This window comes from Triticum urartu, chromosome 6A (assembly GCF_056163025.1).
Source record: "Triticum urartu cultivar PI428250 chromosome 6A, HENAU_Tu73, whole genome shotgun sequence".
In the NCBI taxonomy this organism is placed as follows: Eukaryota; Viridiplantae; Streptophyta; class Magnoliopsida; order Poales; family Poaceae; genus Triticum; species Triticum urartu.
Window position 1 is genome coordinate 377,644,087 of NC_141878.1, and position 72,089 is coordinate 377,716,175.

General features: G+C 47.1%; 1 protein-coding gene and 1 long non-coding RNA gene across 2 annotated transcripts; one reads left to right on the plus strand and one right to left on the minus strand.

Moving 5' to 3' along the window:
• The first annotated feature begins 30,132 nt into the window (after positions 1-30,132).
• LOC125513482 (uncharacterized) lies at positions 30,133-32,418 on the plus strand. The gene is made up of 2 exons (XR_007285952.2): positions 30,133-32,068; positions 32,144-32,418. It is a non-coding gene; the product is annotated as an uncharacterized LOC125513482 (long non-coding RNA).
• Positions 32,419-43,216: 10,798 nt separating this feature from the next.
• Positions 43,217-43,696, minus strand: LOC147965317 (uncharacterized). The gene has a single exon (XM_087528190.1). The coding sequence runs from the start codon at positions 43,694-43,696 to the stop codon at positions 43,217-43,219; it is 480 nt and encodes a 159-aa protein (XP_087384316.1).
• Positions 43,697-72,089: the final 28,393 nt, after the last annotated feature.

A 72,089-nucleotide genomic window follows, 5' to 3' on the forward strand; every position in this document is an offset into this window, starting at 1 on the left:
TCCTTCCCTTCTCTTTATGTACTATTACTCCTTGTGAAGTCATTGTATGATTGCACTATCTTTTATCTTCACTGAGTGACTGCGTGTTCTGTTTGGCTTCATAATACCTTCCTACCTGATCCTTACTACATTGCTGCTATTAGTCACTGTGCTTTCACTCTATTGAATACTTGACTATGGCTTGCCTAGTGTAGTCTACCTTCTGCTGCAGGGTAATAGGATTATTTCTATCGTTTGTCTTCATAACTTCCACGTTTTGAAGACTTTCATAAAAATCGCCTATTCACCCCCCCTCTAGTCGATATAACGCACTTTCAAATTGACATGTGTAATGCCTTCTAGCCGGATTGTAGATCATTTGTCGTTGCCGACCTTTTTGCTTCAACCTCAGGACCTGACGGTCCGGAGTGTGTCCGAATACCCTGCCGGTTATGTAAGAACCGGGGTATGCATGGAGACCAGGCGTAGGGGTCATTAGTGCTTTATCAGACAAGTGCCCAACTAGTTATGTTATATTACATGGTTAGTAAGAAACATCTCCAGAGAGAATAGTTCCGTTAGGGGTTCCTTTCTCTGGGAGGCATGCCCTAAAGTGCATGTCCGGACTGCAAACGCAGGAAAATCATCTGGGGGCATATATATAAATAAGTAAAAAAGGTCATCTTTTAGTTCACCGACCGAATATTCCCTTAAGAACGCTAGCTTTCGGCTTCACCCAGTCTGAGGTACACATCCGGCTAATCCGGCAGTAACAATCGCAGAGGTGCTCCCTTTACCACCTAGCCGAACAATCGGGAACGTAGGGGTAAGCACAGGAGCCAGGAAACCCAGCTTGGCCAAAACTTAAGTCATATCGATGCATATAATGGTGAAGAAAAGGTACATGCGGAAGTTTACACATGTGGTGGGCGTGAAGCCAGTATAAATAAGCTTCTGTTAAAGAAGCCCCCAGGTTTAATGAGCGCGAGTAGCACGTCACTTGAGGAGCCTTTAAGGGCTATAAAAGAAAAGAGGGGAAGGAGAGAAATGTAAGACAAAAAATGTAAAAAATGGACAGAGGAAGGAGACAAACACAGAGTCCGACTCTAGGCGTAGAATCTTCGGAGACGGGCTGCGTTCCATGGGTTCGGCTCGAGTCGGTTATCCGACGCATCTCACAAGCGGTATGCTCCACCAGTCAGGACATGGTCGATTATGAAGGGACCTTCCCACTTGGGCTTCAGCTTGTCCTTTTTCTTGTCCGGCAGGCATAGAACTAATTCGCCAATGTTGTAGTTTTTGGCCCGCACTTCTCTGCTTTGATATCTTCGAGCCTGCTATTGATAGAATGCCGAACGGGCTTTTGCCATGTCGCGCTCCTCCTCTAAGGCGTCCAAACCGTCCTACTGATCGAGATCGGCTTCCCTTTCTTCGTACATGCGCACTCGAGCTGAGTCATGAATTATGTCGCAGGGCAAGACTGCCTCTGCGCCGTACACCATAAAAAATGGAGTGTATCCGGTGGTGCGATTCGGCATGGTCCGCAGCCTCCAGAGTACGGAGTCGAGCTCCTCTACCCAGTGCATGTTAGATTCCTTGAGGGACCGCACTAATCTGGGTTTGATGCCGCTCATGATGAGACCATTTGCACGTTCAACCTGACCGTTAGTTTGTGGGTGATAGACGGAAGCATAATCGAGCTTGATGCCCATGTTTTTGCACCAGAGTTTTACCTCATCGGCCGTAAAGTTCGTGCTGTTATCGGTGATGATGCTGTGGGGGACGCCATAACAGTGTACGACCCCGGATATAAAGTCTATCACAGGTCCGGATTCGGCCGTCTTAACAGGTTTGGCTTCTATCCATTTGGTGAACTTATCCACCATGACCAGTAAGTATTTTTTCTTGTGGGTTCCGCCTTTAAGGGGTCCCACCATGTCAAGCCCCCAGACTGCGAAAGGCCAAGTGATGGGGATAGTTTGGAGGGCGGTGGGTGGCATATGGCTGTTTGCAAAAAGCTGGCAACCGGCGCATCGTTGGACCAAGTCCTGAGCGTCCGCCCGGGCCGTCGGCCAATAAAAGCCTATACGAAAAGCCTTGCTTACAAGGGACCGAGCTGCGGCGTGATGGCCACTGAGTCCGGCATGAATTTCAGCCAGCAGGTTCTGCCCTTCCTCTTCGGAGATGCACCTTTGAAGGACTCCGGTAGTGCTTTTCTTATAAAGTTCTCCCTCATGGACTTTATAGGCTTTAGATCGCCGCACTATACAGCGTGCCTCATTTTGGTCCTCTGGGAGTTCCTGCCTAGTAAGGTAGGCTAGGAATGGTTCTGTCCATGAGGCGATAACGGCCATTAGTACGTGGGCTGAGGTTGTGATTTCATTGGCAGAGCCTCCGATTATGTCAGATTGTTCGGCGTCGGACAGTGCGGTTGGGTCCGAGCTAATATTGCCATGTTCCCCTTCCCATACTACGGATGGCTTGAACAGCCTTTCCAGGAAGATGTTGGGGGGACCGCATCGCGTTTTGTGCCGATGCGTGCCAGGACGTCTGCCGCCTGATTGTTTTCTCAGGCTATATGGTGAAATTCGAGCCCCTCAAACCGAGCTGACATTTTGAGGACGGCGTTGCGGTAAGCTGCCATTTTTGGATCCTTGGCATCGAAGTCTCCATTTATTTGGGATATCACGAGGTTTGAATCCCCACGCACCTCTAGGCGTTGAATGCCCATGGATACTGCCATCCGGAGACCATGTAAAAGGGCCTCATATTCGGCTACATTGTTGGAGTCCGTGAACATAATCTGGAGTACATATTGAACTGTGTCTCCTATGGGGGACGTCAAAACGACGCCGGCCTCTAGTCCGGCCAACATTTTGGAACCGTCAAAGTGCATGATCCAGTTTGAATATGTGTCGTACTCTTTAGGGAGTTCGGCCTCCGTCCATTCTGCGACAAAGTCGGCCAAAACTTGCGACTTGATAGCTCGCCGTGGCCTATAAGTTATGTCGAATGGGAGGAGCTCGATGGCCCATTTTGCAATCCGGCCCGTTGCGTCACGGTTGTTTATAATATCGTTGAGTGGTACTTCCGATGCTACTATGATTGAACACTCTTGAAAGTAGTGTCGTAGCTTCTGGGATGCCATGAATACCGCATATGAAATCTTTTGATAATATGGGTACCGTGATTTGCATGGGGTGAGGATAGTGGACACATAGTAAACCGGCTTTTGAAGGGGGAATTTGTGTCCGTCCGTTTCCCGCTCGACGACGAGTACTGCGCTGACAACTTGATGGGTTGCTGCAATGTACAATAGCATTGATTCGCCGATGTTTGGCGCGGCCAGGACGGGGTTTGTTGCCAATATGGCTTTTATTTCCTCGAGTCCAGCCGTGGAGGCATCCGTCCACTCGATGTGTTCGGTGTGCCGAAGGAGGCGATAGAGGGGTAGCGCCTTTTCTCCCAACCGGGAGATAAAGCGGCTTAGAGCCGCCACGCATCCAGTTAATTTTTGTATTTGTTTGAGGTCCTTTGGGATATCCAATTGTGACAAAGCTCGGATCTTGGCTGGATTTGCTTCGATTCCTCTACCGGATACAATGAAGCCCAAGAGCTTTCCGGCTGGAACACCGAAAACACATTTTTCCGGATTTAGCTTGATGTCATATGCTCGGAGGTTATCAAATGTAAGCCTCAAGTCGTCTACTAGAGATTTGACATGTCTTGTTTTTAGGACCACATCATCCACGTATGCCTCTACTGTTTTGCCGATCTGGTTTGCCAGACATGTCTGAATCATGCGCTGATATGTTGCACCGGCGTTTTTGAGCCCGAAAGGCATTGTGTTGAAGCAGAATGGGCCGTATGGGGTGATGAATGCCGTTGCGGCTTGGTCTAACTCGGCCATCTTGATTTGATGGTAACCGGAGTATGCGTCGAGGAAGCACAACGAATCGTGTCCTGCAGTGGCGTCGATAATTTGATCGATGCGGGGTAGGGGGAAGGGATCCTTTGGGCAAGCCTTGTTAAGGTCTTTGAAGTCAACGCACAGGTGCCAGGATTTGTCCTTCTTTGGTACCATCACCAAGTTTGCTAGCCAGTCCGGATGTTTTATATCTCTGATGAATCCGGCCTCCAATAGTTTGGCTAGCTCCTCTCCTATTGCCTTTCTCTTGGGCTCAGAGAAACGCCAAACGGCTTGTTTGACAGGTTTGAATCCTTTTAGGATATTTAAGCTGTGTTCGGCCAGCCTGCGTGGGATTCCTGGCATGTCTGAAGGGTGCCAGGCAAAAATGTCCCAGTTCTCCCGTAGGAATTCTCGCAGTGCGGCGTCTACATCGGGGTTTAATCGTGCCCCGATGGAAGCTGTTTTATTGGGGTCCATTGGATGGACCTGGAATTTGACTATTTCATCCGCTGGTTTAAAGGAGGTGGACTTGGATCTTTTACCGAGTATCACATCGTCCCTGTTTATCGTAGAGCGCAGCGTAGTCAGTTCCTCAGCCGCTAGGGCTTCGGACAGTGCCTCAAGGGCCAATGCAGTTGTCTTGTTTTTGACGCGGAGTGCTATGTCCGGATCACTAGCGAGAGTGATGATTCCGTTCGACCCGGGCATCTTGAGCTTCATGTACCCGTAATGGGGTATTGCTTGGAAGATTGTAAACGCTTCCCGCCCCAGCAGAGCATGGTATCCGCTACTGAATGGGGCCACTTGGAATGTGACCTCTTCGGACCAATAATTATCCGGCGTGCCGAACACCACATCTAGTGTGATTTTTCCTGCACAGCGCGCTTCCCGACTGGGGATTATTCCTCTAAAGGTTGTGCTGCTTCGCTCAATGTGGTTCCAGTCGATTTCCATTTTTTGAAGGGTTTCCTCATAAATGAGGTTCAATCCACTGCCTCCGTCCATGAGTACCTTGGTGAGGCGAAAGCCGCCCGCTATAGGACTGAGTACCAATGCGGCTGGTGCTCGAGCTGTTCGGATTTTAGGTTCATCACTGGCATTAAAACTAATAGCCGTGTCACTCCATGGGTTTATTGTTGCTACTTGATAGACTTCGGCGAGGCTGCAGAGTGTTCTTTTTCGCATATTATTTGATGCGAAAGTCTCGTAGACTGTTAAGACTGTACTAGAGTCCCTGAGGTGGTTTTATGCGGCCTCCGGAATTAGGAGATCTTCGCCCCTTTTGGCCACCTGCCAGAGTATCCAACATGCTCTAAGGCTATGAGTTGGTGTGGTGTCCTCTGTACTATGAATTTTACAGGGTCCATTAAGCCATCCCTCCAGTACGGTTCCATGCCCTGTAGAGGGTTTTGGTTTTTTGGTTTTTAACCTGGGTGTCTGATGATGATGCAGCCTTTTATTTCGGACGAGGTTTCTATTCAGGGCCGGATTGTCCCAAAATTTAGTTTTGGTTTTCCGGGCGCTTTCCATCGCACAGTACTTTTGTACTATGGACGCCAAGTCAGAGAAGCGTGTAATATCACGACGACCTGTGGCGTTGAGGATTCCCTTGTCCCTGCAATTATTGCAAAAGATTGAGATTGCGTCTTCCTCACGGCAGTCCTTTATCCTGTTCATAACGAGGAGGAACCTTGCCTAGTAATGATGTACTGTTTCTTCGGGCTTTTGCCTGATTTGGGATAGATCGCTTATCTTCGGGTGGGTGGGTGGAATTAAATCCGGAACTTCACCCAATCTAAGACTCAGAGGCCAAGGAGTTTCCGAACTCTGAAGTTTTGATTCTTGGATGTTGTCCAGTGAATCTAGCCCGTTGCCTGATTCTAAGTTCAGGTCTTGAGTTACATCCTCCCCTCCGCGGGTATCCGGCTTGGAGGGATCGGGAATCCGGACGTAGCTAGTCCTTAAGATAGATGAAGAGTCGCCGCACTGTGCCTCTACCACGGCAACATGATGGGTGACTTGGGGAGAATTAATTTCTCTTAGATTGGGTTTAAGCCCAACCTGGTCATAATCTATAGTGACCCCCAAGGCGGCGATGCGATCCAAGAGCTCATTTACGGAAGAGAGCTCCATTGGATCTAACTGCTCGACGAGTTTCGAGCTGACGTGAAGATTGCTTTTGATGACCCGACAGGTCACCGTCGGCGCAACGGCCGAACAGGCGGTCATGAGAAAACAGCCTAGCCGGAGAGTTTGGCCGACAGCCAAGGATCCCTTAGTAACGGCACCGTCTTTAAAGACGGGAAGAGGCATCCTTCCTGATTGTGATGGCACAGAGGAACTCTCAATGAAAGCACCAATGTCGGTGTCAAAACCGGCGGATCTCGGGTAGGGGGTCCCGAACTGTGCGTCAAGGCCGGATGGTAACAGGAGGCAAGGAACACGATGTTTTACCCAGGTTCGGGCCCTCTTGATGGAGGTAAAACCCTACGTCCTGCTTGATTAATATTGATGATATGGGTAGTACAAGAGTAGATCTACCACGAGATCAAGAAGGCTGAACCCTAAAAGCTAGCCTATGATGAAGTTGTCCTACGGACTAAAACCCTCCGGTTTATATAGACACCGGAGAGGGTTAGGGTTACACAAAGTCGGTTACAATGGTAGGAGATCTTGAATATCCGCATCGCCAAGCTTGCCTTCCACGCCAAGGAAAGTCCCATCCGGGCACGGGACGAAGTCTTCAATCTTGTATCTTCGTAGTCCTGGAGTCCGGCTGAAGGTATAGTCCGGCTACCCGGACACCCCCTAATCCAGGACTCCCTCAGCAGGCTTCACAAAGGACCAAGGCCACATGTCACATTGTCAAGTGTTCTAGAAGGAGAAGAGCGCCAATCTGTTTCACATGAAGTCTTTCCTGAAGCCTCTCCTACTGTGAACATCCCTGAATCTGAAGCCAAAGCGACTGAAGATATTCCGGCTGCACCAGCCGATGAAGAAGAAGAACCACGCAATGAAGAAAGAGTTGCTACACCCCCGTCCAACCATGAAGTTGTTCTCGAGGAGAACGTGTCCGACCCTCCAGCTCCTGACATGGAGGTTACCAATACTGAGGCGGCCACCAACATCAACACTGAAGCCAATGATGTTGTCATGGCTGAAGCTAATATGGCGCCTGAAGCTAATGTGGTGCCAGATGTCGCTACACTTGAAGCTTATGTTGCACCTGATGCAAATCTGCACCTTGAAGCCAATGCCTCTGCTCCTGTACCACCTCCCAAGCCACACACCATCGGGCAAGCATATGATCGTGGTCAGCTTGTTACAGTCCGCTGGCCAATTCTAGTTCCTCCGCCTGCTCCCGGCCCTCAATTTGCCTATCATGTGGAGCACAGGCCTCAGGTCCAGAAGCCAAAGCCAAGGCTACCACGGTTCCCAGGTACTGCAATGTCACCGAGATCGTTTAATCTGAATGGATTCAAGGCACACAACACATTTTTTGACAGTGACAAGAATCCCTACACAAGGCCAAGAATCTCCTCAGATCGATTCTGGAGTTATCAGCAGCGAAGCTATTAATCTTGCATCTTGTACAATCAGGGGCGCATCTTCCCACATATGCGTCTTGATTGTGAAGCCATTGCTAGACTAGCATGCCTTGAAGAAGCCCTTGACTGCTTTCGTGATGCGGGTCTGCTCAACTTTGTGACTGCCAAGGAACACTGGAATGAAGAACTTCTGCTTCAATTCTATGCTACCCTCCACATTCATGGGTACAACAGGGATCCGAAGACTTGGATCCTTGAGTGGATGACGGGCGATGTCCATCATGAAGCTAAAGCCCAAGACATCATTGAGCTTACAACCCTGCCCACTCCTGGCGAATATTATGAACCAGGTTGTCAACAACACCAGAATGCTTTGGAGAGCATTTTCCAGAAGCCTGAGCCTAACATGAGCCAAATGCTGAGCATGATGAAGCCTCTGCCACGCGACGCTGAATACCCAACGGAATTATTTGTCAAAGACCTATTGTATCTGCCCCGCACCATTTACCATATCATCATAAAAACTCTATGGCCTGTCAAAGGACATTCATGTGCAGCGAAGCTTGAAGGAGGAATGAAGACTTTGGTTTTCTATATCTTCAATGGAATCAGCTTCAATGCTCAAGACTTCTTCATCAGGCAGTTGGCTGCATCTGGCTTCGACATTTTTGGTCTGAAGTTCTATGCTCCATGGGTAATGCGTCTTATCAAGCTTCACTCGGCCTTCAACTATCAGCCATCTGCACGCAATCATCTAGTATTCTTGCCAGAGGTTGATCTGTCTGTTGAAGCTATTTACCCAGAGCCTGCAAAGGATCCAATTTATCTTCACAATATTGATCGTCAAAGCTTCACCCAGCCCATTGAAGGAGTTCAGGCAGTCTCTCGTGTTTATCCCTTGGCTGGCAACACACGTGCCCCTCGCACCCAAACTGAAGCCACTGGAAGCACCATTGCCCAAAAGCCTCGGAAGCGATCTCGTGTTCTCAACGACCGAGAGCTTCTTGTCGCTCTACATCAGAAACAGGATAAGCATCATGACTGGCTTAAGCGTCAGATGTAAAGCCTCTTGGTGGATGTCAATCGCATTCAAAATCTTGCCACCAAGAATGCCTTTGTTACACATGAAACCTGTCGGAGGTCCTGGAAGAGTTTGACATTGCTCAGTGCTGAAGCTGATCTCCAAGACGATGGCTTCACAGAAAGATTCAAGTTTGACTCAACTCCGCCAAGGAATGCTCACTTGCGTCAGACTCCCTCTCTTGAAGACTCTGACTATTCTTCCTCGGCTGCGATGGTGAATGCCAGAGTCATCGATGATCAAGATGATGCCACTTCACCACCTCCACCTTCAGCGTGTGCCGACACTGCACCAAGTTCTTCTGCACCACCGGACCTCAACGACGACCCTGCTGCTTCGCCTACTCCTCATGGGAACGAGTAGAAAGCTCTGTGTCTTCAAACCTTTTTGGTCATTACTGACAAAAGGGGGAGAAGCATATGAGTTGATAGTCTTCAAGCGGGTCCATATGGGTGGTTGCTTTACTTCTTCCTACATTTGCCAAGTGCTTACAACTCTCGCTTTTGAAACATTTGGTTCGTTTTTGAGTTGTAACACTTAAACTTGTTAGTCGTCTGCTACCTTTTCAACACTATGTGATGCGATGATAAATTCCGCATGTGCGACGATAAATTCCACACTAAGTCATCTTGCAGACGTCCATTTTTTTTCATTATGCATGTCGTTATCTTCGATATATCCTTTCATGCATGATGAATTGTCTTCATAAGTAGAAGAGGAGCTCCGCAAGTACAACCTGCCATGTGCATTTGCATTCAAAGGCAAAATACTTATATGCACATCTTCAGGGGGAGCCTTCCTGCTACTTACGAAGACAATACTTAAATCCTTTACAATTTCACATACTTTTATCCCCGTTGAAAACTTCAACCAGTTTTTCATCAATCACCAAAAAGGGTTGATTGTAAGTGCATCTAGTGCCACCCCTACACTACTAGGGAAAAGCCTACCAACAGCGAGGGTTTTGGGCCTCTCGGTAGCGCAGGCACCGGCGCTACTAATAAGGCGCTACAGCTAACGTATAGCAGTAGCGCCGGTTGTCCCACGCTACTGCTATACATGAATAGCTGTAGCGCTCTTTGGGAAAGGGCGCTACTGATATTATATGCAGCGCTGTTTGCTGGGACGCGCTACTGACAATGCGGCGCTACTGCTAAATTTCCCCCCTCGCTACTACTAGTTTATTTATTAGTTTTTTTCCTGCATATTTGTTTTGTATTTGTTTTGTATTTGAATAGGCTTTATACAATAATCTTTAGCATATCATACACATACAAATGTAATCATAGCATATACATACAATTAGTCTCATCAAATCATGTCATCATCATAATCATCATCCAACACAAAGTGGTCTCTCGTCATCATCTCGAAAATAGCGATACAAGTCTCAAATGATATGCAAATACATCGTCATCCATCTAAACAATGATATACGCGAGAAGAGCTATCACTTTGAGAACATGAGTTTGTATCCCTCTTTCACATTAGCGTGAACCTCTAAACTAACTACTTCCTGTCGCTCGGAAACCGGAAGGGCCTGACACTCCGGCCACTTGTCGTATATATACTCCTGGCATAGCACTTCTTCGCCATCTATGATCTATGCACCTGCATCATCACATGAGTCGATGATATGCAACATATATAGTTGAGCAACATAAAGAGACAGACTTGGCAAAAATAAAAACAACATATCATAAGCATAAATAACAAAGTTCATCGTACCCCAAAATGCCCTAACTAGAGTGATTTTCGCTAGTCGAGGAGGAGGACGGTTTAATTACATCACAAATAAAGTTTCACCGTGCATAACTCAAAGTTTTGTCATACAGAAAGTATGGACTAAACGGACACATTGTCATATATCGACAATCACTCCAACATGTCGTTCCATCCATCCAAGTCAGGGAGATAGTCCCCGAGCCTAGTGAAAGGCTTCAGGTCGAGACACTGAGAGGCTATCCATGTTCGGACGTCTTCCCGCGACATTTGTCCTTCTCCGTAGAACATCCCTGTTTTTCTAACGACCTCCTTCATGATGATTTGGGCAAGTTCGCGCTGGATGTTATAGAACTCATCTCAAAGTCGATGATCCTCGATATCTCCTATGTCATTTGCCCATTGCAGAATATGGGCATCGCCGGATCTAGGTGATATGCGAAGGTTCTGGTGATCCCGTCTGTACTCCAGCATGTGCTGTAGGACATAGAATCCATCATTAAGAGAATCGTTCGGTTGCTGGATGCAGCAGAAGTCGGTCTTATGGCCGAAGGCGACCCTGCCGCCCCTTCTCTTCTTGTCCCTGACCTCTCCACCCCTTGCTTTGTAGTAAAACATAGCACTGTCGAGAACATCCTTGATGTGAGTGTAATCCTTTTTGTGAATGTTCTTCGACGAGTCCAAGTAAAGAGCGTGGGAGAATCGGGGGTAGAGGATGATGAGGACGGCGCGCCCACTGCTGCGCAAAATAAGTCCTCAAATTAATTAGCCTCCACCATGCAAATGAATGATTGAAATCGAAGGAAGGATAGCAGCACGGATGACTTACACAGGATGATAAGGCACGAGAATCGCCTCCTTGTCCTTATTGGCGAGCATGAAATTGACGATGTAATCCCTCGCATATTCATGGTGATTTGCGTAGACTCCCAAGAAGCCCTCGTGCATGTAGTACGGGTCAGCGACACAGATATGAGATATCTGCTCAACCCCGGTGATGTAGTTCATGTGCAAGGCATAAAGGCAGACAAATGTAAAATCCAGCTTCTTCACGTGAAACATGTCGAATATGTAATCGAATCGAAGGAAGAACTTATCTACGGGGAAGCTGTCGACGTACGACATTTGCCGCGGAACGTTAACCACGTAGAGTGGGTATCCTGGATCTTTCGAGGCGATGAGGTCTTTCTCTACCCGCAACACATCGTCATGAAGTCTCTTTAGATCGCCGAATCTGGCCCGTAGCGCTGTTGCAGGTAGGATTGGTTGACCGGGGATATGCCATTTATCCGCACCGGGGATATCTATACGGTCCTGAAGCCGAGGCTGCTGAGGCGGCTGGATCATAGAAACAACTTTTTTTCCTTTCCTCGCTCTCTTCCTAAACTTCTTTACTATCGGAAGGTCGTCCATAATATGTTGAGACGGCAATTCAGGCACCGACTCATGACACTCAAACCCTGAGGAGGCGCCAGTATAGACATACTGTTCAGCAGCGCCATCGTCGTCCTCATCCTCATCCATGGCGACGTCATCAGCGACTAATGGAGCCTCCTCCTTACCCCGTCTGCTATCACCCAACCCGACACCCGATGATAATTGGGTAGGTGGGGTGTTGATGTTCATACCTTGCTGAGGCTGCGTGCTCGTGGGTGTGCTCCCGGCCGCCTCCAGACGAAGCAGACTCTTTGGCCACAACAAGACCCAACCAACATTGCAACAATCACCAAGCCGCCGCGGTGTCTCGTCGTCATCCCCCAGTAGTACTGGAGGAGGCAAATTCTCTGGCTCGGTTTGACACTGGCCACGGAAACCTTGAAGACGTTCGGGGGGATCGGCCGGCTGTGGAACAATGGTTCCTTCGGCTCCATTATCGTCGCCTTCCCCACGTCCACCTTCTGGTCGCCGATGGTGTACAATATGGTGCATGGGGTTTCGTCGGCCTGCAAAGAAAAGTCTGCGACGTGAGACATCCAAAAGGCAACGAAAACGGGAGATTATACATTTATATTGAAGGGGGCCAGTGTGACAGATACCGTGAGGGCGTCGAGCTCAGCCAAAGACGAAGCACCGCCTAGCACGTCCGGTGCGGGAGCCGGTGCGGTAGCTGGTGCGGGAGCCGGTGCAGGAGTAGGGTTCCTTCTTGTCGATGATCCTTGCTTTCACTCAATTTTTCCAGGCGGCCAACGCGTCGCTAAACTTGGTCATGGCGTGTTTGTTTATCTTCTTCATTGCCAGGTCCTCATCTGGATCTTTATAATCCTTCTCATTCCGACCCAGGAACAAGAATATCTAGTGAAACTTCTTTAAGAGGGAGCTCCTCATATTTTCTATCTTCTGTAGTTTCTCATCGTTGATGGTGGCGGTTGTCCATACGATGCAGCCTATTTGATTGTCGTAGCATCGACGCGCTTCCTCGGGCGCCGTTGGCTCAAAATTGCCGTCGTCCACCTCCGTGACCACCACTCTAGTAGTCCTGAGTTTGTTAGGAACCCGTTGCCTCTTTGCTTCCGGTTCTACACCGGCTCCGCTCCCCGAGGCAGCGCCGGTCTCAGTCTCAGCGGCGGTCTCGATGCCGGTCTGAGTCTGAGCGCCGGTCTCAGTCTCAGCACCGGTCTACGTGTTGGTCTCAGTCCCCGATGCCACTGGTGGGCCCAGCAATAACATCGGTTGATCATCGGTAAGGCTAAAAAATTCGTCTACCGCCCGGTAGGCGTCGTCGCAATCACCAGAACCCTGTCCTTCATCGTTGCTAGCCATGTTTCCTATGATTAAATCTAGTCAATTAATTCTAGACCTAATAAAATGAATAATGACATAAAAAAGGCCTATTGTTTTGCAGGAATGTTGACTCCTTCCTGGTGCGGCAAATCACGGGCACTCGATATGTCCTAGTTTGTAGCACAAGTCATGCCGAAATTCACGGAAAATTTCGGCATGAGCTTTGCTAAAAAGTGGACAAATCGAGAACCTGAAATTTTCTTGAAAAGAAATGAATCAACATTCCAGCAAAACATAGGCCACTAAGCATCATTCCCTGCAAACAGTGTCCAAATATACACGAGCAACCACATGTGCAAATAGTGTAGAAGAAAATTCATTTAACTACTAATAGAACAAAATTCAGTTAACTTTAGTGCTCTATAATGATGAAAGGAAAAAAATTCAGCTAACTACTAATTTCATTCATTTAGGTTATTCATTTAACATCACCTAATTAACCTACTGTACCAATACTACTAGCAGCACTACTAACCTAATTAACCTAGCAAAACTCTAGTGCCCTAACTGAAAAACATCTAATTAACATCTACTAGTACCACTATTGCCCTAACCTAATTAACATCTACTAGTATCACTATATACTATACAAGCAGCATCTACCCTAATTAAACCCTACTGCCCTAACTAACTTTTGTTGTAAACCAAATTTTTTGCTCTAAACTAATTTTTGCTCTAACATCTACTACTTAACATCCTTTTCTCTAAACTAAATTTTTTGCTATAAACAAACTTTTGCTCTACAAATTTTTTCTCTAGAATGCAGAGAGAGATGAGTGGGGGAGGGGTGGGGGACTTACAGAGAGGGGAGAGACGGTGGCGGGGAGGTGCCCGGTGATGGAGGCAGGGGCGGAGAGGGCGGGCTCGGGCACGGGCAACGGCGGTCCTGGGCGGGCTCGGGCGGCGATGAGGTGGAGGGCGCCGACGGTGACGTCGAGGGCGGTCTCGGGCGGCGGCGGTGAGGCTGAGGGCAGCATCGGGCGGCGGCGGTGAGGATGACGGCGGCCTCGGGGGGAGACGGTGAGGTTGCGGGCGTCCACGCCGGCAGGAGATGGCGGCGAAGTGGGGCGAGGGCGGCGAGGGCGAGGGATTTGGGGAAGAAGTGGTGGCCGGGGGGCCGGGGGGAAACCGCTGTTTAAGTGAAACGTAACGGTAGCGCGTTTCTGAACACGCGCTATATCTAAGTTAGCTATAGTGCGTTTCCTGAAACCCGCTACTGCTATTCCTTTCTCCTTTTTCCCTTTTTCTTTTATTTTTCTTTACATTTTATTTTTTTCCTTTCCCCTTTTTCTATTTCTTCCATTTTCATTTACTTTTCTACTTGTTTTTCACTTTATTTTATTTCCGGTAGTAGCAGCACCTTACACGTAAGCACGCTACAGCTAAGGAGAGTAGCAGTAGCGCTGGGCCAGTATACGCGCTACAGCTAGGTTGGGCTAGCCATGCGCGCCCAGTTCAAACATAGCAGCAGCGGTTTTCGCCAGTACGCGCTACTGCAAAAGTCATAGCAGTAGCGCGGTTTATTTACGCGCGCTGCTACTAAGTAGCAATAGCGTTTGATTTTGTACAGCGCTACTGGTAAGATTCTGTGTATAGGCTTTTCCCTAGTAGTGCTAGTTGGTTTTGGAGTATTGACGACAAACTTGGTTGAGGAACTAATGTGTTTGTGAGAATTGCAGGATAACACAAGTAGTAGTCCCTCATTGATTCGGTTTACCTACCGGAGATGACCCCTAAAAATGTATGAAGACAGTGAAGACAAAGGTGGTATGTGAAGGTATTCACATTGAAGACTATGACAAGAGAAGACATCGCGTGAAGACTATGGAGTGCGAAGACTTAGTTGTTTCGTTGTTTCCGTTTCTTCTTTGTTGAGTCATAGGAACCACCGTATATTAAGTGGGGTCCAAGTGAACCAGTCAGAATGACTGAAGTGATGCTTAACCAAAATCCTATGTCTTCGACCGAAGACAATGAGAGCAAATCTTATCCAGAGCTGGATAAGTCAGCTTTGCATGTAGCTCAAGTAAAGTTGTTGTGTGTGTTCGAAATCTGACCGTTGGAACACGTGTCAGTTCCTTAGTGACCCATGGTCATTTCGGACAAATCAGGTTGGGTTGCCTAGTGGCTATAAATATCCCACCCCCTACACCATAAATTGGTCGGCTGCTCAGAGTTAGTGCACGACTTTTGTCGTTTGAGAGCAACCCACCTCAAAGCCTTTGAGAGAAATCCTTGCGAGGACAAAGCCCTAAACACCCAGAGCCAAAGAGTGTTAGGCATCACTGAAGTCTTCCTGTCTGTGTGATCTGAAGACTTATTACACTTGAGGACTGTGAATCCTCCAGCCGGTTAGGCGTCGCGCTCTGAGCATCCAAGAGTCATTGTGGATCGCCGGTGAACGAAGTCTGTGAAGGTTTGGAAGTCTACCTTGAAGACTTACCAGAGTGATTGGGCGAGGACTGGGTGTCCTTAGCTCAAGGAGAATAAGGTGAAGATGCGGTCTTCTAAGTTGAACCTCAGCCTCCCTAACCAGATGTACAGTTGTCACAGCAACTGGAACTGGTCCAACAAATCATTGTCTTCAACGAGCCACTGGTTCTATCCTTCCCATCTCTTTATTTGCAGTTGGTCCTTGTAAAGTCATTGCCTGTTTGCATTATCTTTTTGTCTTCACTGTGTAACTGCCCGTTTTGATTGGCTTCATACTATCTTCCGCCCTGATCTATACTGCCTAGCTGCTATTAGTCGTTGTGCTTTCACTTCTTTGAATACTTGACTATGGCGTGCCTAGTGTAGTCTACCTTCCGCTGCATGGTAATAGGTTTGTTTCTATCGTTTGTCTTCGAAACTTCCATGTTTTGAAGACTTTCATAGAAATCACCTATTCACCCCCCTCTAGTCGATCACTAGCACTTTCACTTTTTACATAGTTTGTTGCTCCTGCATGGGCCGGCCCAGCGGAGACTAACCTATGAGCTCTGTCTGTCTAGCGCAGAATGTGTCAGTTAGGAGGTCCCCCATTTGAGGGCTCATTTGGTAACCATAGTTCCTCCCATGATCCCCCTCCTTTCTCATGGTGGGATAACCCCGAGTCAATTTGAGCCACGAGAGCCTACCGCTGCATTTGGTTTCCAACGAAGGGGAGGGATCCCGACCCTTTCGCGGCCTTTTCCCGACTGAGATTTCCACGCCTCCACTGGTCGGGGAAGGAGCCTTGTCTGTCTCGCTCTCGCAACTATGAGACGATTGTCTGTCCCCTCCCCTTATGTGACGGCGACTGTAATGGCCTAGTGGACTTCCTCCTCCTTCTCTCGAGCTCCCCTTCGCCTAGAAGCACTACTCCCACCACATCAACCATGAATCTAAAAGATGGCAGCCACCAAAGGATCTGTGCCTAGCAAAGCTTGGAATCTGTCTACCCCCGGCTGTCGGCATGGTCTCGCGGATCTCGTCATGTTCGGCGACGATGCTTCCCATCCCAGATGCATGTGCTATTGTTGCCTTGGTGCTCAACATATTTTCAGATTCTCCACAAACAATGGCTGAGCGGCGGTGACAATACAATGACGATTGATGCAGCGACCGTCCTGAAGATGCTCACCTAAAGCAGTTGCGCCATGGCCTGTGGAACTGAGTGCCTTTCTATTGGGGTTTTTTTGTTTCCTGGTTTGTCTTTTCCCTGTTATCCCCGTCAGCCAAAGGGTGATGTAGATTTTCCACGGGATTTAAGTTTGCACAAGAAAATTTCACCCAACACTACTGCAGGATGCTGCTAACGTGACACTACAATCAGAGACCCTTCAACGAAACTGTGTGTGATGCATGAATTGCAAACGATGATGTAATAAAACCGTCAAAAATGATACGAAATGTTTGTGATGTCGGAGACATCAAACACGATTCAGATTATAGTTGTGTGTGCTATGTGTGGCATACATTTCACTCCAATGAACTGTTTACGGTGAGCATAACAACAGAAACGGTTAGCCAGATGAAGGTGTGTGCGATATACAGCATACAATTCACTCGGATGAACTATTTGTGATTAGGCAACACAACTGAAACGGTCAGCCAGATCAAGGTGTGTGCAATAGAGGGCATACAGTTCACTCCGATGAACTGTTTGTGTTGAGCCAAGAGAAGATAAATGGTTCGACTTAACAAGATATGTGTGATACATGACAAATAGGTCCGTAATCAGAAATGTGTGCGAAGACCGATAATAACACAGATGGTTGCTGCTAATAAGTTTTGTGTGTTGTGGGCAAACGCTTGCTGGTATACAATTGTCAACGATTAATGAATTCATCATCGACAGTTTTCCTAGTATGGTCTGTGTGCGATGTGATGGCATACAGAACAACAACATATGTACTTATAAGGATATGATTGCACAACCAAATTAAACACCCAATTACATAGGTGGCTAGTACACACATGACATTTGCACACACCAAAGTAAACTAGTACATACATAATTAACTATGATAAACGATCATCTGATCATCATCTACTTCTTCTTGTGACGCTTGTCACCACCGCTCCGCTGGTGGCTTGACCCCTCATCGGTTAAGGGAAGGAGGCACTCCCTCATGTCAATGATCCGCATGTGCATCTCGTAGCATGCGTACACGTTCTTGGCAGCAAACTTGAGGTGATCTTCATCCAGTTTCGGCGTCCAGGCCCTGTGCCAGGATACGGGATTTTTTCCCTTGGCATCCTCCTTCATATTTTCGTAGTAGGGGTCGATGATGGCCGAGGCGAGTTCAACCAGGGTGTCCTTCTTTGTGCTGCCCTAGCACATGTAGTGGCCACGGATTTCGACAAGGTTCTTGCAGGCCAAGCCCGTAACCTTGAGCGCTTTTACATTGTTGGTGGTTTCCATCGTAGCGAACTTGTAGTTGGTGCTGTTGGCAAACCTGGCAAAACGGTCACAAGGCTTTGTGGACATGCAATATTGGTAGATGAGGACATGATGGAGCACGCACAATTGGGCGATGACAACCTTCTGATCTATCCCGGGATGACCGTTGGTGTATTGGAGGTCGATGCCGACCACTTTGTACTTGTCCCAAGCAAGCAAGTGCTCCACGGTGTTGATGTAGCCCTCCACTAATACATCTCCAAGTATCTATAATTTTTGATTGCTCCATGCTATATTATCTACTGTTTTAGACATTATTGGGCTTTATTATCCGCTTTTATATTATTTTTGGGACTAACCTATTAACCGGAGGCCCAGCCCAGAATTGTTGTTTTTTTCCTGTTTTAGGGTTTCGAAGAACAGGAATATCAAACAGAGTCCAAACGGAATGAAACCTTCGGAAACGTGATTTTCTCATTAGATAAGATCCAGGAGACTTGGACCCTCCGTCAAGAAAGCCACGAGGTGGTCACGAGGGTAGGGGGCGCCCCCCCCCCCCAGGGCGCACCCCCTGCCTCATGGGCCCCTCGAAGCTCCACCGACGTACTTCTTCCTCCTATATATATCCACGTACCCCCAAATGATCGGGGACGGAGCCAAAAACCTAATTCCACCGCCACAACTTTCTGTATCCACGAGATCCCATCTTGGGGCCTGTTCCAGAGCTCCGCCGGAGGAGGCATCGATCACGGAGGGCTTCTACATCATCATCCAAGCCCCTCCGATGAAGTGTGAGTAGTTTACTTCAGACCTACGGGTCCATAGCTAGTAGCTAGATGGCTTCTTCTCTCTTTTTGTATCTCAATACAATGTTCTCCCCCTCTCTCGTGGAGATCTAATTGATGTAATCTTCTTTTTGCGGTGTGTTTGTTGAGACCGATGAATTGTGGGTTTATGATCAAGTCTATCTATGAATAATATTTGAATCTTCTCTGAATTCTTTTATGTACGATTGGTTATCTTTGCAAGTCTCTTCGAATTATCCTTTTGGTTTGGCCTACTAGATTGGTTGTTCTTGCCATGGGAGAAGTGCTTAGCTTTGGGTTCGATCTTGCGGTGTCCTTTCCCAGTGACAGAAGGGGCAGCAAGGCACGTATTGTATCGTTTCCATCGAGGATAACAAGATGGGTTTTTTATCATATTGCATGAAACTATCCCTCTACATCATGTCATCTTGCTTAAGGCATTACTCTGTTTTTAACTTAATACTCTAGATGCATGCTGGATAGCGGTCGATGAGTGGAGTAATAGTAGTAGATGCAGAATCGTTTCGGTCTACTTGTCTCGGACATGATGCCTATATACATGATCATACCTAGATATTCTCATAACTATGCTCAATTCTGTCAATTGCTCAACAGTAATTTGTTCACCCACCGTAGAATAATTATGCTCTTGAGAGAAGCCACTAGTGAAACCTATGCCCCCCCGGGTCTCTTTCTCATCATATCAATCTCCATCACTTTATTATTGCTTTGCTTTTACTTTGCTTTTACTTTATTTACTTTGCATCTCCATACCAAAAATACCAAAAAATATTATTTATCATCTCTATCAGATCTCACTTTCGTAAATGACCGTGAAGGGATTGACAACCCCTAAGAGCGTTGGTTGCATTGAGCTATTGTTTTTGTGTAGGTACGAGGGACTCGAGCGTAGCCTCCTACTGGATTGATACCTTGGTTCTCAAAAACTGAGGGAAATACTTACGCTACTTTGCTGCATCATCCCTTCCTCTTTGGGGAAATCCAACGCAGTGCTCAAGAGGTAGCAAGAAGAATTTCTGGCGCCGTTGCCGGGGAGTCTGCGCAAAAGTCAACATACCAAGTACCCATCACAATCCCTATCTCCCGCATTACATTATTTGACATTTGCCTCTCGCTTGCCTCTCCCCCACTTCACCCTTGCCGTTTTATTCGCCCTCTCTCTCTCTATCCTCCCTCTCTATTTGCCTCTTTTGCCCGTTTACTCTTTATTTGCTCGTGTGTTGGATTGCTTGTTTGTCGCGATGGATCTACCTAGATTTGGTGATCTTCACCTAAAAAGGTTAGAGGAGATCGAAAACAACATCAGGAAGTTTATGGTTTTGCAATTTGAGCATAATAAATTCTTTAGAAATGAGCTTAAGGAACAAAAAAGTTTCATGAATTATATGAATAAAGAGCTCGATGATATGTCTAAAGAATTTGATGGTATAAGATCCCAAATTGCCCATCTTGAAAAATTAACTGCTGAAATTTCGGATATGCAAGCTACCTTAGTCAATAAGATGGCCGCTAAACCGGATTCCTATGAAAATAATGATGAAGATCTAAAAGTTATTGATGTGTCCCCTATTAAATCTTTGTTTTGCAATATGAATCTTGATAATGATGGGACTGAATATGATCCACCTTTACCTAGAAGGCGTTCTAAGAATTCGGAATTTGTTGATCTTGATGCTAAATTTGATAAAAGTGGGATTGAAGAAATTAAAACCCTAGATGTTGCTAAACCCACTATTATGGATTTCAAGGAATTTAACTATGAAAATTGCTCTTTGATTGATTGTATTTCCTTGTTGCAATCCGTGCTAAAATCTCCTCGCGCTTATAGTCAAAATAAAGCGTTTACTAAACATATCGTTCATGCCTTGATGCAATCTTATGAATAAAAACATGAATTGGAAGTTTCTATCCCTAGAAAACTTTATGATGAGTAGGAACCAACTATTAAAATTAAAATTAAAAATTATGAGTTTTATGCTTTGTGTGATTTGGGTGCTAGTGTCTCTACTATTCCCAAAACTTTGTGTGATTTACTAGATTTCCGTGATTTTGATGATTGCTCTCTAAACTTGCATCTTGCGGATTCCACTATTAAGAAACCTATGGGAAGAATTAATGATGTTCTTATTGTTGCTAATAGGAATTATGTGCCCGTAGATATTATCGTTCTTGATATAGATTGCAATCCTTCTTGCCCTATTATTCTCGGTAGACCTTTCCTTAGAACAGTTGGTGCAATTATTGATATGAAGGAAGGGAATATTAGATTTCAATTTACATTAAAGAAGGGCATGAAACACTTCCCTAGAAAGAAAATAAAATTACCATATGAATCTATCATGAGAGCCACTTATGGATTGCCTACCAAAGATGGCAATACCTAGATCTATTCTTGCTTGTTATGCCTAGCTAGGGGCGTTAAAGGATAGCGCTTGTTGGGAGGCAACGCAATTTTATTTTTATTCCTTGTTTTTGCTCCTGTTTAGTAATAAATAAATTATCTAGCCTCTGTTTTTGTTGTGTTTTTTGTGTTTAATTAGTGTTTGTGCCAAGTAGAACCGTTCGGAAGACTTGGGGAAAGTCTTGTTGAACTTGCTGTAAAAAATAGAAACTTTAGCGCTCACGAGAACTGCTGTCATTTTTATTTGGAAAGTGCTATTTAGTTAATTCGTTTTGCGGATTATTAATAGATAAATTACTCATGTCCAGCAATTTATTTTAGAATTTTTGGGGTTCCATATCTTGCGCTAGCTACAGATTACTACAGACTGTTCTGTTTTTGACAAATTCTGTTTTTCGTGTGTTGTTTGCTTATTTTGATGAATCTATGGCTAGTAAAATAGTTTATAATCCATAGAGAAGTTGGAATACAGTAGGTTTAACACCCATATAAATAAATAATGATTTCATTACAGTAACTTGAAGTGGTCTTTTGTTTCCTTTCGCTAACGGAGCTCACGAGTTTTCTACTTTAAGTTTTGTGTTGTGAAGTTTTCAAGTTTTGGGTAAAGATTTGATGGATTATGGAACAAGGAGTGGCAAGAGCCTAAGCTGGGATGCCCATGGCACCCCCAAGATAATCTAAGGACACCTAAAAGCCAAAGCTTGGGGCTGCCCCGGAAGGCATCCCCTCTTTCGTCTACTTCTATCGGTAACTTTACTTGGAGCTATATTTTTATTCACCACATGATATGTGTTTTGCTTGGAGCGTCTTTTATGATTTGAGTATTTGCTTATTATTTTACCACAATCATCCTTGCTGTACACACCTTTTGAGAGAGCCATACATGATTTAGAATTTGATAGAATACTCTATGTACTTCACTTATATCTTTTGAGTTATATAATATTGCTCTAGTGCTTCACCTATATCTTTTAGAGCACGGTGGTGGATTTGTTTTATAGAAACTATTGATCTCTCATGCTTCACTTAGATTATTTTGAGAGTCTTAATAGCATGGTAATTTGCTTAAAATCCTAATATGCTTGGTATGCAAGATTAATGATAAAACTTTCGTATGAGTGTGTTGAATACTAAGAAGAAATTGATGCTTGATAATTGTTTTGAGATATGAGGATGGTGATATTAGAGTCATGCTAGTTGAGTAGTTGTGAATTTGAGAAATGCTTGTGTTAAAGTTTGTGATTCCTGTAGCATGTACGTATGGTGAACCGTTATGTGATGAACTCGGAGCATGATTTATTTATTGATTGTCATCCTTATGAGTGGCGGTCGGGGACGAGCGATGGTCTTTTCCTACCAATCTATCCCCCTAGGAGCATGCGCGTAATACTTTGCTTTGATAACTTCTAGATTTTTGCAATAAGTATATGAGTTCTTTATGACTAATGTTGAGTCCATGGATTATACGCACTTTCCTTCCTTCCGCCATTGCTAGCCTCTCTAATACCGCACACTTTTCGCCGGTATCATAGACCCACCAAATACCTTCCTCAAAACAGCCACCATACCTACCTATCATGGTATTTCCATAGCCATTCCGAGATATATTGCCATGCAACTTTCCACCATTCCTTTCATTATGACACGCTCCATCATTGTCATATTACTAGCATGATCATGTAGTTGACATCATATTTGTGGCAAAGCCACCGTTCATAATTCTTTCATACATGTCACTCTTGATTCATTGCATATCCTGGTACACCACCGGAGGCATTCATATAGACTCATATTTTGTTCTAAGAATCGAGTTGTAATTCATGAGTTGTAGGTAAATAAAAGTGTAATGATCATCATTATTAGAGCATTGTCCCAGTGAGGAAAGGATGATGGAGACTATGCTTCCCCCACAAGTCGGGATGAGACTCTGGACGAAAATAAAATAAAAAAAGAGTCCATAAAAAAGAGAAAGTTCCAAATAAAAAAATATGAGAGAAAAAGAGAGAAGGGACAATGTTACTATCCTTTTACCACACTTGTGCTTCAAAGTAGCACCATGATCTTCATGATAGAGAGTCTCTCATTATGTCACTTTCATATACTAGTGGGAATTTTTCATTATAGAACTTGGCTTGTATATTCCAATGATGGGCTTCCTCAAAATGCCCTAGGTCTTCGTGAGCAAGCGAGTTGGGTGCACACCCACTTAGTTTCTTTTGAGCTTTCATATATACTTATAGCTCTAGTGCATCCGTTGCATGGCAATCCCTACTCACTCACATTGATATCTATTGATGGGCATCTCCATAGCCCATTGATATGCCTAGTTGATGTGATATTATCTTCTCCCTTTTTGTCTTCTCCACAACCATCATTCTATTCCACCTATAGTGCTATATCCATGGCTCACGCTCATGTATTGCGTGAAGATCGAAAAAGTTTTGAAAATGTCAAAAGTATGAAACAATTGCTTGGCTTGTCATCGGGGTTGTGCATGATTTAAATACTTTGTGTGGTGAAGATAGAGCATTGCCAGACTATATGATTTTGTAGGGATAACTTTCTTTGGCCATGATATTTTGAGAAGACATAATTGCTTTGTTAGTATGCTTGAAGTATTATTATTTTTATATCAATATGAAGTTTTGTCTTGAATATTTCGAATCTTAATATTCATACCACAATTAAGAGGATTTACATTGATATTATGCCAAGTAGCACTCCGCATCAAAAATTCTGTCTTTATCATTTACCTACTCAAGGACGAGTAGGAATTGAGCTTGGGGATGCTTGATACGTCTCCAACGTATCTATAATTTTTGATTGCTCCATGCTATATTATCTACTATTTTAGACATTAGTGGGCTTTATTGTCCACTTTTATATTATTTTTGGGACTAACCTATTAACCAGAGGACCAGCCCAGAATTGCTGTTTTTTTGGCTGTTTTAGGGTTTCGAAGAACAGGAATATCAAACGGAGTCCAAACGGAATGAAACCTTCGGAAACGTGATTTTCTCATCAGATAAGATCCAGGAGACTTGGACCCTCCGTCAAGAAAGCCACGAGGTGGTCACGAGGGTAGGGGGCGCCCCCCTAGGGCGCGCCCCCTGCCTCGTGGGCCCCTCGAAGCTCCACCGACGTACTTCTTCCTCCTATATATATCCACGTACCCCCAAACGATCGGGGACGGAGCCAAAAACCTAATTCCACCGCCGCAGCTTTCTGTATCCACGAGATCCCATCTTGGGGCCTGTTCCGGAGCTCCGCCGGAGGAGGCATCGATCACGGAGGGCTTCTACATCATCATCCAAGCCCCTCCGATGAAGTGTGAGTAGTTTATTTCAGACCTACGGGTCCATAGCTAGTAGCTAGATGGCTTGTTCTCTCTTTTTGGATCTCAATACAATGTTCTCCCCCTCTCTCGTGGAGATCTATTTGATGTAATCTTCTTTTTGCGGTGTGTTTGTTGAGACCGATGAATTGTGGGTTTATGATCAAGTCTATCTATGAATAATATTTGAATCTTCTCTGAATTCTTTTATGTATGATTGGTTATCTTTGCAAGTCTCTTTGAATTATCAGTTTGGTTTGGCCTACTAGATTGGTTGTTCTTGCCATGGGAGAAGTGCTTAGCTTTGGGTTCGATCTTGCGGTGTCCTTTCCCAGTGACAGAAGGGGCAGCAAGGCACGTATTGTATCGTTGCCATCGAGGATAACAAGATGGGATTTTTATCATATTGCATGAAACTGTCCCTCTAGATCATGTCATCTTACTTACGGCGTTACTCTGTTTGTAACTTAATACTCTAGATGCATGCTGGATAGCGGTCGGTGAGTGGAGTAATAGTAGTAGATGCAGAATCGTTTCGGTCTACTTGTCTCGGATGTGATGCCTATATACATGATCATACCTAGATATTCTCATAACTATGCTAAATTCTGTCAATTTCTCAACAGTAATTTGTTCACCCACCATAGAATACTTATGCTCTTGATAGAAGCCACTAGTGAAACCTATGGCCCCTAGGTCTCTTTCTCATCATATCAATCTCCATCACTTTATTATTGCTTTGCTTTTACTTTGCTTTTACTTTATTTACTTTGCATCTCTGTACCAAAAATACCAAAAAAATATTATTTATCATCTCTATCAGATCTCACTTTCGTAAGTGACCGTGAAGGGATTGACAACCCCTAAGCACGTTGGTTGCGTTGAGCTATTGTTTTTGTGTAGGTACGAGGGACTCGAGCGTAGCCTCGTACTGGATTGATACCTTGGTTCTCAAAAACTGAGGGAAATACTTACACTACTTTGCTGCATCATTCCTTCCTCTTCGGGGAAATCCAACGCAGTGCTCAAGAGTTAGCATCCAACACAGCTTGGTCGATGGTTTACATCACAGGGAGATCCGTCTCCCTCATGTGAGTCTCCACTTGATGCACACCGAACTCTATTGGGGAGCCGCTAGATATACTCTCCGTATGTGTTGTTGTGGGTGTGCTTGTTGTGTTGTGGGGCGCGATCGAAAGGTTAAAGAGACTAAGGGTGTGTTTGGTTCCCTGGGTGCATCCAGCCTGCGTCGCATGAAGGAGCTTGGTTGGGGCTGGCCTGGTTGAGCTGATGCAAGTAGGAGTTGAGATGTGTGTTTGGTGTACTTGCATGATATGGGCCATGTTTACCCCAGATGTTGTTTGGTAGCTGCATGAGATCAAACAATATGATAGATGTGGAATTTGATTCTAGATGCTTGTACATGTATGTAAAATAATTAGAAGATTGTTTTGGCGATATGCACTCCAGTTCAGATATCTTTGCCGATTGAAGTAAAAGAACATGATAAAACACAGATAAGAAATCATAATATTCTGAATCTTTAAATTTCGTATGAACATCCTTTCAATCAAAGAGGCAGCTAAATAGGGGAACAAATGAAAATCCATGTACTTCTATGTGTATTCCATTGTCAGCATTCATGAGATCCTATATTTAACATACATAAACGGAATAGATAGCCCCCCGAAGACACTTCTTTTACTGTCCATCTATTCTAGCTAGATGATCTCTTGATCCTAACAACACGAATACAAAACAAAACTAGCTTCTCTCTCGCTTGTTCTTCTTCCTCTGGCTAGATGATCTCTTGTTCTTCTTCCTCCTGATCAAATCAAAATAAAAAGATATGCACAAATTATTGGTGGAGTTAACAGAACAAATATGCAGAATCATCTCTAATCCATAGGCAGTCCTCACAGCCAGATTAGGCCTGTACAAGGCCAGCGGCCAAACCAAGCATGACATCGAGTTGCTCAAGCACATGGTCCACATGATCTACAATGGCCAAGCCTTCCTTGCCGGTAAGGGCACAACACACAGATCCCTTGCTTGCTCACATGCATGGATCGAGCAAGCAACAGCTCTCACAACCAGATTGTGCAAGCGGCTGCGAGCACCCGGCCGGTGCGCGCGCGCACGTGTACGCACCGCCGGAGTCCCATGCTTGCTCTCACAGTCAGATCGGGCGGTCGGCGGTGAGCGATGGCGTGCAGGTCGCTAAATGCTGGGGACGGAAGGGAGGGGTCAGAGCTTGGGACTGGAGGAGGGGGGAGGAGAGTTGTACCTTGCCACCGGCGAGGACATGCGGCAGTGAAGGGAGATGCGGCGGCAGGAAAGCGAGATCCAAATGCGTCACACCAGAGGATAGAGCGGCAGCGAGAGCGCGGGGGGGGGGGGGATACGACGACTTTGCGTTAGGCGGGTGCAGGCACAGGCATGGCTTGCAGAAACAGTCGATCCCTGCTTTTCCGCTCGGCCTGGCTGAGAGCCCGATTTTGCATCAGTCAGGTCTGGCCCAATGAGACGTGCAGCCTACCAAACATGGAGAAACTTGCATGGCGGGTGTGACACGCAGATTCAAGCCAAGGAACCAAACATGCCCTAAGGTTATAATGGCCGCATGAATTAACTGGGAAGCCGGACGACCTAGAATATCGGCACACTCGGATGGTAGTTTTTGCAACGCGTAACTCCATCGTGTCGCACGCAACTGCACCGTGGCGACGCGCGCGGCACAACAACATGTTTTATCTCCTAATTAAAAAATCCAATTAAAAATCTGTTTTCACCACTAAATCCATCTCGACGAGATCTTCAAAACTAGACCCATGTTGATATATTTCGATGAATTTTTTCCCCAAAAGTTGCCATGACGTTTGCACTGTAGTTGCCATAATGCTTAAACTAAAGTTGCCATGTGGCAATTTTAGTATTTTGATGATGGCAATTCCAGTACTTTGACCATGAAAAGTTTTTTTTGTGTGAACCATGGTAATTTGAAGTGCATGTATCATGGCAACTTTAGTTTATGGTTCATGGCAAGTCTAGTTTCTTAATTCCCTATTTTATAATATGTCAAAATTTACTTTTAAATGTAGAAGAAAAAAGCTAAAATATATCATGGCAACTTCATTGTAAACACCATGGCAATTCATGTGCAATAGACATGGCAACTTTTAACCCAAAAAAAGTCATCGAAACATATTGATATAAGATCAAGTTTCGAAGATCTCGTCACAAGGGATTTAATGGTGAAAACGGATCTTCAATCAGATTTTTCATTTAAGAGATAAAACATTTTAAAAACTGGAAATCCAAAAAGATTTCCAATGCATGCATGCATACGGTGACATGGCGCGGTCCGCGTGTTGTAGGGCGTGTGGCGGGTTTCGCTCCCATCACACGTGTGGGCGTTAGCGTTGTCCTTAAGAATATAGCAAGGGTTTTTTTTAATATTTCTTGGTGGAAGAGCTAGGCATCACATGCACATTCATCCCGTCCCTTCGGGCATGATCTAATGGTTTATCACCTGAGTGTGAAAAAAGGTCCTGTGTCGACTTGTGTATCATCCTTCACTTATCAGTTATATATTATGTCCAGACATAAATCATGTGGTCACCTTCAATAGTTGAACTGTTGTATTCTCCTCAATAACCTCAACTCTGCCAAAGGAGCGAACACAATACTTATATACTCAGGTTGTGTTTGGTTGAGCTATAGATTCTTGAAAGCCGTTGTGAAAAAGCAGTTGTGGAGAAGCAGTTGTGAAAAGAAGTTGTGGAGAAGCTGGAGGCTGTTTGGTTAAAATGACTGTGAAACTGTAGATTTGGCGGAGAGGCCTGAGTGAATATGCTTATATGAAAATTGACCATAATGCAGTGATCCTACTACGAATATTGTTCATGCTATCAATATATATGATCCAACAAGCAATTACATGGCAATCTGCCACAAGAAACCATTCAATGTACATCAAAATGCAACAAGTATTCATTTATAAACTAGTCATTATACAGCAACATACGACAATATGCAGTCTAGTTTACATCAATATACAACAATTTGACAAGCAATATGTACAATATATCAAAAACCATCCACGGTTCATCAATTCACATGAATTGGGTCACTACCAACAAAGAAAAAAATCATCCACGGTTCAACAATTTGACAAGCAATATGCAGTCCATTTTACATCAATTCACATGAATTGGAGGCGGCGCCGGCGGCGGAGCGCGCGTCGGTGGAGGGGCAGCGACCCTTGCTAGTCCGATGGTCCATGCATGTACTTGAGGAAGGAGGAGGTCCAGTGGGCAGTAGAGGTGAAAGGAGGTAGCAGCGGGGCGGCGGACGCGGTAGGCGGTGCCAGCGGCTGGCCGTGCGGCGGTGGAGGAACAGTGCTGACAGCGGCGCTGGATAGGAACCCTAGCTGTCGCTCGAGTCGAGGGGATCGAGCAGTTTTTTTTCTTTTGCGAGGACGAGGCCTCCTCTTGTGGAGGTACATCCCTGGGTGGGGATAGAACGAATCATTTTTTGAATTGCTAGTGGCAAAGGTGGGTAAATACCACGCAACATCAAGGGGACAGCTAAAAATGCATTGCTGAAGTTGGGGGCTCTCCTACTTTGAAATTTACACTACGCGGAAGCTTAGTTTTTGCAACTTCTGCTTCTCATTTTCTCCCTTTGGTTAGCTTATGGCTTTGCAAAGCCAGTTGGTTGCAAAAGTCCAACCAATCAATTTTCCTTAACCAACCACCCAGGCTCAAGTCGATTGTTGAAAGCTATGTCCATGATGCAATTCATCTAGTGGATGACACCATAAATTTCAGAACGAAACAAGCATGCAATTGTTGAATGACTAAAGCTGCAACTTTGCCGAACTCCAGAGAAATAGTATACAACATAAATATCATAGAGACTGAACAGATGCCAGAGCTGCAAGCCTGCAACTAAACCAAACCACACAATAGACAACAGCCAAACACTGTCTAAATATAAACCATAATTATTGATAGCACGGATCCGGACAGCATGATCAGGAGCTAACTAAGAAAAAAGTATAAACTTGACGCCAAGCTACCACATGTTGGTTGCAGTTACACGACAGTCAATTTTGCATCAACTGTAGCAGATAATTGCAACGCTACACACCTTGTCCTCGTCTTTGTGAGAGTGAAGCCTCATTCTGCTTCCCTGTGCCATGAGAAAAAAGGAAACCATCATAATCCAAGTACAGCGTGTTCAAGAGATAAGAAATAGTAACCGTGCTGCCAAGGTCAGTAGTCCAAAGACACAAGTATTACTCTTAATATTACACCCATAGCTTACACTCAAACAATTTGTTTTGAAGGAGCACCAGGGAAAAAGATACAGCAAAAGGCATGCGGCAAGATAGCAGGTTGTCGGAGAATATGGCGCCAACATGGGCGGCAGAGTCAGAGTAGGACGAGCGGGGCAGAGTCAATTGCTGTACGAAGCTGCAGCATGTACAATTGTATAGATACATGAGGGAAAGGCTAGTAGTATCAGAATTGGAGTTGTAGTAGAGTTCAGATTACTAGCAATCTAGTACTATTATATATATATAAGGTGGGTCTATTATGATAACACCCCTTAAGAGTCTTATTCTAATAACACCAAGATTATTCTGATAACACTTCATTCCATGAACTGGACCGCACATTCACTACAGAAAAACTCACCCACCCATCCCACTTATCCATTCGTCAGATCCCACCACATCCCGCGACCTCCTCTCTCTCTCCCCAAGCAACTCCCCCTCTGTCGCCCCGCCTTGCGCCACCGGTAGCCCGAAGCGCCGCGCCGCTGGCCGCCCGTACCACGACTTGCGGCTCGGGGACTCCTCTTCCTACCTCCCCTAGCGGCTCCACCACCTACCTTCTTCCACCGCCGCCGACAGCGCCTCCATGACTCCTCTGCCCCCGGCCACCGCGCCTCCTCTAACCCCGGCCGGCGCTCCACCCACCGCACCCAAGCCCATCGGCCACCGCGTGCGCCTCCTCTCATGCCCGCCCACAACGCCTCCCATTCCCGAACGCATCACCCCACCATCCCCGCACTCCACCTCCGCCGTGACCTCATGGTGCGAGCCGCCGCCCTGGAGTGCCCGATCTCCGCCGCACCGTGGTCCCCAGGCCCCCGCCGGCCACCCAGAGCCCACCTTCTTCTTTGAAGCCCCCCCCCCCCCCCCCCCCCCCCCCCCCCGCCCCCAGCGCACCCTCACCATCTTCCTCGTCGGGCTCCCACGCCCCGTGCGCCGGCCACCGTCGACTCCCTGACGACGAAGAAACGGCGGGCGAAGCTGCAGTCCGGCTCCACAAGGCATGCAGCGCGGAAGGGGTGCTCCCTGCCTTCCCACTGGCGGTGCGGTTCGGTCCACCCCTGATGAGCAACACCCACCTCCACATCACCGCGCCGCCATGGAGAGTGGTGATCACGGATGGTGCTCGCATATCCTGCAGGTTCTCGTCCTCTCTTGGCTGTCGCGGCGCACGAGTGCAACCAGGCCAACGGCGGCGACCTTCTGCCTTCCTCCTCCTCTTGCTCGAGCCCAATTGGGTCAACGGCAGTGCAGCCGGATCCAGCGAGCAGTGCACATCACACCCTCCTGTGGTTTGTTCACGACCACCATGGCCCTCCCCTCCCCTGCACAGGCCATGGCTCGCTGCGATGTGCCACCGTGCTGGGCGTGCCATGCGGTTCAGCAGTACCTGAATCCCCTCGGGTGCTCTAAATTCCTGCAGCTGATTCATCGCGGTGGTAACACGACCAGAACAAGAAGCGCTGGGAGAGGTCAGGCAGCTGATCTTCCTCAATCCCCAACAAAAAAATCGACGAGGTGCTTCATAGTTTCCGTGCGGTTTGCTTGCGCGCTCTGTGCGGTAACCCAGCATCCTGTAGTTAGTTCAGGAATCTGCAGTGCGTGGGTGCCACCGGATGGGGGGACGAGGTGCTATCCATGGCACACTGGAGTTTTTTTGTGTGTTCGTCGCAGAAAACTTTTTTTTACTTTTATTGGGGGAGAATCAAAGTGCAGTGTGGTTCACTATTTGCTGCCCTTGTGGTTTGTTGTACTTTTTATTGGAGGAGAAAACTAGGAACACAAAATAAAAAAAGTGCACTGCACACACTCTGAAGAAAATACATGATGCAGTTTGGTTGTGCTATTACTGTTTATTGTAGGAGAAGCTTTGGACAGAAAAAATGAGAAAAAAGTGCATGAATATCATAGAGACTGAACAGATGCCAGAGCTGCAAGCCTGCAACTAAACCAAACCACACAATAGACAACAGCCAAACACTGTCTAAATATAAACCATAATTATTGATAGCATGGATCCGGACAGCATGATCTGGAGCTAACTGAGAAAAAAGTATAAACTTGACGCCAAGCTACCACATGTTGGTTGCAGTTACACGATAGTCAATTTTGCATCAACTGTAGCAGATAATTGCAACGCTACACATGTTGTCCTCGTCTTTGTGAGATTGAAGCCTCATTCTGCTTCCCTGTGCCATGAGAAAAAAGGAAACCATCATAATCCAAGTACAGCGTGTTCAAGAGATAAGAAATAGTAACCGTGCTGCCAAGGTCAGTAGTCCAAAGACACAAGTATTACTCTTAGTATTAGACCCATAGCTTACACTCAAACAATTTGTTTTGAAGGAGCACCAGGGTAAAAGATACAGCAAAAGGCATGCGGCAAGATAGCAGGTTGTCGAAGAATATGGCGCCAACATGGGCGGCAGAGTCAGAGTAGGACGAGTGGGGCAGAGTCAATTGTTGTACGAAGCTGCAGCATGTACAGTTGTATAGATACATGAGGGAAAGGCTAGTAGTATCAGAATTGGAGTTGTAGTTGAGTTCAGATTGCTAGCAATCTAGTACTATTATATATATATAGGGTGGGTCTATTATGATAACACCCCTTAAGAGTCTTATTATAATAACACCAAGCTTATTCTGATAACACTCCATTCCATGAACTGGACCGCACATCCACTACAGAAAAACTCACACTCACCCACCCATCCCACTTATCCATTCGTCAGATCCCACCGCATCCCGCAACCTCCTCTCACTCTCCCCAAGCAACTCCCCCTCCGTCGCCCCGCCTTGCGCCGCCGGCAGCCCGAAGCGCCGCGCCGCTGGCCGCCCGTACCTTGACTTGCGGCGCGGGGACTCCTCCTCCTACCTCCCCTAGAGGCTCCACCACCTACCTCCTTCCACCGCCGCCGACAGCGCCTCCATGACTCCTCTGCCCCGGCCACCGCGCCTCCTCTAACCCCGGCCGGTGCTCCACCCACCGCACCCAAGCCCATCGGCCACCACGCGCGCCTCCTCTCATGCCCGCCCACAGCGCCTCCCGTTCCCGAACGCATCACACCACCATCCCGCACTCCACCTCCGCCGCGACCTCATGGTGCGAGCCGCCGCCCTGGAGCGCCCGATCTCCGCCGCACCGTGGTCCCCAGGCCCCCGCCGGCCACCCAGAGCCCACCTTCTTCTTTGAAGCCCCCCCCCTCCGCGCACCCTCACCATCTTCCTCGTCAGGCTCCCACGCCCCGTGCGCCGGCCACCGTCGACTCCCTGACGACGAAGAAACGGCCGGCGAAGCTGCAGTCCAGCTCCATGAGGCATGCAGTGCGGTTCGGTCCACCCCCGATGAGCAACACCCACCTCCACATCACCGCGCCACCATGGAGAGTGGTGGTCATGGATGGTGCTCGCATATCCTGCAGGTTCTCGTCCTCTCTTGGCTATCGCGGCGCACGAGTGCAACCGATCCAACAGCGGCGACCTTCTGCCTTCCTCCCCTTCTTGCTCGAGCCCAATTGGGTCAACGACAGTGCAGCCGGATCCAGCGAGCAGTGCACATCACGCCCTCCTATGGTTTGTTCACGACCACCATGGCCCTCCCCTCCCTGCACTGCCTTCCCTCCCCTGCACAGGCCATGGCTCGCTGCGATGTGCCACCGTGCTGGGCGTGCCATGCGGTTCAGCAGTACCTGAATCCCCTCGGGTGCTCTGAATTCATGCGGGTGATTCATCGCGGCAGTAACACGACCAAAACAAGAAGCGCGGGGAGAGGTCAGGCAGCTGATCTTCTTCATTCCCCAACAAAAAAATCGGCGAGGTGCTTCATAGTTTCTGTGCGGTTTTCTTGTGCGCTTTGTGCGGTAAGCTAGCATCCTGTAGTTAGTTCAGGAATCTGCAGTGCGTGGGTGCCACCGGATGGGGGGACGTGGTGCTATCCATGGCACGCTGGAGTTTTTTTGTGTGTTCGTTGCAGAAAACCTTTTTTACTTTTATTGGGGGAGAATCAAAGTGCAGTGTGGTTCACTATTTGCTGCCCTTGTGGTTCGTTGTACTTTTTATTGGAGGAGACAACTAGGAACACAAAATAAAAAAGTGCACTGCACACACTCTGAAGAAAATACATGATGCAGTTTGGTTGTGCTATTGCTGTTTATTGCAGGAGAAGATTTGGACAGAAAAAATGAGAAAAAAGTGCATTGCACACACTTTGAAGAGGACACGAGAAAAGGAGGCATTTTTTCAGTGTTATTTGTGTTGTTTTTCAGGCACATGTATATGATTTTGTTTAAAAGCAGTTCATCCAGCATTGTGTTGCGGTTCATTTTTCTCGATCATTACGGTAGTCTCGAGGTTCACTTTTCGTAGTATTGCGGTTCACCAACACTCGACATGAAGTGCACTCCACCTTGTTTGGAAAAATTTACGTCCCACAAAAAAGAAATCATGCAGTGCACTTGTCTGTCCGATGAAATGCGGTTTTAGTCTGAAGCAGTGTACTCCACCTCGTTTGGGAAAATTTATGTCCCACAAAAAAAGTCATGCAGTGCACTTGCCTGTCCAATGAAGTGCGGCTTTTAGTCTAAATAAGTACGGTTTTCCGTCTGATACAGTATGGACCGTTTACGGTAGTCTCAAGGTTCACTTTTCATAGTATTACGGTTTACCAACGCTCGACATGAAGTGCACTCCACCTCGTTTGCGAAAATTTACGTCCCACAAAAAAAGAAAATTACGTCCCACAAAAAAGAAATCATGCAGTGCACTTGTCTGTCCAATGAAGTGCGTTTTTTAGTCTAAATAAGTGCGGTTTTCTGTCTGATGCAGTACGGCTCGTTTACGGTAGTCTCGAGGTTCACTTTTCATAGTATTATGGTTCACCAACACTCGACATGAAGTGCACTCCACCTCATTTAGGAAAAATTACGTCCCACAAAAAAGAAATCATGTAGTGCACTTGTTTATTCAATCAAGTGCGGTTGTTCGTCCGATGCAGTGCGGTTTTCAGTCGGATGAAGTACCTACGTCGATTTGGGTGTCGCGAAAAACAAATTGTCCGCATTTCGGTAAATTTAAAACTGCTCTTAAACCGTAAGGAATTAGAGAGAGTGTTCTACATGAAAAAGTTACGTCTTCTCGATATCTTTCCAAAGGCATATCATTCGAATCATTTCGACAACCGTTTTGTAAAAAATTCGCGAAAAACGGCCGCTGCCACTTGTCGTCCTCCACACGATTTTCAGAATTAACTTAAAACCATAAGGAATCTCAAAAACATTTCAACATATGAAAGTTGCGCCTCGTCCATAGCTTTCCAACGACATATTACACGCCTCGTTCCGACAAATGGTTAAAAAACTAGAGCAAAAACAGTACCGAAAATTTGAAAAAAATTGAAAAACAGAATTCCGCGATTTAGTAAATTTGAAACTGCTCTTAAACCATAACAAATTAGAGAAAGAAATAGATATGAAAAATATGCGTCTCAATGATATGTATCCAATGGTGTATCATTTGCTTCATTCCGACGAACGGTTTAGATAAAAATGTAAAAAAACGCTCGCTGCCACTCGTCATCCGCCGCACCATTTTCAAAACTGCTCTTAAACCGTGAGGAATCTCGAAAAGTGTTCAACATGGAGAAGTTGCGCCTAATCCATAACTTTTCAATGATATATTACACGCCTCGTTCCGACAAACAGTATAAAACTAGAGCGAAAACAGTACCGAAAAAACACTGCGTGCAGTTTTTTGCAACAGGAAGTTCACTCGCCTCAGTACTGCAGCACACTTGGTTCAAACAAAGACGTGCACTTGCGTTGAGCATGCAGTGCGGAAGTGTTATCAGAATAGACCGGCTGTATATATATATATATATATATATATATATATATATATATATATATATATATGTATATATATGTGTGTGTGTGTATGTGTGCGCGCGCGCTTTTTTTTAGCAAAACTGTTGTATATAGATGTCCCTATGTAATCAGAGGCAGGAAATAAGAAAGCTCTCTATCTCAGCGCTTTCCTGACTTCTAATTCCCTGAATCCTCAACTTTGCTGCCAAGACTTGCGCCAATCACGACACCTACCAATCGCCAGAGGATACAACCTCCGATGAACTACCCCTACAATCTCTCCAAAGTCAATCCAGGCTACAACATCTGGTATCAGAACCAGGAAGCGAAGTCAGAACTGCAAGAAGCTATATAACCAAGCAACTGTAGGAGGGTTTCACGGACATCCATAATGAAATCTTGCCCATTGATGAGCGTGTAAATACCCCGGAGAAGCAATCATGCGTCAATGTCCCGTTGCCAAATTCCCCACCCCTTAGTAAGATGTCTAGTGCCTCTGCTATCCCGACAACTCTTCTAGGTTACCACGCAGCAGTTACCTATATTGTTGAAGTGATTGCCGGTATTGCCGCATCAGGCTGTAGGTGCATCAATGCCGACAAGGTCGTATGCATCGCCCCTGCATATGAAGGATTGGTATGATGAACATCATCACAACAACATATGAAGGATTGGTACGATGAACATCATCACAACATTTGAGTTCAAGGTAGGCAAGTGGGAATGGCTGCATTTACAACACCAACGACAGCTACCTTGGCAATGCACACCCACTCAAGCTAACACCCCGATTCTATGGCCCCTTCAGATCACTGAAGGGATCAGATATATTGCTCATAGGCTTCCGCTTCCGGAAGGGACACAAATCCATAGTCTTCCATGTGGGCCTCAAGCGTTATGATGGTGAGCAACCAGTGACAACTTCGGTGCTCCCATCAACCATGGCCTAGTAGTTACAACACCAGCATCTTTGAAGCTACACGCTTTGCCACGACAAGTGGCAAATTCTCGTGACTTGGCAAGTGCTCCCAAAAAATGAACCCACTTGTGAGGATGTAACCCGAGTTTAGGGAGCAATTTTCAAGAATTCCAGCTAGAGGACGAGCTATTTCACAGGGAGGGTAATGTTGAGGACATGCACTGGGGTAAAAGATACAGCAGAAGGCATGCAATAAAACAGCAGGCTCTTGCAGCTATGACAAACAAGGCGCCAACACAGGCGACAGTGGTAGGAGGCATGGGTCAGAATAAGAAAAGGATCCTGTAACAGGTATATTCTTATACAGGTAGGAGGAAGACAGGGGCGGAGCTGGGCACCGGGCACCCAGGGCCCAGGCCCGGGGCATGGGAATTTTACCCAGCTTGATGTATATAGAATTTGTTTTGGGCCTGGGGTACAGCGAGTGAAAGGAGGCCCGAAGTGAGCGATCCAGGTAGCAGCGCACACACGGACTACACACACGTACCAGCCATTAGCCCACGACCGCAAACCGGCTACACGAGTGCACGACCTAACTCGCCCGTCTCCAGCGATCGAGCCGCCGCCTACCTGCCTCCCTGCTCGGTCCGTCGGCCGCCGTGGCGTCGTCGCTATCCGGCATACACCGGCCACCGCCGTCCACTTCTCCAGGAAGGCCCCTGCTACCCTGGTCCCTCCCCGGCAGCCCAACGCTACCCCTGTGTGCGCCGTTCGTTGCGGCGCGCCGTCCCTTTCTTCTCTTGCCCTGCCTAACCTTGATAAATTTCTTTGATTCTTTGCAGTTTCTACTTGTACCGTGTTTTACAATTTAACATAGTAACCTCTGTGTATGAACTGCATTGAACTAAGTTTAATTGAAAAAATGTGTACTTAGTCATGGAGGAAGAAGGAAAGCCGATCGGAATCTCAGTATTGTACTGTGTGTTGTTGAACTCAAACTGACGTATTGTCGAACTCAAATTGGTGTATTTGCAATTCCATTTATGTTGTAGAAATGGAAGATGAAGAGATATTTTTTCACTGGTGCCCGCAACAAGGGTGTCTTGAAGTTGAATTCCAAGTATTGATGATGATGATATTCTATATCATTTTCAATCATATAGGTCTCGCGAAGGGCTTTTATCACGTCAAAGTGGTAAGTATTTCGATTTGTTTCAATGATAATTGTTTCAATTGATGTTTATGTTTTTTACGAAATTATATATTTTAAAATGCCTTGAAGGTGTTGGTCATTCTACCATCGATCAAGTTATGGGATGCATTGACGAACTATTCAATTGACTTGGTATCTTTTTTGTATTCCCATATTACTATTTGTACTTCTGTCCCGTTTTTATCTATTTTCTTGGATCATTGAGCATCAAGTTTAAATTATAGATTTATTCATAAAATAAACTTTATTCTGTATGCTTTCACATCAGGTATTTTTTCGAAATTGTATGAGTTAGTTTTAAGGCCAAAGTTTTTCCATGTTGCCGAGAAAAAAATTAGGCCCGGGGTTTGCTTTATTCCTGGCTCCGCCACTGGAGGAAGAGGCTAGTGTATCAGAGTCGTGCCTCTATCCATATATATGTAAGGAAATATGCAACTTAGTATTATCAGGAGGCAAAAGCCATCACAAAAGCCATCATATATAAATGTACAAGGGAGACCACAAGCTAGAATGCACCCCCCCCTCAAACTCATGGTGGATCCACAACACTGAGTTTGGAGAGGTAAAATCCATGTTGCGCTCTAGTATGTGCCTTCATGAAGAAATCCACTAGCTGTAACTCGGAAGGCACATACTGAAGAGCAATAACATGGTCCTGCACACCAGCGCGCACAAAGAAAGCATCAACACCAATATGCTTGGTAAGCTCATGCTTCACGGGGTCCCGTGCAATACTGATAGCACCTATACTATATGACAAGAGTGTAGTAGGTGTAGTAACAGTAACACCAAAATCCTCAAGTAACCAGCGTAACCAAGTCATCTCTGCGGTGAGAAGAGCCATAGCTCGCAACTCAGCCTCTGCACTCAAACGGGAAATTGCAATTTGTTTCTTCGTCTTCCAGGCAAATGAGAGAACCACCAAGAAAGACATAGTAGCAGAAAGTGAGAGACTAGTCTTAATCTTATAAACCCACTTTCAAGTGATGGGATGACAACGGGGGGGGGGGGAGAGAAACCAGATCCCGCGTGTCGGTGCGCTCAAAGGGCGGCAATCTCCGCTGGCATCACACACTGCCATTCAGGATGAACAATAGCATGTCGATAAGAAGTTGTCTCAAGAACGGTCGAAAGACCATAGCGAGAAGGAGAATATCGGTCAGGGGGCGGGCAAGGCCGTGAACGAAGACCATAAGTCGGATGAGAGGAGGAAGATGACACACCAAAAGTAAGATGACACACCAAAAGTAGAGGGCACATCAATAGTCTCATCCATAACACGTGAATGGCGAGTATAATGGAAATGAAAGGAGGGAACAGGTGGAATCACTAGAGGTGGATACAGGGAATGTATCAATGATGAAGGTGGAGAAGGGGAAGATATCGGTGATGAAGGTGGAGAGTCGTGCGATGAGGGAGGAGAAAAAACTGTAGGAGAGGACGGCCCCGGATCTTCAGCAGGACGAGTAGGAAGTCAGGGCACAAACGAAGGTGTATCCAGGAACGTAAGAAAAGAGATGTCCTCTGTGAAAAAGGCCGAGGATGGACGCGGGTAGAAAGGACGAGATTCATCAAAGGTCACATCCTGAGAAATACGCATTTGGCGACCGACAGGATCCCAACACCGATAGCCCTTTATGCTCATCACTGTATCCAAGAAAGACACACTCAACGGACTGAGCGGGCAGTTTGGTGCGTTCACGAGGGGCAAGCAAAACATAGCAGACGCAACCAAACAAACGAAGCATCAAAGCGTCAAATAATCAGGAGAACGACCTGAAAGACGCTCGAGAGGAATACCACCCTATAGAGCAACAGATGGATGGACGTTGGTGAGGTAGGTGGAAGTGGTAATAGCGTCAGCCCAGAAGTGAGGCGGAAGAGAGGCCGTGATCATCATTGCACGCGCTATTGACGATGCTTATGCTCAGGCTCAGCCACACCATTCTAAGCATGAGCACCAGGGCAAGAGAACTGAGTAATGTACCCTAGTCAGCAAGGAATCCTCGCAATGCATGCGAGATATACTCACCAACTGAATCTGCACGAAAAACACGAATAGGAGTGGAAAATTGGATATGAACCATGGCAGCAAATTTTTTGTATATCGATAAGGCCTCACTACGAGAAGAAGACATGAAATAGATCCAAGTGTATCGAGAAAAATCATCTATAAAGATAATATAGAAGCGATGACCCCTTTAGAAGTGAAGGGAGATGGACCCCAAACATCAGAGTGAACGAGATCTAAAGGACACTCGAACACTGACTTACTGTGAGGATATGGTAGCTGAATTTGCTTACCAAGCCTACAACCCAAACAATCCAACGATGAGTTACCGAAAACAGACCCCGGCACACCGGGATGAACCAAATTGAGACAAGAACCACATAAATGGCCAAGACAATGATGCCATTGCTGAAAAGAGCTGGTGGATGCAGCAACAGGGGCTGCAAGACTGGCGACGGTGGCAGCAGAGGGAAGACGAAGCTAGCCTAGCTCCCAGAGACCATCAGAGCGTCGACCGCCAGCACCAAGAAAAGCCCCCGTGCGATGATCCTGAACAGAACATGAATCAAAGTCGAGAATGACCCTACGACTTGAGTCAACAATCTGACCGCCAGATATGAGCTGCATGGTAAGTCGGGTAACATGAGCGACAGAGGGAACATGAAATGAAGAAGTGCTAAGAGTGCCTCGACTAGCTACGGGGAGGGGAGTGCCATCAGCCGTAAGAACACGAATAGGAGACTCGACAGGTCGAACGGAGGTTAAAGTGGAAGAATCATAAGTCATATGAGAAGACGCTCCAGTATCAAGAATCCATGGGGATGTAACTAAATGAGTAGAAGGTGGTTTCTTAGTGAAGAGTCAACGTAGATCGACCACCACCGCATGCCAAAGCTGTGGCAGTTGACAGATAGCAGCCACCATGACATGTAAAAGCTACAAAGGGAGTCGACGAAGTGCGGCCAAAACCGCGTGCGGAAGCCGCAAGAGGAGTCGATACGAAGCGGCCACCACCGTCTGAGAAAATCGGCAAAACAGGCAACAAGGTCCGAGGAGGAGGACCGAGCAAAGACGGAAGGTGTGTGTGTGAGACGATGTCAGTAGGACAATCACTGTCAAAAATCACCGGATAGCCAAGAACTGAAACAATGCTCAAAGATAATGACATTGTGCATTTGGGGGGGGGGAACTGAGACGGGCCAACTCAAATCAGCCAAGGCCCAAGGCGGTCTGTTTCATGGAAGGCCAGATGAAACGAGGCGACGGGGCACAAACCCACGGCCTTGTGGTTATGCAGCACACGGGAACAACATCATGTCTCAGCAAAATGGCGGAGCTAATCAGCGGCGGCCAGCGAGAAGATCAGCAATGGCTAGCGACAGAAGACATGGATCAACGATGAAGGCAGTGGGGCTGAAGGCAGACGGCGGCGGGCAACGAAGAGAGCCAGGGATCCGCGATGGCGGCGGTGGATGCCTGTGCGCCCAAGGAGAAGCGTCGGATGGGCTAAAAGCGGAGGCCTCCTGGGTGAGGTGAACCAGATGGCGGAAGGAGCCGGACGGGGTGAGGCTGGGCTATGGAGAGTACGGGCGGATCTTGAGAGGAGACAACAGCGATCTAGGATTGAAGGAACGACAATAGCCGAGATGAGGGAGCTGCGACAGCAGGCGAGGAGACACGGCGGCGCGACGGGAGGATCAAGCACAAGTTGCACATGCTAAAAAAATTAACCTAAGCTCTAATACCATGCAAGGAAATATGCAACTTAGTATTATCAGGAGGCAAAAGCCATCATATATACATGTAGAGGGGAGGCCACGGGCCAGAATGCAAAAGGCCAAAGGCCACCGTAAATATACCTGTAACAATATATAAGGCCTAAAACATATTTCGAGGTTTACTTTGACCACTTGTTTCACCAAATAATATACATTTTGTATGTTACAAAAGTGTACAATCGAATTCGTATTTGAAAGGAGTTTTCAATTGCATAACTGTAGAAAAACACTAACCCCAAGCTCCCAACATTAGTGAACACAAAGGGATTGGTAGTTCTGTGATTAATTGCTTGATTTTGTTTGTTAAGACTATATTTTCAAAAAGAAACATATGTCATTATGTGTATGGTGTTAATAGTATACTATGATGCATGCCACATTTTTTCATGGTGCATCTCAGAACACAATACTATTATGTGTATGGTGAAAATATTGTGATCTGAGATGCACCATGAAAAAATGTGGCATGCATCATAGTATACTATTAACACCATACACATAATGACATATGTTTCTTTTTGAAAATATAGTCTTAACAAACAAAATCAAGCAATTAGCAACATAAAGAAACTGGCAACATACGCAAGGATTTTTCAATACTGTTTCAGATTTACCCAGGCTGACAAAAGAAACAAAAACTGCATACACAAGCTGCCTACAGAAAACAGGTCTAGTTTCTGAAAAGCCTACCTCACAAGGCAAGCTAAACGATTACTAGCACATTCAAGGCACAATAATGAACTCCACTAGTACTCCGAACACAGTTGTAGGCATCTTTAATAACCAAATTAAAGAGAGTAAGAACACATATATGATTATGCAAAATAAGCAGTGTGTTACTATAATGGGTCAGTTAGTTTATCTTATTATGAAAATCCAACAGTGATGGGATGAGGATACATGCGGGTTATCGTTAGATAAAAACGGGAGATATGTGTAACTAGAGCTGAAATTAGATGAACAAGCAGAAAACTGAAAGATCTGTAGCACTTACATTGCGAAAGCAGCAACCACAGGGAAAGGATGAGCCAATGGACACGACCGATCAGCTACTTTGTAAACTTGCCGCTGCTGCTTCATTATTATAGCATCATCGAAATTTTCTTTCACAATAGAGTAGGTGCCATGTACATCACTTGGTTTGCCCAACTTGGACTCCGGTTCAGCATCGACAGATCGAAAGTGAACAGAAGAGAACCGGCCCCTTCCCAAAGGGAAGAGAAGTTCCCCCAGAACAGGTCGGGCCTTTGGCATCACCAGCGGAACCTCAATAATGGACAGCTCGCTGGTCCCAGATGTTGACTGACCGACATGCATGTAGTACACTGCATAAGCGCCGTCCCTCTCTTTGGAGCGGGCAAGAAAGAGTTGGTCGCCGAGGGGCACCGCCTGGCCAAGGAAAGGAATATTCATCTCATGCACCATCTCCTACACCTTCTTCTCCACGTCGTACTCGTAGGTTCCCATGTATTTCCTGTATTTCCTGGCAGCCTTGTCGGGGCTGGTCACATTGTCCAGTTGCACGGAGAGCAAAATATGGGAGCCAACCATGGCGTAGGAGGCAACGCGTATAGCCGGTGGGTTCATGTACTCAGGCGGCGTGATGCGGCACGGAAAGATGGGCAGCGGCTCGAGTTCTAGGCAAACCTCGGCTTGGTTAGGGCGGCCGTCCTCGAAGTCTTAATCTGCTCAAACCAGGGAAGGTAGTCGAGCCCCATCGCCCCCCTCTTCACGGAGGGGTGGCTCGAGAGCACGTAGAGCTGGTCGCGGTGTGGAATCAGGATGGGCTCCATCTTATTGGTATGGAGCCACGGGCCCTGCCACTCCTTGGAGGCCGTGACATCGAAGATGGTGGCGTGAATCTGCTCGTCCCCGCCCACGACAACGATCCAGGACCCCTGCGGTGACTCCATGGCAGTGAACGACATGCCGCGTTGGCTAAGGTGCAGCGGGATCTTAGGCTCCATTGTGCCAACACTGAGGATGGAGTACGCTGGCTCCGCCTTGTGCGCCACCACCAGATAGACCGGCTTTTCTAGAACTACGATTTTCTGGCGAAGACGGGTGGAAGTGGAATCATCACCATCCTCCACGGCGCGCTTCAGCTCGGTCGGCATCTCAGGATGGTGGCGTTAGCGGCGGCGGTGGAAACCCTAGAACAGAGTGCGTGCCGTCTTTTCGGTGGTTTTATGCTCACCACAAAGTGGGCTTGGGCCCTTAGGCCTTGGCAATTGGGATTTGTAGACGAAATCGCTTGTTCGGCCTCGTTTGGCAGACCGGTTTTGACACACCATCTGACGGAAAACCCTAGGAAATCCCTATTTAACGCTTCAGGCGCACGTTACAGGCTATTCTGCCGGCCCACAAATAATTTTCTTCTTGACTATTAAATCGCAAAACCAAAATCGTGGGTGAAGGGATTCGAACCGCAGACCAAAGGAAATAACCAACTGGACTAGTTATATGCTTGTGACAAGTTAGATTTCTTATATAGGCAAAAGCCTACCGTCAACCGACCGATCTCGCGCGCGCATCCATCGGCTCCATGTCCGTTGGATCGCATGTTGATCAGACGGCCCCGCTTTCTGCATCGCGCGCGCTCGTTTTCTGAAACAGAGCTATTGTTTCAGGATAAGCATTCGTGCAACTGGCCTCCGTTGACTCGTGTCTCTGTGAGGGTGACGCTTCTGGATTTGGGAGGGCGGTGGGGGTGGCGGCGTTCGGCGACTGGGGCATATCCAGCACGGGGGCGGCGACGACGGGTTCGGCGGTGCCCGACGTCGACTCCAGCAGGTATGGATCGAAGACCCCCCTCCCATCCCCCCCGCATTTATGGGCGACCACCGCCCTGGCACCACCAATACTAGACACAGCCACATCACAACGCCTTACGTCCACGCACACTCCAAGTTTCTGCAACAACAACGTTGTTGCGGAACGGCGGCAACGAAGACTACACGACCGATTAGGCGCGTCATGAGATGTCTTTTCAATTTTTGCAACAAGGGTCTTGTTGCAGAAAATTAGAGAATAAGAGTTTTTACAATGGGGGACCTGTTGTAGAAAATTAGAGAAAAGGAGTTTTCGCAACAAAGCTCTTGTTGCAGGAAATTAGAGAAGAGGAGGTTCCGCAACTAGAGTAGCTCCTACACGCCGGCGGCGGGCTGATTTTGCGGTGGGTTGGCGGTGGCGCCGCGCGGGGCGCAGCTCAGTCGGGGTCGGGTCAAAACTGTCTTGTTTCTGCAACAAAGTGTTTGTTGCGCGAAATAACGAGTGGGCATGCGGGCCGCGTACACCGGATCGGACGGCTATCAGCTCGAGCATACAATGGTTGTCGAGGCGACGGATAAAATCTAAACATCCGCCGGCGGACGCGTAGCAACGCCTTTCTTATATCCCTAAAAAAAGTTAGATTTCTTATACATCATTAAATCAAACAAACCGCGACCTGTTTGTGCCTACTCTCTTTCTCTTTTCATTTTCTCCTTCTTCTAAAATTTGTGATTTTTCTTAAATTCGTATACATTCCAAATTCACACACCTCTTTTGAATCTCATGAACCTTCTTCAAATTTGTGAACTTTTTCTTTTTTCTATATTTTTACTTTTATATAATTCTTGACCTTTTTCCAAATGGATTAACATTTTTTAAAATTGATGAGCTTTTTTTCAAAATCGATGAACTTTTTTAAATTTCAATGATTTTTTTTCACTTTTGATGAACTTGTTTCAAAATCATTGAAAAAAATTCAAAATTTGATGAACTTTTTTATCAAGTCGATGAACTTTTTTGGAATTTGTGATGTTTTTTTTTCAAAATCTACTAAACTTTTCTCTAATTCACGAACTTTTTTCAGATTTGGTGAATTTATTTTCAAATTCTTGGTTGTTCTCAATATTTTTAAGAATTCTTTCTCAAATCTATGCTTTCATTTTCAAAAAGTATATTTATTGGACATATAATACGTATTTATGTTGTACTATAACAATGTCAAATAGTATTGTTTCCTACTTACAGAAAACTAAGTGAATACGGCCTAGTGGTTATTGGCTACGTTAGTCATCATGTGTGTGTGCTGAGTTCGAGTCGCGTTTCTCTATGAATTTATCTAGAAGATAATATTTTTTTCGTTGTGTTTGCCGTCCGAACAGCAGATTATTGGGCCGGCCAGCTACAAGTCCCTGTGAGCGCCACGAGCGCTAACTTTGTCATGCAAACGCGCAGACATGGCGAGGCGAGCCATTACATGGCCGGCCTGCTTGCGTGTTTCACTCATCCCGGTTTTGGGAAACTTCTAGAAGGTTCCCAGCTTGTCTAGGTCGGGTTTTTATTGTTAGTTTTTTTTCCTGTTATTTCTTTTACAGTCTTGTTAAGTTTCTCATTATTTTTTCATTTTTCGTTTTTTATGTTTCTTGTTTTTAGTTATCTGATTGTTTTCTTGTTATCTTTTTAATTCCTTTTTCTTCTCGTTTTTTGCATCTATTTTTTACACAATTTAAAAATTGTTTGAAATTGCAAAAAATGTTCAATTTTTTAATTTTTTATTACAATTCAAAAAATGTTTGTAATATTTCGAAAATGATTCTCTTACAAAACAGGTTCGTAAGTTCAAAAACATTCCTGTTTTCGAAAAAAAATCACAAATTGAAAAAATGTTCAAGATTTTTCTAAAATGTTCACATATTTGAAAAAAATGTTCTCCATTTTGATAAATATACATAAGATCATAAAATATTCCTGTTTTAAAATTTAGTTTACAAATTCAAATTTTTTTTCGCAAATTTCAAATAATGTTTGCTTTTATTATAAGTTGTCCAGAGTTTCAATTTTTTCACGGATGCAAAAAACGTTCCCTTTTGTCCAAAATGTTCATGTTTTCAAAAAAATTCCATTTTCAAATTTTTTTTGAGAAATTCAGATTAAATCCTGATTTTAAATTTGTTCAAAAATTCAAATATTAGTCACATTTTTTTCAAAACTTGTTCCTGTCTGTGAAAAAATTGGAATTGAAAAATGTTTCTGTTTTTAAAATTTTGTGCATGAATTCATACGTTCTGCCTATTTTGAAAACTTGTTTGTGTTCTTTAATAAATTGTTTTGAATCTTTTTTAAAAAGTATTCATATTTTTCATGAAATGTTTTTAAAAAGGGAAAATATTTGAATCTGCCGATGTAGTTTGTGCTAAAGTACTTCTCGCAGCATACCCATCACTAGCACTGACCAGCTCGAGTGGTTAGGAACGTGAGTCCATTAGAGGTCGATCGTGAGTTCGAATCCGAGGTAATGCGCCTCATTTTTGTGATGCTTTTTGTAAGTGCATCTAGTGACACTCCTAGTTGGTTTTGAAGTATTGACGACAAACTTGGTTGAGGGACTAATGTGTTTGTGAGAATTGCAGGATAACACAGGTAGTAGTCCCTCATTGATTCGGTTTACCTACCGGAGATGACCCCTAAAAATGTATGAAGACATTGAAAACAAAGGTGGTATGTGAAGGTATTCACATTGAAGATTATGACAAGAGAAGACATCGCGTGAAGACTATGGAGCGCGAAGACTTAGTTGTTTCGTTGTTCCCTTTTCTTCTTTGTTGAGTCATAGGAACCACCGTACTGTTAAGTGGGGTCCAAGTGAACCAGTCAGAATGACTGAAGTGATGCTTAACCAAAATCCTATGTCTTCGAGCGAAGACAATGAGAGCAAATCTTATCCAGAGCTGGATAAGTCAGCTTTGCTTGTAGCTCAAGTAAAGTTGCCGTGTGTGTTTGAAATCTGACCGTTGGAACCCGTGTCAGTTCCTTAGTGACCCAGGGTCATTTCGGACAAATCAGGTCGGGTTACCTAGTGGCTATAAATAGCCCACCCCCTACACCATAAATTGGTTGGCTGCTCAGAGTTAGTGCACGGCTTTTGTCGTTTGAGAGCAACCCACCTCGAAGCCTTTGAGAGAAATCCTTACGAGGACAAAGCCCTAAACACCCAGAGCCAAAGAGTGTTAGGCATCACTGAAGTCTTCCTGTCTGTGTGATCTGAAGACTTATTACACTTGAGGACTGTGAATCCTCCAGCCGGTTAGGCATCGCGTTCTGAGCATCCAAGAGTCATTGTGGATCGCCATTGAACGAAGTCTGTGAAGGTTTGGAAGTATACCTTGAAGACTTACCAGAGTGATTGGGCGAGGACTGGGTGTCCTTAGCTCAATGGGAATAAGGTGAAGATGCGGTCTTCTGAGTTGAATCTCAGCCTCCCTAACCAGACGTACAGTTGTCACAGCAACTGAAACTTGTCCAACAAATCATTGTCTTCAACGAGCCACTGCTTCTATCCTTCCCATCTCTTTATTTGCAGTTGGTCCTTGTGAAGTCATTGCCTGTTTGCATTATCTTTTTGTCTTCACTGGGTAACTGCCTGTTCAGATTGGCTTCATACCATCTTCCGCCCTGATCTATACTGCCTAGCTGCTATTAGTCGTTGTGCTTTCGCTTCTTTGAATACTTGACTATGGCTTGCCTAGTGTAGTCTACCTTCCGCTGCATGGTAATAGGTTTGTTTCTATCATTTGTCTTTGAAACTTCCATGTTTTGAAGACTTTCATAAAAATCGCATATTCACCCCCCTCTAGTCGATCACTAGCACTTCCAATTGGTATCAGAGCAAGGTACTCCCTTGTTCTGTGTGATTCGGTTTAACCACCTGGAGTTTTAGCTATGTCGACTACAGGGATAATCAAAGTCTCCGCTGCGTGCCCCGTCTTCGATGGAACTGAATATCCCTATTGGAAGAATAAGATGCGCATGCATATTGAAGCCATTGATGTCGACCTCTGGTATGTCGTCAAGAATGGCGTTCCCAAGGCTGGTGAGGGTGTCACCGCTGCTGATGTCAAGAAGTTCATTCAACTGGATTCCACTGCCAAGAACATCATCTGTGGTCATTTGACCAAAGGGAAGTACGGCCGTGTGAGTGCTCTGGAAACATCGAAGCTAGTCTGGGACTGGCTGTCTAAGGTCAACGAAGACGTCTCAACCCAGAGAGATCAAAGGATCAGTGTCCTTCGCAACCTCTTCAACCGCTTCAAGAGAAACGACAATGAGAATGTTCAGCTCACGTTTGATCGCCTTACTGACATCACAAATGAGCTTCAAGCTCTCGGCGCTACTGAGATCACCAAGCATGAAATCGTCAAGACACTCCTGAGATCACTTGACAGCTCATTTGACACCCTAGCACTGATGATTCAAGAACGCCCTGACTTCAAGACACTTGATCCATCTGACATACTTGAAAGGCTCAACACACATGAGTTTCAGCTTTCTGAGAAAAGAGATATCTACGGTCCCAACTATGGCCGAACTCGGGCCTTGAAGGCAAAAGCTGTCACCTCATCTGAAGAAGAATCTGACTACAGTTCCGATGATCCTGAAGACATTGGAAAGGAGCTTGCTATACTTGTGAAGAAGTTCCAAAAATTCACCAAGAAGAAAAGCTTCAGAAAGTCTTCACGATCAAGCTCAAGGAATGATGAAGCTTCTGCTCATGACTACAAGAAGAGAACATGCCACAAGTGCAAGAAACCTGGTCACTACATCTCTGAGTGTCCGCAGTGGGACAATGAGAACAAGAAGAAGAAGAAGAAGAGTAAGGAATATGATTCTAACGATAAGAAGAAGAAGAAATACTCAAAGTCTTCTTCCAAGTCTTCCTCAAAGTCTTCATCACACAAGAAGAGCTCGTCTGGCAAGGCTCGTGCGTTTGTTGGCAAGGAAATGGATTCAGAGGAGGAGTCTGCTTCTGAGGAGGCGGAGGTGGAGTCTGAGGAGGAGTCCGATTCTGGCGTTGCAAGTCTGGCTACAGCCTACGTTGCCAAGTCCATCTTCAACAACGAAGACAATGACTTAATCACCGACGCCGGTGCTGATGACAAGGAGAACTCCGCTCCCACCTACTGCTTCATGGCACGCGGTGCCAAGGTAAACTCACGCAATGCTCACTATCAAACATCCAGTGAAGATGACTCCGATTGTGGTTCCAAACCTAGCTACAAAACACTTGCTAAAATTGCAACTGAGCAACAAAAAGCTATGGAACATATTCGAAAACTGTTAGACAAAAGCGATGACCTGTTGGATGCTGAAATGACTCGATCTCAGTCCTTAATTGAAGACATAAAAAATCTTCATGTTAAGTATGAGGAACTTGAAAGTCGTCCTGAAACGCTCTCAGCAACTCATGAAAAGCTTTCCTATGATTATCTTCAAAGGAAGCAAGAACTTGAGAAATTGAGAGCGGTTCATGAAGATCTTCAAAAGGAAAACGAGTCACTTCGCGCTGAACAGATCAGCCCCGCTCAGGAAGGATTTGAACCACCATGTCTTAAATGCCTTGAGCGTGATAACGCTGCTTCTGTTGCTGAATTTTCTACTGCTGCTACTGTTGCAATATTTTCAATTGTTGATGTGGTAACTAACCCCTCTGCTGAGGATGCCACTGCTATTGCTGATGAAAATGCTAGGTTGAAGACATTGCTTGAAATAGGGATGTAGAAAAGTCTCAAAGGGCATTAGACACTATGTGATGTCCTCAAAAGGCAGATTCTGAACCAAAACCCTAGGAAAGAGGTTGTTGGGTTTGAAAGGAAAATGAATGCTGATGGCTCTTACTGGAAGCCTGAGCAGTACCCCAAAACCACATGGGTTGCTGCAAAGGAACCTTCAGTGGATCCATCTACCCTATTTGGCATCACTTGTGCTAATCCTATTGTCATTGATGAATCCTTTGATGCAAACTATAAACTGTTTAAGAATCAGAATGGTGAAGTGTTTGCCAGGTATATTGGTACTAACTGCAGGAATGGGCCACCTATGAAGAAAGTCTGGGTGCCCAAAAAGTGTCTGGAGAATCTTCCTGTGAATGTCGTCATGACATTACAAGGGAAGAAGACAAACCCCAGACCACAGGCTTCATATGGTCCAAAGGCTTCATACAGTGAGAGGACTCACCTGAGTCGCACTAACACAAATGTTTTGTAGGGAAATCATACCCAGGCCTATGAATATGAGCGTGTTTCATCGAACCGCCATGTTCGTAAGACCAAGAACTACTCTGCTTATTCCGATAAGTATTATTCACCTCCTGCAAAACTATTTGCCAGGGCTTCAAAGCCAAAGTTCTCCGACGCTGCACTTAGACTCATTGCTTCAAAGCCACCCTTGAAGATGTGGGTGGCTAAGAAAGCTTAACTCTCTTTTGCAATGAAAGGTCTCCAGTCGAAAATCAAATGCGTCTGAAGCTATTGCTAGGGACCTAAAACATCTTGTAGGTCACAAGATCAAATGCCCAAATGGTCTTTGAGGGAGTCCTGGATTAGGGGGTCTCCGGATAGCCAGACTATATCCTTTGGCCGGATTGTGGGACTGTGAAGATACAAGATTGAAGACTTCATCCCGTGTCCGGATGGGACTCTACCTGGGCTGGAAGGCAAGCTAGGCAATACGGATATGTATATCTCCTCCTTTGTAACCGACCTTGTGTAACCCTAGCCCCTTCCGGTGTCTATATAAACCGGAGGGTTTTAGTCCGTAGGACAACATACAATCATACCATAGGCTAGCTTCTAGGGTTTAGCCTCTGCGATGTCGTGGTAGATCAACTCTTGTAATACCCATATTATCAAGTATAATCAAGCAGGACGTAAGGTTTTACCTCCATCAAGAGGGCCCGAACCTGGGTAAAACATCGTGTCCCCTGCCTCCTGTTACCATCCGCCTTAGATGCACAGTTCGGGACCCCCTACTCGAGATCCGCCGGTTTTGACACTGACATTGGTGCTTTCATTGAGAGTTCCTCTGTGTCGTCGCCGTTAGGCTTGATGGCTCCTTCGATCATCGATAGCGATGTTGTCTAGGGTGAGACTTTTTTCCCCAGACAGATCTTTGTATTTGGCGGCTTCGCACTACAGGCCAACTCGCTTGGTCATCTGGAGCAGATGGAGAGTTACGACCCTGGCCATCAGGTCAGGTTTGGAAGCTTAAACTACACGGCCGATATCCATGGAGACTTGATCTTCGACGGATTCGAGCCCCTGCTTAGTGCGCCATGCGGTCACGATGAGCATGGTTTAGCTCTGCCATCGGACAGTGTCCAGGAGATCACGCCGGCTACCGCTCCGACCCTCAATTTGGAGCCAGTTGCGCCATCCATGGACGGGTGGATAGACCCTGCCACGGAGGCCGCACTCTCATCGGCTATCGCATCTTCAAGTCAAGCTCCAACGCCTCGTGCTTTGTCACGAGAGCTTGGAGCTCTTGCTACACCTCGCCTACCCGTGCCTCTTGCTTTTCCCGCTCGGTGCGCTCCTTGGCCGCTTTGTCTTCGGCCTCGGACATCGCTTGCTTTAGGGTCGCCACTTCGGTCGTGGCCCCTGGCACATTCATGATGATCCTGTCATTTCGCAATCGCATCATTTTTGTATATATATATCTATAGACAAGGTATTACTTACCTTTGTTCTCCTCGAGTTGCCTCTTGGTAAGGCCGAGCTCTTTCTCGGAGGTCCTGCTTCAGTACGGCGACCTCCGTAGTCAGTGCGCCAGAGGTCAGCAGCGAAGCCTGCATACGCATATAGACATACTTATATTAGACTCCTGCAGATATTATTCGATCCTCTATTCGGCTTTTCTTTGTGAGCACCAAACAGAGCATCAGGGGCTACTGTCTATGCGGTAATATTTTTCATATATTTTAAATACTTACCTCAAAGCCTGTTAGAAGGCTGGCACAGGCTTCAGTCAGTCCGCTCTTAGTGGACTGAACCTTCTTGATCACCGCACTCATAATAGTGCGGTGCTCTTCGTCGATGGAAGCACCGCGAAGCGCTCCCAGCAGGTTGTCCAGTGCCTCTGGATGGACAGAGGTCACCGGCACGGGCATCTTACCCCTTTTGGAAGGGGGCCGCCTGCCCGAGTCTGGCTGAGAGCCGAACCTGGAGTCCCCGGGAGCCTTGCTCCCTTTGCTCCTAGAGTCCGGAAGGTCGCCTTGAGGCGCCTCCGGGACTGTCTCCTCCCGGCTCGGTGCCCCTTGAGACAATACCTCGGCATTGTCTGTAGGGCAAGGGGAGGAGGCGGTCGGAAGTGGATCGCTATCCATATCCGACGAGTCCAAGGAACCGTCCGACGAGGATACGTCGATACGGGCTTGGGGCGGTCTGCATAATCATATTCGGCGTTAGGAGAAGCAGTGCGACAAAGGTATGCTATGAGTTACTCTGGTATCTGAATACTTACGACTTCGCCAGGGGCTTGGCCCTGAGCAGCCACTCGTCTTCGCCTTTGGCGGCGGTGGTGGAGCAGTCCGGAAGGAGAGTCCTTCCTTTCTTGGACCCTTCGGCCTCCCCGATTGGGGCGGCTTTCCTTTTCTTGTCTCCCCCGGCTGGAGGGGGAGCATCTTCGTCTTCCTCCTCCTCGTTTTCGTGGGAGGAGTGCGTCTCGGAATTATCGGATGATGAGTCCAATACCACCTGGCGCCGGGAACTCTTTCAGGTTCCCTTGGCCTTCTTCTTGGTCTTATCCGGCACCTCATATGGAGCCGGAGTCCGCATCTCCGTCAGGAGAGCGTCCGCAGTGTCTTCGGGCAGAGGGGCCGGACAGTCAATCTGCTCCGATGCCTCCACCCAGTCCAGTTAAAGGCATGGGAGCTCAGACCGTGCACATGGTTAAGCTATGGGAAATAAATATCCTACCAGGTGTACAGAACTTACCGGATTCGCAGGGCGTTTCATGCTTAGTCCGCGGTCCTCGGTGAGAGAGGGAGGGACCTCGGCGCCCTTGAACAGCACCCTCCAGACATCTTTGTGTGTCGTGTCGAAGAGATCGCTTAGAGTCTGGTGCCGGGCCGGGTCGAACTCCCATAAATTGAAATCCCGTTGTTGACACGGGAGGATCCGGCGGAAGAGCATGACCTGGACTATGCTGACAAGCTTAAGTTTCTTGCTTGTCATGTTCCGGATACACTTCTGGAGTCCGTCCAGCTCCACCGATGAACCCCAGGACAGGCCCTTCTCCTTCCAGGAAGTGAGCCGCGTGGGGATTCCGGATCGAAAGTCGGGGGCCGCCACCCAGTTGGTATCGCGCGTCTCGGTGATGTAGAACCACCGCGATTGCCACCCCTTTACGGTCTCCACGAAGGAGCCCTCGAGCCATGCAACGTTGGGCATTTTGCCCACCATGGCTCTGCCGCATTCCGCTTGTTGGCCGCCTACAACCTTTGGCTCTATATTGAAGGTCTTCAGCCATAGGGCGAAGTGGGGCCGGATGCGGAGGAAGGCCTCGCACACGACGATGAACGCCGAGATGTTGAGGATGAAATTCGGGGCCAGATCATGAAAGTCCAGCCCGTAGTAGAACATGAGGTCGCGGACGAATGGATGGAGGGGAAACCCCAATCCGCGGACAAAGTGGGGGAGGAAAACCACCCTTTCGTGAGGTTCCGGGGTAGGGACGACCTGCCCCGCGGCTGGCAGCTGGTGCGTGATGTCCGCGGCTAAGTATCCGGATCCACATAACTTTTTGATGTGCCCCTCCGTGACGGAGGAGGCCATCCACTTGCCTCCCGCTCCGGACATGTTTGGAGAGAGTTGAGGAGGAGGATGCAGACTTGGGCGCTGGAGCTTGAGTGCGCGAGAATGGATGAGTAAGGAGGAAGAAGGCGTGGGTAGAAAAAGGTGAGATCTTATCCCTTTATAAGGGCGGACTAAACTATGCGCCTCCACTAGCCTGGTAAAACTCACTTACCCCCCAAGCGCCGTATTTGATGGTGCGGTTGGGTTACCCACGTCTGTATTGATAAGAATCCCGTAATAAGGGGAACACAATCTCTGCTTTGACAAGACGTGTCAAGAAACCGCCTCGCATTATGTGTGGGGCTTGTTAAAGAAAAATGGTTCGAATAATTACCGGGCCATGACATGATGTCATGCTGCCAAAACGTGTCAGCAGATTAGATTTGTGGAAATGTTATTCTCTCTAGGGTGGTATGTGGAACTTATTTTGCAGGGGCGGACACTATCCTTGTACTCAAACTCTTCCGTGGTGTAGTCGGAGGAGGAACCCGCCTTGCAATGCCGAAGACAACACTGCGCGCTGGACTCATCATCATTGAAGCCTGATTCAGGGGCTACTGAGGGAGTCCTGGATTAGGGGGTCTCCGGACAGCCGCACTATATCCTTTGGCCGGATTGTTGGACTATGAAGATACAAGATTGAAGACTTCATCCCGTGTCCGGATGGGACTCTACTTGGCATGGAAGGCAAGCTACGCAATACGGATATGTATATCTCCTCCTTTGTAACCGACCTTGTGTAACCCTAGCCCCTTCCGGTGTCTATATAAACCGGAGGGTTTTAGTCTGTAGGACAACATACAATCATACCATAGGCTAGCTTATAGGGCTTAGCCTCTCCGATCTTGTGGTAGATCAACTCTCGTAATAACCATATTATCAAGTATAATCAAGCAGGATGTAGGGTTTTACCTCCATCAAGAGGGCCCGAACCTGGGTAAAACATCGTGTCCCCTGCCTCCTGTTACCATCCGCCTTAGACGCACAGTTCGGGACCCCCTACTCGAGATCCGCCGGTTTTGACACCGACATTGGTGCTTTCATTGAGAGTTCTTCTGTGTCGTCACCGTTAGGCTTGATGGCTCCTTCGATCATCGATAGCGATGTAGTCCAGGGTGAGACTTTTCTCCCCGGGCAGATCTTTGTATTTGGCTGCTTCGCACTACGGGCCAACTCGCTTGGTCATCTGGAGCAGATAGAGAGTTACGCCCCTGGCCATCAGGCCAGGTTTGGAAGCTTAAACTACACGGCCGATATCCGTGGAGACTTGATCTTCGACGGATTCGAGCCCTTGCTTAGTGCGCCACACGGTCACGATGAGCATGGTTTAGCTCTGCCATCGGACATTGTCCAGGAGATCGCGCCGGCTACCGCTCCGACCCTCAATTCGGAGCCAGTTGCGCCATCCATGGACGGGTGGATAGACCCCGCCACGGAGGCCGCACTCTCGTCGGCTATCGAGCCGAGTATCGACCTTACCCTTCACGGGAGCCGTGACGCCGAACTACCGGATTCCTCCCCGGCCACGGACTCCGAACCGCTTGCGCCCATGCCTATCGAATGCGATTGGGCGCCGATCATGGAGTTTACCTCCGCGGATATTTTTCAGCACTCGCCCTTCGGCGACATACTGAACTCATTAAGGTCTCTCTCCTTGTCAGGAGAGTCCTGGCCGAACTATGTCCAGCAGGATTGGGATGCGGATGATGAAGAAATTCACCGCCCACCCACCACCCACTTAGTGGCCACTGTCGACGACTTAACCGACATGCTCAACTTCGACTCCGAAGACATCGACGGTATGGACGACGATGCGGGAGACAAAGAGGAACCACTGCCCACAGGGCACTGGACATCCACCTCATCATATGATATATATATGGTGGACATACCCAAACAAGGCAATGGTGACGGGACAACGGAGGATGACCCCTCCAAGAAGCAACCCAAGCGCCGACGTTAGCGGCGCCGCTCTAAGTCTCGCCAAAGCAAAGCGGTGACACTGGCACGGGAGATAATAACACTCCGGACAGTGCCGAAGATGACAACAATCCCCTCCAGTAAGATTTAGGGCAGGAGGATGGAGAAACCAGCCCTCCCGAGAGAGAGGCAGATGGAGAAGCGGAGGATGATAATTACATGCCTCCCTCCGAAGACGAGGCAAGCCTCAACGATGAAGAATTCATCGTGCTTGAGGATCCCATCGAACAAGAGCGCTTCAAGCGCCGGCTTATAGCCACGACAAATAGCCTTAAGAAAAAGCAACAACAGCTTCAAGCTGATCAAGATTTGCTAGCTGACAGATGGACTGAAGTCCTTGCGGCCGAGGAATATAAACTCGAACGCCCCTCCAAGAGTTACCCAAAGCGCAGGTTGCTACCCCGACTGGACGAGGAAGCACCAAAACCTACATCTCCACCGTATGATGCGGCTGATCGGCCACCTCGTGGCCGCGACAAAAGAGGCATTCCAGCCAAAAGTTCAGCCCGCACCCCGACGCCACTCAAATAAAAATGTCAAGACATGGGGAAATACGCCAGACCTGCGAGACACATTGGAGGACAAAGCAAAACACGCAAGATCGATCTACGGATCGCGAGGGCGCGCCACTATGCGAGACGATAACCGTCACGCCGGATACAGTAAAAGTAAGTCCGGCCAGGCCGAACACAGCGGACAAGACTCACTTGGGCTGCATCGCGATATAGCCCAGTACAAAGGCGCCGCACACCCCCTATGCTTCACAGACGAAGTAATGGATCATCAAATCCCAGAGGGTTTCAAACCCGTAAATATAGAATCATACGACGTCACAACAGATCCTGCGGTATGGATCGAGGATTTCCTCCTGCACATCCACATGGCCCGCGGTGATGATCTACACGCCATCAAATACCTCCCACTCAAGCTCAAAGGACCAGCTCGGCATTGGCTCAACAGCCCGCCAGCAGAATCCATTGGTTGTTGGGAAGATCTGGAAGCCGTATTCCTTGACAACTTCCAGGGCACTTATGTGTGACCACCAGATGCCGATGACTTGAGCCACATAATTCAGCAGCCAGAGGAATCGGCCAGGCAATTCTGGACACAGTTCCTAACAAAGAAAAATCAAATCGTCGACTGTCTGGATGCAGAGGCCCTAGTAGCTTTTAAGCACAACATCCGCGATGAGTGGCTCACCCGACACCTTGGCCAGGAAAAGCCGAAATCTATGGCAGCCCTCACGACACTCATGACCCTCTTTTGCGCGGGAGAAGACAGCTGGCTGGCTCGCAGCAATAACACATCAAAGAACCATGGCAGGTCACGTCGCAACAAACATAAGTGCCGCATTAACAGTGACAATACCGAGGATACGACAGTCAATGCCGGATTCAGAGGCTCTAAACTTGGTCAGCGGAAAAAGCCATTCAAAAGAAGCACTCCGGGCCCGTCCAGTTTGGACCCTATACTCGATCGCTCGTGTCAAATACACGGCACCCCAGACAAGCCAACCAACCACACCAACATGGATTGTTGGGTGTTCAAGTAGGCCGGCAAGTTAAATGCCGAGAACAAAGATAAGGGGTCACATAGCGATGACGAGGAGGAGCCCCGGTAGCCGAACACAGGAGGACAGAAGAGGTTCCCCCCCCACAAGTGCAGACGGTGAACATGATATACGCAACCCACATCCCCAAGAGGGAGCGGAAGCGTGCGCTAAGGGACGTATATGCGTTGGAGCCAGTCGCCCCAAAGTTCAACCCATGGTCCTCCTGTCCGATCACCTTTGATCGCAGGGACCACCACACTAGTATCCGTCATGGCAGATTCGCCGCACTAGTCTTAGACCCAATCATCGACGGATTTCACCTCACTCGAGTCCTTATGGATGGTGGCAGCAGCCTGAACCTGCTTTATCAGGACACGGTGCACAAAATGGGCATAGACCCCTCAAGGATCAAACCCACAAAAACAACCTTTAAAGGCGTCAAACCAGGTGTAGAGGCCCATTGCATGGGCTCAGTCACGCTAGAAGTGGTCTTCGGATCCCCGGATAACTTCCGAAGCGAGGAGTTAATCTTCGATATAGTCCCGTTCCACAGTGGCTATCATGCACTGCTCGGGCGAACCGCATTTGCGAGATTCAATGCGGTACCGCATTATGCGTACCTCAAGCTCAAGATGCCAGGACCTCGGGGGGTCATCACAGTCGATGGAAACATAAAGCGCTCTCTCCGCACGGAGGAGCACACGGCGGCCCTCGCAATAGAAGCACAAAGCAGCCTCTTAAGACAATCCACCAGTTCGGCGATTCAAGACCCGGACACCTTCAAGCGCGCCCGGAGTAATCGGCAACAAGACCGCCTGGCACGTTCCGAGCTCGCATAACAATGCGGCCCCCACCCTAGTACCAGCCAAACGGTGAAATCCGTGCCACGTGCACATAATTATGCATTAAAAATACCATGGGCATAGGTGGGGAGGGGGCACGACTACGGCACGCCCCAAGACGCGGCTCAACCGCACTAGGGGCTTCCCGCCTTATTATTTTTTCTCTCTTTCAGGACTTTAATCTCTGGAAACCCCGTTCGGCAGTACGGTTGCCGGACACATGATGCAACAACCAAGGAGGCAGAAAGCTACGTCGCACCATGGAACTCCCAGGTGGTCTCTGACAACGAGTGAAATACCTGCTTTACATACCATTCCTCAGCTTGCCCTTGGAGGGGACATGTCAAATAGTCCTACTTTTTGCTTATCGCACTACTTGTATCATTCTGCTTTAACGCACCTTTTTGAATAAACAATGCATAGCGCTAGACTATTATCGCATTCTCTATCCTTCTTTTTTATATATATGTTCATTCATGACATTCAGCACCCGTACACACTGGTACGGCCAATACGCCAGGGGCTTAAGCATACTCCATAATACGGCGTGAGAAGTCCGAACACTTTCGATAGTGCGGCACCCCGAACTTATAGCATTATATGCATCAGCTTCGAATCATGTCTTGGGTCAATAGTTGGGTTTGCCCGGCTCCCATGTTTTGGTACCTTACGTTCCGCTATACCGGCCAAGGTAGCACTGGGAGAACTACTGCGATTGTGCCCCGGTTCAGCTGGGCTAAGCACCTCAATAGAGAAAGCTAAAACTGACTGTCATGATAAGGCGAGAGACTGGTCGCTGTTCGAGAGGTTTCGAGTCCCTAAAGACTTATGCCGCTTAGAGCGAGGAGTAGGCTTTGTCCGGCTTAAGGCGTGTATAGCGCCCCGAATTCGGCCTTCCGAATACTAGGGGCTTCGCCAAAATTTAAAATTATAGAATTCTATGGCTAAGTGAGAGTGATAAAGCATTATAGTCCGATTGCCTTGTTCGTTGTGCTGAGCACCTCCCTCGAAGGACCCAAAAATGGGAAAAAGAGTGCTCATGTTTATCCCGAGCACCCCAGCACTCATGGCATGGGGGCAGAAGCCGACGACTAGCCATCTCTCAGATTTGATAAACAGCCATACATAAGGTAATATTTTAAATTCAAACAAGCGTTGCATAGCGCATATGAAAAAGTTTTCATACTACAGGATCACATGAGCAAGTTCATTCAAATATTACATCTTTCGCACACTTGTCCGCTACAAGATGGGCACCCTACAGGACACCCTCATAATACATCTCGGGGTGGCGATGCTCCTTGCCCTGCGGCGGCCCCTCCTTCACTAGCTTCTCAGTGTCCATCTTGGCCCAGTGCACCTTCGCACGGGCAAAGGCTCGGCGTGCACCCTCGATGCAGACGGACTGCTTTATGGCCTCCAGCCATGGGCATGCATCCATAAGCCGCCTCACCAGGCCAAAGTAACTGTTGGGAAGGGGGTCGCCAGGCCACATCCGGACTATAAGGCCCCTCATGGCCTGTTCGGCCACCTTGTGCAGCTCGACCAGTTGGTTCAGCTGATCGCTCATAGGCATCGGGTGTTCGGTCCCAGTATACTGAGACCAGAACAGCTTCTTCGTCGAGCTTCCCTCCTCGGTCTGGTAAAACTTCGCGGCATCCGACACGCTGCGGGGCAAATCTGCGAATGCTCCTGGAGAGCTCCGGACTCGGGTAAGTAACAAGTAATTTACTTTCACATGCTTGCTTTGCATATTTAATGCCTTACCCGCCGCTATCTTCCTCATCGCCTCAATCTCCTGGAGGGCCTTTTGGGCTTCAGCCTTGGCATTCTTTGCGCTCTCGAGGGCCGTGGCAAGCTCAGACTCTCACGTCTTCGAGTCAAGCTCCAACGCCTCATGCTTCGTCACGAGAGCTTGGAGATCTTGCTGCACCTCGCCCACCCGTGCCTCTTGCTTTTCCCGCTCGGTGCGCTCCTTGGCCGCTTTGTCTTTGGCCTCGGAAATCGCTTGCTTTAGGGTCGCCACTTCGGTCGTGGCCCCTGGCACATTCATGATGATCCTGTCATTTCGCAATCGCATCTTTTTTGTATATATATATCTATAGACAAGGTATTACTTACCTTTGTTCTCCTCGAGCTGCCTCTTGGTAAGGCCGAGCTCTTTCTCGGAGGTCCTGCTTCAGTACGGCGACCTCCGCAGTCAGTGCGGCAGAGGTCAGCAGCGAAGCCTACATATGCATATAGACATACTTATATTAGACTCATGCAGATATTATTTGATCCTCTATTCGGCTTTTCTTTGTGAACACCAAACAGAGCATCAGGGGCTACTGTCTATGTGGTAATATTTTTCCTATATTTTAAATACTTAGCTCAAAGCCTGTTAGAAGGCTGGCACAGGCTTCAGTCAGTCCGCTCTTGGCGGACTGAACCTTCTTGATCACCGCACTCATAATAGTGCGGTGCTCTTCGTTGATGGAAGCGCCACGAAGCGCTCCCAACAGGTTGTCCAGTGCCTCTAGATGGACAGAGGTCACCGGCACGGGCATCTTACCCCTTTTGGAAGGGGCCGCCTGCCCGAGTCCGGAACAACTGGAGGTTTTAGCGCAGTGTTCGGCTGAGAGCCGAACTTGGAGTCCCCGGGAGCCTTGCTCCCTTTGCTCCTAGAGTCCGGAAGGTCGCCTTGAGGCGCCTCTGGGACTGTCTCCTCCCGGCTCGGTGCCCCTTGAGACAATACCTCGGCATTGTCTGTAGGGCAAGGGGAGGAGGCGGTCGGAAGTGGATCGCTATCCATATCCAACGAGTCCAAGGAACCGTCCGACGAGGATACGTCGATACGGGCTTGGGGCGGTCTGCATAATCATATTCGATGTTAGGAGAAGCAGTGCGACAAAGGTATGCTATGAATTACTCTGGTATCCGAATACTTACGACTTCGCCAGGGGCTTGGCCCTGAGCAGCCACTCGTCTTCGCCTTTGGCGGCGGTGGTGGAGCAGTCCGGAAGGAGAGTCCTTCCTTTCTTGGACCCTTCGGCCTCCCCGGTGGGGGCGGCCTTCCTTTTCTTGTCTCCCCAGCTGGAGGGGGAGCATCTTCATCTTCCTCCTCCTCATTTTCGTGGGAGGAGTGCGTCTCGAAATTATCGGACGATGATTCCGATACCACCTGGCGCCGGGAACTCTTTCAGGTTCCCTTGGCCTTCTTCTTGGTCTTATCCGGCACCTCATAAGGAGCCGGAGTCCGCATCTCCGTCAGGAGAGCGTCCGCAGTGTCTTCGGGCAGAGGGGCCGGACAGTCAATCTGCTCCGATGCCTCCACCCAGTCCTGTTAAAGGCATGGGAGCTCAGACCCCGCACATGGTTAAGCTATGGGAAATAAATATCCTACCAGGTGTACATAACTTACCGGATTCGCAGGGCGTTTCACGCTTAGCCCGCGGTCCTCGGTGAGAGAGGGAGGAACCTCGACGCCTTTGAACAGCACCCTCCAGACATCTTTGTGCGTCGTGTCGAAGAGCTCGCTTAGAGTCTGGTGCCGGGCCAGGTCGAACTCCCATAAGTTGAAATCCCGTTGTTGACACGGGAGGATCCGGCGGAAGAGCATGACCTGGACTATGTTGACGAGCTTAAGTTTCTTGCTTGTCATGTTCCGGATACACTTCTGGAGTCCGTCCAGCTCCACCGATGAACCCCAGGACAGGCCCTTCTCCTTCCAGGAAGTGAGCCGCGTGGGGATTCCGGATCGAAAGTCGGGGGCCGCCACCCAGTTGGTGTTGCGTGGCTCGGTGATGTAGAACCACCGCGATTGCCACCCCTTTACGATCTCCACGAAGGAGCCCTCGAGCCATGCAACAGTGGGCATTTTGCCCACCATGGCTCCGCCGCATTCCGCTTGTTGGCCGCCTACAACCTTCGGCTTGATATTGAAGGTCTTCAGCCATAGGCCGAAGTGGGGCCGGATGCGGAGGAAAGCCTCGCACACGACGATGAACGCCGAGATGTTGTGGATGAAATTCGGGGCCAGATCATGAAAGTCCAGCCCGTAGTAGAACATGAGGTCACGGACGAATGGATGGAGGGGAAACCCCAATCCGCGGATGAAGTGGGGGAGGAAAACCACCCTTTCGTGATGTTCCGGGGTAGGGACGACCCGCCCCGCGGGTGGCAGCCGGTGCGTGATGTCCGTGGCTAAGTATCCGGCTCCACGTAACTTTTTGATGTGCCCCTCCGTGACGGAGGAGGCCATCCACTTGCCTCCCGCTCCGGACATGTTTGGAGAGAGTTGAGGAGGAGGATGCAGACTTGGGCGCTGGAGTTCGAGTGCGCGAGAATGGATGAGCAAGGAGGAAGAAGGCGTGGGTAGAAAAAGGTGAGATCTTATCCCTTTATAAGGGCGGACTAAACTATGCGCCCCCACTAGCTTGGTAAAACTCACTTATCCCCCAAGCACCATAATTGATGGTGCGGTTGGGTTACCCACGTTTGTATTGATGAGAATCCCGTAATAAGGGGAACACAATCTCTGCTTTGACAAGACGTGTCAAGAAACCGCCTCGCGTTATGTGTGGGGCTGGTTAAAGAAAAACGGTTCGAATAATTACCGGGCCATGACATGATGTCATGCTGCCAAAACGTGTCAGGAGATTAGATTTGTGGAAATGTTATTCTCTCTATGGTGGTATGTGGAACTTATTTTGCAGGGGCGGACACTATCCTTGTATTCAAACTCTTCCGTGGTGTATTCGGAGGAGGAACCCGCCTTGCAATGCCGAAGACAACACAGCGCGCCGGACTCATCGTCATTGAAGCCTGATTCAGGGGCTACTGAGGGAGTCCTGGATTAGGGTGTCTCCGGACAGCCGCACTATATCCTTTGGCCGGATTGTTGGACTATGAAGATACAAGATTGAAGACTTCGTCCCGTGTCCGGATGGGACTCTACTTGGCGTGGAAGGCAAGCTAGGCAATACGGATATGTATATCTCCTCCTTTGTAACCGACCTTGTGTAACCCTAGCCCCTTCCGGTGTCTATATAAACCGGAGGGTTTTAGTCCGTAGGACAACATACAATCATACCATAGGCTAGCTTCTAGGGTTTAGCCTCTCCGATCTCGTGGTAGATCAACTCTTGTAATACCCATATTATCAAGTATAATCAAGCAGGATGTAGGGTTTTACCTCCATCAAGAGGGCCCGAACCTGGGTAAAACATCGTGTCCCCTACCTCCTGTTACCATCCGCCTTAGACGCACAGTTCGGGACCCCCTACCCGAGATCCGCCGGTTTTGACACCGACAGTCTTATTATGTTATTTGTTCCTGTGTCGCTTGCTATTTTTCCTATCAGTCCTAACCTCGATCTAAGCTTTCATAATCCACTTGCTTGTCAAATGTTTATGCTTCACAATGCTCTTCGTGAAGCCTGTCCCCCTAACTGCACTATAGGGTATGACACCAGCTGCTTCAGAATGGATTATTGATAGTGGATGTACTAATCACATGACTGGCAAATGAAGTCTTCTCATGGACTCAACCTTACGTCCATCTGACAAAAGTCACATCACATTTGCTGATACTGGTAAAAGCAAGGTATTGGGTCTAGGTAGAGTTGCAATCTCAAAGGATCAGCACATGGATAAAGTGATGCTTTTTGAATCCCTTGGTTTCAACTTAATGTATGTCTTAATGCTTTGCGATTTAAACATGATTGTGATATTTGGAAAATATCGTTGTCTTGTTCCAATGGAATCTGACAAGTCTCTAGTCTTTGAAGGGTATTAGAAAGATGATTTGTACACGGTAGATTTCTCAGCAGGACCACAACTTGCCATATGTCTTCTTGTAAAAGCTTCAGAGTGCTGGCTCCGGCATCGGAGGCTAGGGCATGCTGGCATGAGGAACTTGCATACTCTTGCGAAGAAGAAGCATGTCATAGGCATCGAGGGCGTCAAGTTCAAGAAGGATCACTCATGCAGTGCCTACAAAGCTAGAAAGATGATGAGGGCCAAGCATCCCTCGAAGACAATCATGACAACGACTCAACCCTTCGAACTGCCACACATGGACCTCTTTGGCCCTACTCACTACTCAACTCTTACTACTACTGCTTGTCTCTATGGCTTCGTCATTGTTGATGATTATTCAAGATATACATGGGTGCATATAATTATCTACAAGACTGAAGTGCAGGATGTCTTCAGATGCTTCGCCAATCGAGCCATGAACAACTATGGCATCAAGATCAAGCACATCAGAAGTGACAATGGCACTGAATTCAAGAACACCGGCCTTGACACTTATCTTGATACATTGGGCATCGCTCATGAGTTCTCAGCCCCGTACACGCCGCAACAGAATGGCATCATGGAACGCAAGAACAGAACACTCATTGAGATGGCTCGGACGATGCTCGATGAATACAAGACACCAAGAAAATTCTGTCCTAAAGCCATTGATACTGCATGCCACGTCATCAACTGTGTTTATCTTCACAAGCTTCTGAACAAAACATCCTATGAACTCCTCACCGGTAAGAAGCCAAACGTCAGTTACTTTAGAGTATTTGGTGCCAGGTGCTGGATCAAGGATCCTCATCACACTTCAAAATTTGCACCGAAAGCACATGAAGGTTTTATGCTTGGTTACGGAAAGGATTCGCACTCCTACAGAGTCTTCAACCTTTTTCACTATAAATTGGTTGAAACTGTGGATGTGCGGTTCGATTAGACTAATGGCTCACAAAGACAGAACCTGCCAAATGTGCTAGATGAAATTCCACCCAGTGAATCCATCAAGCTTATGGGAACTGGAGAAATCATACCGTCTGAAGTACAGCCTGAAGAGGAACTTATCATCTCTGCACCTGATCAACCTGAAGACAATGCTCAGCCTGAAGACAATCCTTCAAACGATGAAAATGATCAGCAAGAGCAAAATCTTCGTCCAGTTCATCCTCGTGTTGCAAATGAAGTACAGATTGAGAAGATAATTGATAGCATCAATGCACCTGGTCCACTCACTCGATAAAGGGCAACACAACTAGCAAATTTCTATGGACACTTTGCATTCGTCTTAATATCAGAACCCAAGAAAGTTGATGAAGCCTTCATGGAACCTGAATGGATTCAAGCTATCCAAGAAGAGCTTCAACAGTTTGAGCTGAATAATGTATGGGAACTGGTCAAGCACCCTGATCCTCGTAAACACAATATCATAGGCACTAAATGGATATATCGCAACAAGCAAGATGAGCATGGTCAAGTTATCAGAAACAAGGCTCGTCTAGTTGCTCAAGGATACACTCAAGTTGAAGGAATTGACTTCAATGAAACATTTGCTCCTGTGGCTAGGCTTGAAACTATACGCATACTACTGGCCTATGCAAATCATCATAGCATTCTTCTGTATCAAATGGATGTGAAGAGTGCTTTTCTCAATGGCAAGATTGAAGAAGAACTGTATGTTGCACAACCGCCTGTCTTTGAAGATCCAAAACATCCTGACATGGTTTACAAGCTCAACAAGGCACTATATGGCCTCAAACAAGCCCCTCGTGCTTGGTATGACACACTCAAGGACGTCCTAAAGAGCAAAGGCTTCAAACCTGGTTCCCTGGTCCCGACACTCTTTACGAAGACATATGATGGTGAACTGTTTGTGTGCCAAATATATGTGGATTACATTATCTTCGGCTGCACCAATCAGAAATACAGTGATGAGTTTGGATACATGATGCAAGAGCAATATCAGATGTCCATGATGGGTGAGCTGAAGTTCTTCCCTGGTCTTCAAATACAACAACAATGCAATTGGATCTTCATATCTCAAGAGAAATACCTCAAAGATTTCCTGAAGAAGTTTGGAATGCAAGACTGCAAAGGTTATACGACGCCAATGCCTACCAAGAGTTATCTAGATTCAGACGCTAATGGTAAAAGAGTTCGATCAAAAGGTATACCGCTCCATGATTGGTTCTTTGCTTTACTTATGTGCATCTAGGCCAGATATCATGCTTAGTGTTTGCATGTGTGCCCGATTCCAAGCGGCACCAAAGGAATCGCATCACTTAGCTGTGAAGCGAATTCTTCGATATTTGGCTTACACCCCAACACTAGGATTACGGTATCCAAAGGGCTCAGAGTTTGATCTAGTTGGATTCTCAGATGCTGATTATGCTGGTGACAAGGTTGATCGCAAGTCTACATCAAGCACTTGTCACTTTCTGGGACGATCACTTATGTGTTGGTCTTAAAAGAAGCAGAATTGTGTATCTCTATCCACTGCTGAATCTGAATACATTGCTGCTGGATCTTGCTGCGCTCAGCTTCTATGCATGAAGCAAACACTCAAAGACTATGGCATTCATCTGAAGCAAGTGCCACTCTACTGCGACAATGAAAGCGCCATCAAGATTGCCAACAACCCAGTTCAACACTCGAAGACAAAGCACATTCAGATCCGTCATCACTTTCTCAGAGATCATGTCATGAAGGAAGATATTGATATCATTCACGTCAACGCTGAAGAGCAGCTAGCAGATATCTTCACAAAGCCCTTGGATGCGAAAAGGTTTTGCAAGTTGCGGTGTGAGCTAAATATCTTGGAATCCTCAAATGTCATGTGATCATGCACACATCCTAACACTTATGCATGTTGATGATTTAGATGTGCAAACACACGAAGTAACGTATATCTTCACCTAATGAAGACTTACACTCTAATTGTGAATACATTAACGCGGAATTTGACTTCGGAGCGCCACGATAATTGTGCGCCGTGTCTGGGTCTAATATTTCCTATACGGTGGGTAACGCCACCACCAAACTTTTGTTTCGAATATTTTCTATTGGCGTTACATTTGCAAATTCTTCGCATTTGGTTTGTCTTCATTGTTAACATGGCTTCATGTTTATCTTCAATATACTGATTTGGTTTCTGTCCTCTACAACATTCACTTATAGCTATGTCTTCTAGTTGAATCTTTTGAGCTAAGTGAATGTGATTGGACCCTGACCTTTCTATGCTCCCGTCTTAAGTCTATCTATCCAAATCCTATGCATTCTATTGAAACTGTCGAATGTCTTCGCTGCGCCCTTGTTAGCAGAAGATACAGAGACAAATATTAAATCTGTTTTAAATGCTCAATCCTTTTTTCCTGAAACCCGGAGAAGCGGGAACGACCACCCGACAATCCAGGCGTGCGTGGGAACATGGAACAACCTCGAATGTGTTGCATGATCGCCACATGTCCTTCAGATGTGAACCGCCAGGGGCACCTGCGTAATAACGCAGTGCCGTCCCTGTCCCTATAAATACACGCCTCTCCCCAGTCATTATCTCTTCTTCCACTTCTCTCTCTCTCTCGCACAAACCCTAGCACCACCGCTAGCCCTCGACGACACCGGCGACGAAGCGCTTAGCTGCCGCGACCTCACCGATGCCGTCATCACGCTGGCCGCAAACATCATCTTCTCCGCCGTTGCCGTAGCTGTCCTCCGTCGCCAAGTTAGGGCACGGAAGATCGAACTGCTCGGCTTCATCTCCTACTCTGTCTAGCAGTTCGTCGAGTGGTAAATAAAAACTCTTTTTACAGTCTTTTTGATCCGATAGATTCATCCTTTTCAACCGCAAGTGGTTTCAGTTCCTACAAAATTGGATCTCTCTCGTTCTGCATCTCATAGCATGCCTAGTATGTTCACTTATGCTTCACAAAGTAGTTAGATTCCTCACTTGTACTTATTCGTGGATTCGTACAAATCTGGAACAAACTCTCTACATATGAGTGAATGTCTTTGCACTATGAGGTCAATGTCTTCTAAATCTGATTTATTTTCAAAATCTTCTGAGAATGCATATGACCTCTTCCCCTTCCCTCGCATCTCTAATGCTGTCATAGGTACATGTCCATGGGAGAATCCCTTGGTTCTCATAGTCTGCATTCATTTGCAGAGTTCTTACAGCATCACATAAATTCTCCTGAAGCCAGTTCCTGTCTGACCAGTAGACGGAAGACTTTGACAGTGTTGAAGCCTTTCAGTCTAAACTTCATGGCAACAGAAAAATCAGTCAGGAAGGGTGGCAGAAAGCAACGTGGAAACACTGCTAAGGACGTGCCACCGGATCTCTATGAGTTATACAAGTCAGATCCAGAAGAGACCTATGGAGAATGCAAGATCCGAATCCAATGGATTCAAAGACATTGGGCATAGGAATGGTTCAAGTACATATTCGTCACCAATGAATATGCTGAGAAGAATTCCATAAAGGGCCCCTAGGGAGATATAATATACAAAGGTCTTCAGCCCAAGTCGAAGTCCGAAGCTATTGCTCAGGGCTTCTACCCCTGCATGATTCGTGGACCTCAGCCTGCTAATGCTGACCCATCCTCTCTGTTATGGTGTCGTGAAGATAATCTCTTCAAGCGCAACTTTCAGTTTGCAAAGAACTCGGCCAAGGAAAACAAGAAGTCTTTGGGATTAGACTTCAACCCAGGCCCCTCTGCGCCACGTGCCGATGGCACACGTGAAGCTGAACCCAATCTTGTTGGGCCCTTCTACAACTTAGATGGTCTCATCACTCATATAATTGTTCAAGGGGCAGACGTGGATCAACCTGCAGATGAAACTAATACTGACGAAGCGCCTACACCACCGAAGCCTGTGAAGCAAAAGAAACCAAAGGCTTCAAAACCCCTCTCTGCACCAAAAGTCTTATGGGCGAAGCCTCTGGCCACTGCACCTCCTGAAGCCAGTGTGCAGTCTGAAGATCTCTCACGCATCTCCAAGTCTGACAAGTTGAACAAGCCCATGCAACCCACTAGTCGAGCACTGACCCCTACTGATGTTTTGAGAAACGAGAATGATGCCATTGATCTGTCCAGCGACGATGATCTTGGCGATGACGCTCTTGAGCAATTGATAAAGAGCAAGCAAGAGGCGGAAATCTTCAATGATCTTCCCCTCTTTGATGTGGAAATCTTGTACAAGTTTATTGATGAGTGGTTTGATAGCCCAGATCTCAGTTTCGATGATCTTCAGCTCCCAATTGGCCTCAGCGTCTCCTTCCACGGAGCCATTGCTCCTGAGCTGGCTCTTGCACAGAAGATTGTTGAGCTAAAGCACAAAATTGACTATGAAAAGGCTCAGTTCAAGAAGCACATGGCCAAGCTCAATGTTGAAGACATTCAAAACTTCAAGGTCATGATGCATGAGCTCAAGGAGGCATTCCACAAAAACGAGAAGAAGCAAAAGGTTCTCGTGACCGCATGAAGAATCTCGCTGCCAAATGTGTTCAAGGATACAATGAAGCTGAAAAGTGCAAGGCTTTGGGGCGACCAGACATCGACCCCAGAATGGCTGCCAAGAAGAAGAAGAAGCCAGCTGTGGTCGAACCAGAAGCATCAAGGCAGGAAGAACCTCGTATTGTCTTCCCGGCCAGTATGACAGGCTCGAAGCCTAAGGTCCCCACAGTGGCTTCGGAGTTCAAGAAAACGAGAGTAGCTGAAGCTGAAGCCAGAAAGTGCAAGACCAAAGCCACCACTGATGATGCTCCACCAACCAAGAAAAAGAAAACAAAGAAGAAAGACTAGGCTGCTTCACAGAGCCCCTTGTTGTCGATCCAATTTCTGTTGCTCGTCCTTCCTCTGCACATCAAGAACGTCGTCTGGTAGTTCATGAGCCTGCTTCCACAGAGGCTCCTGAAGCTGAAGAGAATCCAGCTGTTGACCCCACCGCAGCTGAAGACATTGGTCCTCAAGCCAATGTTGAAGATGATGAAGTCCTTCCTCAGATCGAGCTCAATTTGGTATCATCGCCTGTTCTCACGAACAGCGAAGTCATCAGCATTGGTCGTCCATTGACGCCAATTGCTCAGGATGACTCATGGGCTGATCACCCTCAAGAATCCCCTCGTGATGAAGAAACACCAATCACTCCCCCACCACATGTCACCACTCTGGTGATTGACAATGAAGACTTTGAGGCCCAACCAACTCCATATCCACAGGCGTCGCCAACATTTCGTAGGCTTCGCAAAGGACCAAGGCCACAGGTCACATTGTCAAGTGTTCCAGAAGTAGAAGAGCACCAATCCGTTTCACACGAAGTCTTTCCTGAAGCCTGTCCTACTATGAACATCCCTGAATCTGAAGCCAAAGCGGTTGAAGATATTCCGGCTGCATCAGCCGATGAAGAAGAAGAACCACGCAATGAAGAAAGAGTTGCTACACCCCCGTCAAACCATGAAGTTGTTCTCGAGGAGAACGTGTCCGACCTCCAGCTCCTGACATGGAGGTTACCAATACTAAGGCGGCCACCAACATCAACACTAAAGCCAATGACGTTGTCATGGCTGAAGCTAATATGGCGCCTGAAGCTAATGTGGTGCCAGATGTCGCTGCACCTGAAGCTTATGCTGCACCTGATGCAAATCTGCAGCTTGAAGCCAATGCCTGTGCTCCTGTACCACCTCCCAGGCCACACACCATCGAGCAAGCATATGATCATGGTCAGATTGTTACAGTCCGCTGGCCAATTCTGGTTCCTCCACCTGCTCCCGGCCCTCAATTTGCCTATCATGTGGAGCACAAGCCTCAGGTCCAGAAGCCAAAACCAAGGCTACCACGGTTCCCAGGTACTATAATGTCACCAGGATCGTTTAATCTGAATGGATTCAAGGCACACAACACATTCTTTGACAGTGACAAGAATCCCTACACAAGGCCAAGAATCTCCTCAGATCGATTCTGGAGTTATCAGCAGCGAAGCTATTATTCTTGCGTCTTGTACAATCAGGGGCGCATCTTCCCACATATGTGTCTTGATTGTGAAGCCATTGCTGGACTGCCATGCCTTGAAGAAGACCTTGACTACTTTCATGATGCGGGTCTGCTCAACTTTGTGACTGCCAAGGAACACTAGAATGAAGAACTTCTGCTTCAATTCTATGCTACCCTCCACATTCATGGGTACAACAGGGATCTGAAGACTTGGATCCTTGAGTGGATGACGGGCGATGTCCCTCATGAAGCTAAAGCCCAAGACATCATTGAGCTTACAACCCTGCCCACTCCTGGCGAATATTATGAACCAGGTTGTCAACAACACCAGAATGCTTTGGAGAGCATTTTCCAGAAGCCTGAGCCTAACATGAGCCAAATGCTGAGCATGATGAAGCCTCTGCCACGCGACGTTGAATACCCAATGGAATTCTTTGTCAAAGACCTAGAGTATCTGCCCCGCACCATTTACCATATCATCAGAAAAACTCTATTGCCTATCAAAGGACATTCATCTGCAGCGAAGCTTGAAGGAGCAATGAAGAGTTTGGTTTTCTATATCTTCAATGGAATCAGCTACAATGCTCAAGACTTCTTCATCAGGCAGTTGGCTGCATCTGGCTCCGACATTTTTGGTCTGAAGTTATATGCTCCATGGGTAATGCGTCTTATCAAGCTTCACTCGGCCTTCAACTATCAGCCATCTGCACACAATCATCTAGTATTCTTGCTAGAGGTTGATCTGTT

Coding starts and splice junctions, on each gene's coding strand:
- LOC147965317 (XM_087528190.1), bottom strand. CDS start 43,696: ATGCCGACCGAGCTGAAGCGCGCCGTGGAGGATGGTGATGATTCCACT.